The sequence below is a fragment of the Schistocerca gregaria genome, chromosome 6, assembly GCF_023897955.1.
Source record: "Schistocerca gregaria isolate iqSchGreg1 chromosome 6, iqSchGreg1.2, whole genome shotgun sequence".
Classification (NCBI taxonomy): Eukaryota; Metazoa; Arthropoda; class Insecta; order Orthoptera; family Acrididae; genus Schistocerca; species Schistocerca gregaria.
The window spans coordinates 233,530,146-233,602,234 of NC_064925.1; the positions used below are offsets into that span (position 1 = coordinate 233,530,146).

Genomic DNA, 72,089 nt, shown 5'->3' on the forward strand with positions numbered 1-72,089 from the left:
CTGGTAAACTTCCACGAAAGTCGCATACATTTATTGGCACTTTCAACATCCAAACACTAATACAAACTGGCAAGTTACATAATCTGATGACAGAACTCAACAAACAGAAAATTCAAATCCTTGCTCTCCAAGAGACTAGATTCACTGATTCAGAAACAATAGACTACAATAACTACCGTATCTTTAAAAATAAAACAGGCAAGAAAATATGCAAAGGAGCCGCATTATTTGGCATGGCCTTTATTGTGAATAAGGACATCCTTGATTCTGTTATAGGTGTGAATCAAATCAGTAACAGACTAATGACCATGCGAGTCAAGCACACCAACAAAACATATAGATTTATTAATGTTCATGCACCCACCAACATTGATAACAAAGAAGAACCCGAGAAGACAGAAAAATTTTGGGAAAAACTTGAAAATGAAACGTCCAGAATTCCAAAGGAGGACGTAAAAATTCTCCTCGGTGATTTTAACGCACAAATCGGCAAAGAAAAGAAATATAAAAAAAACAGTCGGCAACTACCCTGCACACAAATTCACGAACAAGAATGGCATGAGGCTCATCGAGCTGTGCCAGCAAAACAACCTAAAAATCACGTCAACATCATTTCGAAAGGACCCTAAGAAACAAAAAACGTGGCGATCCCCTATCCTTCAGCTAGGGGAATTTCAAATAGACCATGTTGCGATTTCCTATGATTTCCAAAAAGAAATACATGACGTTCAAATCCGCAGAGGGGCAAATATAGATTCTGACCACTTTCTTACCAGAGTGAAAATTAAATTCACTCCAAAAAGGAAAGGCGGAAAGAAAACTCCACTAATTCCCAAATTTGATCTGAAAAAAATCGAAGAATCAAAAATTACAGAAGTATGGGAAAAGCAACCTGCAAACAATTGGAGAGATTTCCAAACAAAAATTGTACAGAAAGCAAGAGAACTGATCGCATTAAAGAAAAAATCCAAACACCCATGGTGGAATTCAGATTGTGATAATGCAATAGAAGAGAGACGACGTGCCTTCCTAAATTACAATTGTGACAAATCAGAAACCACGCAACAGACATTTTTCGAAGTGAGAAAGCAAACAGCTAAAATACTTAGGCAAACTAAAAGAAAATATCTTCATGAACAACTAAACTCAATAAAAGAAGACTTCAGGAACCACAACACACAAGATTTTTACAAAATGTTCGCAAATCAAGTCAAAGGATACAATCCACGAAACCTCTGTTTCAGGAAAGAAAATGGAAAATTAGCATTAACTAACAAAGAAAATTGCCAAGAACTAGCTAAATACTTTTCACAACTTCTAAACTGCCCACAACCGAAAACAAGATTCCCAAGATTACAACCAGAATGCACGAATGAAAGTTCACTAGCGCCAACTCAGGAAGAAATATATAGCCACATTAAGAAGCTCAAAAATAATAAGTCATCAGGAGAGGATGGAATTGTAGCTGAACTACTGAAGAACCTTGGCCCAAACTCCCTAAAAGAGATCACCCAAATCATCACAGAAATCTGGCAGACAGAAAATATTCCAGAGGATTGGAAGTGTGCACTAATTCATCCACTGCACAAAAAGGGAGACAGAGCAGACGTAAACAACTACAGAGGCATTTCACTTTTACCTGTGACTTATAAAATTTTATCCGCGTGTCTACTAAAGAGGGCACAAGAACAACTAGAACATACAATTTCAGACTACCAAGCAGGCTTTCGACCTAACAGATCATGCCCTGAACAGATCTTTAACCTTAAAGCTATTTTAAAAATGAAAGCAATCCGGTCTAAACCAATAGTGTGCACATTCGTTGATTTTAAAAAAGCATATGACTCTATAGACAGACAGTCTCTATTTAATATTCTCGAAGAACGTGGACTAGACACCAAAACCCGAAAACTAATCGAACATACACTGACAGAAACCAAATCAAAAATTAAATTCATGGGCGAAATCTCGGAACCATTCTTAATTAAAACAGGAGTAAGACAAGGAGATGGGATCTCGCCACTATTATTCAACATAGTTTTAGACAAAGTAATGGAAGAATGGGAAATCGAACTAAGGAAACAAAACTTCTGGAAACCAATTGAACTAGGAAGAGGTAAAGGAAAATTGAACATCCCATATTTAGCGTTTGCAGATGACCTAACAATTATAACTGACAGTGAAGAAACTGCAATAAAACAAATTGAGATCCTTAAAGAATGTGCAGAGAAGGTTGGCCTGCAAATCTCCTTTGAGAAGACTGAGTTTATGTGCTCCAAATTAGATATTCCGAAACTGGAAACAAATTTTGGTGAAATCAACAGAGTCAAACACTTTAAGTATCTCGGCGAAGTTATTGAATCAACAGGACTCGAGAAAATAGCACAAAATAACCGAGTACAGAAATTCAAGAAAGCATTCGGACATGTTCAAAGCATATTTAACAAAAAATGCCTGTCAAAAGGAACTAAAATCAGACACTACAACACAGTTATCAAACCTACAGTCACATATGCAAGTGAAACGCTCTCACTGAATAGAAAACTAGATTTACAAGATATTAAGAAAATAGAGAGGAAAATTATTAGGAAAATTCTGGGACCACGATACACACAAGATGGATACAGACTGCAGACCATCGAAACAACTGAAAAACTATCAAATATCGAAAGTGACATCAGAAAGAGACGAATGAAATTTTATGGACACCTACACAGATTACCTGGAAACAGGTTAACTAAACGTCTATTGGACTATGTGACATCACTTAAAACAACAATACCCTGGGTAACTGAAGTTAAGAAAGATTTGACAAAAGCAAAAATTGACATAACAGACGCATCAGACAGGGATACATTCAGAAGAAAAATTGACAAGTGGAAGTTTACTTCAGAGACGGCACCAAAACCATACCGACCAAAGTGGACTGAAGAAAGAAAGAAGGCCTTTGGGGAGAAAATGAAGAAATATTGGCAAAACAAGAACCTAAAAAAATATTGATAAATCACCTGCTTATCGTTCTATGGGGACATTCGCTAATAATAATAAATAATAAATAAGTATTTTGACTGGATGATGAGTAATGATGTCCGCACTTAACAGCAAAATGAGGCTAGAATTAGTATAAGCGGTAAAAAAAACTGGAATCCGTAGTGAAAAGTTTGTCAAATGCAATGTTAAGGTTGGAAAGAGTGGTGGCACCACTATAGCTGTTAAGAACTGAAATGTAGTTTGTGGTTCTGTTTTTAGAAACTCGTGACAAATTTAAAAACAATGGAGGTGGGGTGAGACGTAGCAAATGTGCTGTCATAACACTGTGCATGCTCAAGCTGATAATTAACAGTTTAAACAATTAAGAATAATAATTCACATGTGTAACTAGTTTGAAAATCTGTCAAAATGATGCAGCATTTTATTACCATTAGAGTGGTAAAACCAGCATAATGACAGGGAGGCAGGCATGCATGTGTGTCCAAAGGAACATTACATTGTCATTTGGAATAACACAAGCACTGTAATATCACACCATAGTTCCAGATTAGTGCCTTCTGATACAACTGGCATTTAGGACAACCATTTAGTAGATAGTGAACTACTAGACTGAGCACAACAATGTCTTGGATAGTCATAGCTATGTGATCCACTGTAACCAGAAATTCTCCCAATTCTGCAGCAATTGTGCACCCGTTCTAAAACATAACATCATTCACATCAAACTGTAGATCTGGTCCCATATAAAATCACAATATTGTGTCCACACCTGGGGCCACTTATTCAGAATTAATTTCATAATGATACGTACTTAGGAACAGGGTCCAGGGTCCATCGCTGGAGTCCTTGAGCTGATTTCTCAGTATTGGGAGACAAAAAGAGCCACCAGTGATTTATGGCTCATGAAGAAATTACATTTGGTCCTGTATTTGAAGACACGGAATTTCTTAATGGCATACAGAATGACACAATTCCCCCTTTTCAATCTGTGGACAGTTAAGCTGTGAGGGTGTTACGGTTTTGGTAGTAAATGTGATTGGTTGTTCTGACATGTGAGCATTTCTCTGCCCCAATATGATTCTTTTGTGTTCTGAAAACTGTGTCGCACTCTGTAGTCCACTTGATGGGGACACCTTGTTTCACAGGTGATTTAAGAGCATGTGATTTCTTCAAATTAGAACAAATTTGGAATTATAATGGACCAAAAATCATTGGAAAACTGCTGATGCACTGGCTACACTGAACATAGATGCTTTTAGTAACACAGACCAAACTATTTCTTTTCACTGTTATATGTTGTAAGGTCTCAACGAGTGTTAAATGCAAATATGCATCAACCAAATCTACTTTGGATGAACACTCACCTCCAGATAATTGGTTGAGTAGTTGTTCAGGCCACCAAATGTGGCAGCACTCAATGACAGATTGCAAATTGATTGTTGACTTGGAGTTGCTACACAGGCAAAGAACTGCTACTGGTGATCGAACCACTTTCAGGAGTCATGTCCACTGGCCTGATGGGGTTGATTCCGCAGTATTGAGCCTTTGCAATCTACTGAGTTGTTCTTAACACAAGTACTGGAAAAGCACAGCAAAATTGTGGCTAGGACACCTGTTTTCATTGTATATGACTCTCATGCTCTTCTGTACATTGTAACCATGGAGAGAAGGTTTCTGTAGAATCATGGAAAGACCATCTATTACTTGGAAAGCTCTTCAGCATATTGATAGAATTTCTAATGGGAATCCTAAGGGTTTGAAAGCATTCATTCGGAAGATGTTCTAAAACATGGAGCTGTCAACAACGATCAGCATGACAGAACAAATGACCTGCGGGTATTTCATTGATCACGAATTGTTCCTTGATCAATACTGGTTATTTTTGTGAATAACGAAATTATGGTGGTGAGCTGAAGCTGCTGAATAGCAGTGTGTTTTCCAGATTTATAAAGGCATGTAGCCACCAACAAGTAAACTTCCACATGTCACTTGCAGAAGCAACTTCTGCAAATTATTTGACATGGAAGCCAACTTCTGCAAGTTCTGTCTGTTGGCAGAAGTAGCTTCCACAAGTTGGTGGAAACAGCTTCTTGCATCTTGCTGCAAGCAATTGCCAAACTAGCCAGTTGCTGGAAGTTTTTCATCAAACTTACAGAAGGTTTGTGTGTTCAATATTGGTACAACAATATCAATGTCAAAAAGGAGAATGGCACAAAGACAGACGAATGAAGACAAATGTACCATGGGAACCAACAAACATATAGACTTGACCACAGTCAGCCAAGAAAGCCCAAAAAAAGTAACCAATTACTTTTGTTTCACAAGTAGGGAAAGGAGAATGCCATTACACATGTCTTTAAAGTTCAGCTGGTTTTAATCTTAGCATAAGTGTAAATCCATTACGTTTGTAATAAATAATGCTTGCAAAAAAAATCAGAGTAATGAAATGGCAATCTCTTGGTGATACAGCTCGCAGCATTTCTGTATTCTGTTTTTAAATTTATTACATTTGTAATAAAAGCAATGAAGGTTGTTTGCAAAAAGTTAATTAAAAGGTGATCCCTTGGTGATGCAGCTTGCAGCATATTTGTATTCAGGTTTTGAATATTTGTATTGTACAACAGACAGATTTTCGAAAAGTGCATACAACATTCTCATACTTTTTTAATGTGAACAAAGTCCTCGAATTTTAATTTGTTCAGTAGTGTTTCTTGATAAATACATACACCTCTGCGTGCATTTCTTCATCCAAACCTTTATTTTTTCTTAACATTTTTATCCCTGTCACAATTTTTCTTCAATAATAATAATGTCACAACAATCAAGGTGACTGCTCTGTTTTAGCACGATACTGTACACTTCCACTTGCCTATCTCACAATGTGTCCCTAGTGGAAACACTTCTGCAAGTCCTTACAGCAATTGTCTTGTCCAAGTGACTTGCAGAAATAAACTTGCATAAGTTTTTGTTCTGATGTAAACACTTCAGCAAGTGCTTATAGAAGTAGGGGGGGGGGGGGGGAAATTATCCAACTATACACATTACAACAGTTGAGCACATACAGTAGATATCTCAGGTAAATTTTCAAATTACTTGTTTTGATTCCGGTCAATAGCAAACATTTTATCTAATGTAGCATCCTATAATCTTAGAGCCTCCTGCCAGACTTCTCTGTTGTGTGCAGACTGAGAGTAAAGAAAATTAGCATTTACTGTTATGTTGAAACAAGATCATTATAGATGGAACACAAGCTTGGATTGAAGATTGTGAAGCTATTTCGGGAAATCATGGTAAACCTAAACCTGGAGGTCAGATTGGCAATTTAACTGCCGTTCTCCTGAAGGTGAGTCCAGAGTGATAACCACCACACCACCTTGTTTAGTGTGCAGACTGAATAATGTTGTGTATCAAGCAGTCCAAGTCAGATTGGTGGTATGTAAACTTGCTTACCCTGTGTAGGTTAGTAATCAATGCCCACTACAACTGTTCTGGCAGTTTTAGTCTGGCCACAATGACATGACATGATATGACATTTCTTATAAGTGTATGAACTAAGCAAATCAGAGATTTCATTGAAAGTCAAGACTGCTGGGATAGTTAGTGAAGTCAAGTTCTTTAACAAATCATAAGCATCCGTAACGGGGACAAGAGGGGATACAAATAAACTTTGAATTCATAACGAAAAGAAACAACATAATTCAATTTAATATGAAGCAGCTAGAAATGTTCAATACGCTAATTCAACAAGGTGTGAACACATACAAAATCATCTGCATGAGGGGCACAATCTTATAAAATCTTCCCTTCATCACGCACGTGCTGACTTATGATGGCCAGGAGTGGTGGATAGCACTAGAGCTGCTGAGGCAGCAAAGGCGTCCTTTGGCACCCGATCCCAGCTATCAAGTAGCTGTAAGAATCTGATTGTCACATGCTGATGTGATCCTATGCAAGCACACTGCCAACTGCAGCTCTCAACTATTTTGATTCACTTTGCATTACTGGGTTGACACATCAGGGTTTAGCATCATGCTGACTATGAGGTCATCAAAGACAGAGCACAGATTCATGTCCTCTAGCTTTATAAACAAGTAAATCAACATTACACGTGGTACTTTTCTTTCAACAGCCAATCAAAGCACAGGATATGCGACATCACGCAAATATGTTTCTGTCTGTAAAATACAACAAAGACATGTATAATGACAATGGAAATTCCTCACTGGAATAATACGTAATATAAAGGAAAGGCGGCCACTTCTCTATAGCTGCACGATGTGTGGCACATAAAAACATGCAACAGAAAACTATTTGCAGCTTTTGAGCTTTTGCTCTTTCTCTAGTAGATGTACACTCATTCATACGAACAACAGTAAAGCACCCTTGGCAAGACTGACCGTTGATTATTGATAGCTGTTGCCTGGGCAGGTGGAGGTGGGGAGGGGGGGGGGGGGGGGATGCACAAGATGAGGAAGGGGTAGTGACATAGCATGAGACAGGACTTTCCACAGATAACAATATGATATGATCACTGAAGTGAAAACAATGAATGTGATTCCATACGAAGCTATCAATCATATTAGACCTATCAGAACAGAGAAATGGTTAATTTCAATATGTAGTCAACATTATTCTTAAATAAAACAGAAAGAAACTTCCACATGGGAAAAATATATTAAAAACAAAGATTCCAAGACTTACCAAGCGGGAAAGCGCCGGCAGACAGGCACATGAACAAAACACACAAACACACACACAGAATTACGAGCTTTCGCAACTGGCAGTTGCTTCGTCAGGAAGGAAGGAAGGAGAGGGAAAAATGAAAGGATGTGGGTTTTAAGGGAGAGGGTAAGGAGTCATTCCAATCCCGGGAGCGGAAAGACTTCCCTTAGGGGAAAAAAAGGACAGGTGTACGTACACACACACACACACACACACACACACACACACACACACACACACACACACACACACACACATATCCATCCGCACATACACAGACACAAGCAGACATGATGTCTGCTTGTGTCTGTGTATGTGCGGATGGATATATGTGTGTGTGTGTGTGTGTGTGTGTGTGTGTGTGTGTGTGTGTGTGTGTGTGCGCGAGTGTACACCTGTCCTTTTTTTCCCCTAAGGGAAGTCTTTCCGCTCCCGGGATTGGAATGACTCCTTACCCTCTCCCTTAAAACCCACATCCTTTCATTTTTCCCTCTCCTTCCTTCCTTCCTGACGAAGCAACTGCCAGTTGCGAAAGCTCGTAATTCTGTGTGTGTGTTTGCGTGTTTTGTTCATGTGCCTGTCTGCCAACATTATTCTTACTATTATGTGAACTAAGTTTGTAGTGAAGCCTGATCCGTTGTTTATCCCAGTGTGTAGGTTAGGTCGAACAATGATAATTTGGTTGCGAGTTGGTGAACACACTGAACGCATTTCCATACAAAGCTTTCAATCATATTACTTGTCGCTTCCTGGCAGATTAAAACTGTGTGCCCGACCGAGACTCGAACTCGGGACCTTTGCCTTTCGCGGGCAAGTGCTCTACCAACTGAGCTACCGAAGCACGACTCACGCCTGGTACTCACAGCTTTACTTCTGCCAGTACCTCGTCTCCTACTGGCAGAAGTAAAGCTGTGAGTACCGGGCGTGAGTCGTGCTTCGGTAGCTCAGTTGGTAGAGCAGTTGCTCACGAAAGGCAAAGGTCCCGAGTTCGAGTCTCGGTCGGGCACACAGTTTTAATCTGCCAGGAAGTTTCATATCAGCGCACACTCCGCTGCAGAGTGAAAAGCTCATTCTGGATATTACTTGTCAACAAGATTTAAATTCTCCTGTCACCATACGTGATGACTGTGGTGCTTATTTGATGCTACATATCCTATGCTATGTTTGCCTAGAAGCAAGCTGACAGATGCCATGTTAATGTATGTGCCTGGAAAACTGAAGTGCTATATTTGGTGGTTTTTCATATTTATACTTTACTATTATGAAGTTCAGTTCATCCATCACATTAAATATTTTTCAAAAACCTTTCAGTTTGTTGTATAATTGGGTGCAAAAAAGTGTTGGGAAATGTCACGTCAGTGATTAAAACTGTTATCAGAATAGTGTTAATTGGAAATATGGTAATTTTGTTCCCATTACATTTACAGCCATTGTTCTTTATGCAGGAAATTAATTGCCACTTAAAGATTATACACAATTTTCAGTGTTTAGAAAAATAAAATTCAATTTCAGCAGTCAATAACTATCAGTTACCCGTATTAGCAAACTGCTGCTCTCATACTTAGAAAATTTTTTACACAGAGTCAGAAAAATGCCAAATTCTGCTACATTTTGTAAACACCTATTTCACATTCAAGTCAAGCTCCCCAAATTCTGGCTATGATGACCATGTTTTTGGGACTTTTGTTTGTATATTCTACAGAATGCGGAAGGGCAATCTATTCTGAAGCCTATTATTGGAGATGAAGTATACTGAGAAGAAGTGTTCAAAACAAGGATATAGCCTCTTGGTTAAGAAATGTCATGTTTTTGAAAAAGAAAATGCTTGGTCCCACTCTTCCCAGCAAACACATGTTCTGTATGACTCTGGCCAGCAAACACATGGTCTGTACGCCAGTTCAAATGGGAAATTTTTTTCAAACATATGCTCTACAGCCCAAACTTGACTTAAAGTGATTTTCACCTCTTCATGAAAAAAAAAGTGGCTTGGCTCTCAACATTTTGATTCTGAGGAAGAACTTGGAAGATGGTATCACAAGGTGGCTACAATCTCGGCCAGTAGAAATCCATGCCAAGGGATTCTGTCAGCTCATTAAGTCACAAGACAAATCTTTCAACGTGAGTGGTGAATATGTAAATAAATAATAGAGATGTAGTTTTAAGATTTTTCTTACAATTTTCTGTATCTATTCCAGTATGTTATTTATAACCAAATGGAACTTGCTTTCCAGATATCCTTTGCAAATCATACATAAAAGTTCTGTATTTACCTGTTATCAACATGTTCATCAACATGGAACAGACACAAAAATTACAGAAAGTAACCAAATTAAGGAAAGTTAGTTTATACAAATTTTTGTAATATCTGTATTCACTGAAGACATGCCATAAATTTACTATGAGAACTAAGGGGTGGGGGTTGGGGGACAGGGCGGGACAGCAGCACCTAGAGGCCTCTCAATACAAAACCAGCCAGAAATTTCAATTTTCTGAAGTTCAATCCACAATCCCCCCCCATGAACCATGGACCTTGCCGTTGGTGGGGAGGCTTGCGTGCCTCAGCGATACAGATGGAGGGGCAGCAGCCTTTTCAGTAGTTGCAGGGGCAACAGTCTGGATGATTGACTGATCTGGCCTTGCAACATTAACCAAAACGGCCTTGCTGTGCTGGTACTGCGAACGGCTGAAAGCAAGGGGAAACTACAGCCGTAATTTTTCCCGAGGACATGCAGCTTTACTGTATGATTAAATGATGATGGCGTCCTCTTGGGTAAAATATTCCGGAGGTAAAATAGTCCCCCATTCGGATCTCCGGGCGGGGACTACTGAAGAGAATGTCGTTATCAGGAGAAAGAAAACTGGCATTCTACGGATGGGAGCGTGGAATGTCAGATCCCTTAATTGGGCAGGCAGGTTAGAAAATTTAAAAAGGGAAATGGATAGGTTACAGTTAGATATAGTGGGAATTAGTGAAGTTCGGTGGCAGGAGTAACAAGACTTCTGGTCAGGTAACTACAGGGTTATAAACACAAAATCAAATAGCGGTAATGCAGGAGTAGGTTTAATAATGAATAGGAAAATAGGAATGCGGGTAAGCTACTACAAACAGTATAGTGAACGCATTATTGTGCCCAAGATAGATACGAAGCCCACACCTACTACAGTAGTACAAGTTTATATGCCAACTAGCTCTGCAGATGAGGAAGAAATTGAAGAAATGTACGATGAAATAAAAGAAATTATTCAGATAGTGAAGGGAGACAAAAATTTAATAGTAATGGGTGATTGGAATTCGAGTGTAGGAAAAGGGAGAGAAGGAAACATAGTAGGTGAATATGGATTGGGGCTAAGAAATGAAAGAGGAAGCCACCTAGTAGAATTTTGCACAGAGCGCAACTTAATCATAGCTAACACTTGGTTTAAGAATCATGAAAGAAGGTTGTATACATGGAAGAACCCTGGAGATACTAAAAGGTATCAGATAGATTATATAATGGTAAGACAGATATTTAGGAACCAGGTTTTAAGTTGTAAGACATTTCCAGGGGCAGATGTGGACTCTGACCACAATCTATTGGTTATGACCTGTAGATTAAAACTGAAGAAACTGCAAAAATGTGGGAATTTAAGGAGATGGGACATGGATAAACTAAAAGAACCTGAGGTTGTACAGAGTTTCAGGGAGAGCATAAGGGAACAATTGACAGGAATGGGGGAAAGAAATACAGTAGAAGAAGAATGGGTAGCTCTGAGGGATGAAGTAGTGAAGGCAGCAGAGGATAAAGTAGGTAAAAAGATGAGGGCTGCTAGAAATCCTTGGGTAACAGAAGAAATATTGAATTTAATTGATGAAAGGAGAAAATATAAAAATGCAGTAAATGAAGCAGGCAAAAAGGAATACAAACGTCTCAAAAATGAGATCGACAGGAAGTGCAAAGTCTAGCATTTGTAAACTTAGAGAAAGCTTTTGACAGTGTTGACTGGAACACTCTTTTTCAAATTCTAAAGGTGGCAGGGGTAAAATACAGTGAGCAAAAGGCTATTTACAATTTGTACAGAAACCAGATGGCAGTTTTAAGAGTCGAGGGACATGAAATGGAAGCAGTGGTTGGGAAGGGAGTGAGACAGGGTTGTAGCTTCCCCCTGATGCTATTCAATCTGTATATTGAGCAAGCAGTAAAGGAAACAAAAGAAAAATTTGGAATAGGTATTAAAATTCATGGAGAAGAAGTAAAAACTTTGAGGTTCGCCGATGACATTGTAATTCTGTCAGAGACGGCAAAGGACTTGGAAGAGCAGTTGAACGGAATGGACAGTGTCTTGAAAGGAGGATATAAGATGAACATCAACAAAAGCAAAACGAGGATAATGGAATGTAGTCGAATTAAGTCGGGTGATGCTGAGGGAATTAGATTAGGAAATGAGACACTTAAAGTAGTAAAGGAGTTTTGCTATTTAGGAAGTAAAATAACTGATGATGGTCGAAGTAGAGAGGATATAAAATGTAGACTGGCAATGGCAAGGAAAGCGCTTCTGAAGAAGAGAAATTTGTTAACATCGAGCATAGATTTAAGTGTCAGGAAGTCATTTATGATAGCATTTGTATGGAGTGTAGCCATGTGTGGAAGTGAAACATGGACGATAAATAGTTTGGACAAGAAGAGAATAGAAGCTTTTGAAATGTGGTGCTACAGAAGAATGCTGAAGATAAGGTGGATAGATCACGTAACTAATGAAGAGGTATTGAATAGGATTGGGGAGAAGAGAAATTTGTGGCACAACTTGAGTAGAAGAAGGGATCGGTTGGTAGGACATGTTTTGAGGCATCAAGGGATCACAAATTTAGCATTGGAGGGCAGCGTGGAGGGTAAAAATCATAGAGGGAGACCGAGAGATGAGTACACTAAGCAGATTCAGAAGGATGTAGGCTGCAGTAGGTACTGGGAGATGAAGAAGCTTACACAGGATAGAGTAGCATGGAGAGCTGCATCAAACCAGTCTCAGGACTGAGGACGACAACAACAACAACAACAACAACATCCACAATTACAGAACAATGATCAGATATAACATACACTGGCATAAATCTGTGCAATAATTACTCCTGGCAGTGAGAGACCTATCATACAATTCCTGTGATGGTATGTACGGTACCCATTAATCGACAGCTGTGTTTACGGTGTTGAAGAATTCTATAATAGTGTGGTATCCTAAACCAGACAATTTTTTATGTAAAATATAAATATAAAGTATAATTTTTAATTTATAACTTTATTACTGAATACACACAAAAACACACACACAAATTGTCAGCGGTTGATGAGTAAGTAAGTAATATGAAATCAGACAAAATCTAGGAATGAGTATTTGTGTTGTTAACTATTACCTTGCAGGAAATTCTGATAACTTTGTGCAAAGGAAAGTTTTGAATGTGAGATAATAATATGGATTATTTGTGGTGTAATACACTATCCATGGTCTACGAAGAAACAGTGTAATTGTGCAATAATGGCAAAGGAAAAATAATAAAAAGAGGAAAAATGGTCATATGTCTCATAGAATCATTTGCTGATAAATATACCAGATGATGTATGAAGCCAGAATTTCCCTACAGATGGTGCTAGCTGTCAGCATAGGGCCCATGAGAAACCGTCTGCAGTGTCATCTGTTTCATGTAACGGCTTATGACAAATGTCAACACACAGTAACGCAAGTCCCATACATCAGTACCTGTTTCAAACCTGTAAACATGTCAAGTTTTGTCCCTACAAACTACGATTTGCGGACAGCATTGGTTTTCTGTTATCATTTGAAGAAAACTGCTGCAGTATCGCATCGAATGCTTGTCAAAGCTTTCAGTGAACATGCCCTTGCATGTTTTGAGTGGTTCAAAAAATTCAAAAGTGGTGATTTTGACGTGAGAAATGATTAGCGCGGCAAACTGCCAAAAAAGTTCGAAGAAAACAAATTGCAGGCCTTATTGGATGAAGATGATACTCAAACTCAACAGGAACTCGCGGAACAATTGAATGTGACGCAGAAAGCTGTTTCTTTTTGGTTGAAAGCTGTGGGGAAAGGTGCAGAAAGTGAGAAAATGGGTTCTGCATGAACTGAATGAAAGACTGCAAGCAAATAGAAAGACTGCAAGCAAATAGAAAGACTGCAAGCAAATAGAAAGACTGCAAGCAAATAGAAAGACCACTTGTGAAATGCTGTTCGCTAGATACAAAAGAAAGTCGTTCTCCATCAAATAGTGACAGGTTTTGAAAAATGGATATATTTTGAGAAAATCCTAAGCATCATAAATCATGGGTGAATCCAGGCAAACCATCGACACCCACTCCAAGACCAAATCACTTTGTGTTTGGTGGGATCAGAAGAGTGTCATCTATTATGAGCTGCTAAAACCTGGTGAAATCATTAACACTGATGACTACCAACAGCAAAAGATAGATTTAAATTGAGCATTACATGAAAAATGACTGGAATATGGAAAAAGGCAACACAAAGCCATATTGTTTCATGATCAGTCACAGCAAAACGGGTCAGGGAACAATCGAGGCATTCAGTTGGGAAAACTAGGGCATGCAGCTTATTCTCCAGACTTTGCTCCATCTGATTATCATCTATTTGCATCACTGGGACACGCTCTCGCTGAACAACATTTCAATATGTATGCAGAAGCACGAAAATGGCTCAATGACTGGTTCACTTCAAAAGAACTGTTTTTCTTTTGCGTGGCATTCATATCTTGCCAGAGAGGTGGGAGAAATGTATAAATAGCAATGGAGATTATCTTGAATGAAACATTGTTTATCAGTTTCAAACAACAGACGTGTCATTATTGTAACCAAATTCCAGTTCCATACTTCAACACCTGGTAGTGAGCCCATGCATCTGCTTGCAGAGAAACAGTGACGATTATAAATTAAAATTGTAGACCAGCCACAAGTGACCACATATAACTTTGTCTTTATTTTTACATTTTTCATTCGACCAAAATAAACATCTTCAGAAATTATGTAGCCGAGGACCACACATTACAAATATCGGGCTATATATATTTATATACGACAGCACCACTACACATAACCCCATACTTTTAACATGTAGCCCTTGCTATGTAATTCCTGAAGATGCTAACTGTAGTCGAGTAAAACATGTGAAAATAAAGAAAAAATTATATGTGACTTGTGAGAAGTCTATAATTTTATTACATAAATAAATACACCATTTGTCATGGCAAATCTGACTTTGTTAGTGATGACTGTGGGTGCTGAAGAGAAGTTATCGTTTAGAGTTATGTTTTCAGGTAATTAAAGTAAGGCATAGCTCCATAAAATTTGATACTGTCAACTTCGCTCTCTAGACTCCACTTGAGCCCCATTTCCCCATCATCTTCTTGAAATACATAAAAACGTGTCTAATACTAGTTTATTTCTGTGACAAAGGTACCACCAAATTCAGTCTAAATAATAAGGAGATTCAAAGTATAAGCAAGGATTGAATTTTGGAAAGAATGAAACAAATGAAGATAACTAGTTATCAGACAACAAAACGCTGATAGGAATAACACTTCTGAGTACAATAAAAATAAATAACAAGTGAATATAAAAGCAACTTTGCACTAGGACTAGAATTCAAAAAATGGAGCCTTCATTGCAATGAAAAGAGAGAAAAAGCAAGAAATACAAAAATATTGCTGGCAGAGGCAGTCGTTTGGTATACAGTAAATCTTATAAACACCACATTTCTGTCAGTATGGACCACACACTTGCCCCTAACATATCTCTCACATAACTCTGTGTATCACATTCTCTTCTCTTCCAGGTTTTTGCCATCATTCCCTTTTCTCTTGCACTTTAAGGCATTTAGCAATGTGGCACAAAGATAAGTTATTCACATTTCACTCGCATATTTTGTACTTGTCTTTAGAATGGAGTAACATACTGAAATTATACAGAAGTCTTCGTACACACAGTGTTGGGAATTATAGATGAAAGATACGTTTTCTCTTTTTGAGATTCTTTTTGGTATCCTTCATGCTACTATTTCCAGTCATGTAACGAAGAAAGTCTTTCATGACTTCTCTTTCTGTTCGAAGTTCTCTCTCTTTCAAGTGTTTATCAGTAGGACATTCCTCTGGGAAAATATCTGCCAGTGCCCTGTCAAGATGTGATGTGATGCCCTTCTGATCAGATTCTTTACATAAAAAACAAACACAGTTTTTAGAATGAGCATTGTTTCTTGCAGACGTATTTTGAACCTGCTTTGTTTCCTCTACTTCTGAAACACTAGTGTGTGCATCAGTTGTTTTGCACACAAATAGTCCATCTTCTTCTACAATTTTTATTTTTACAGATGGTGTTACACTCCCTGAATTTGAGCAAGTTATACTGCTTCTCTTATCAAGTTGCACAATAGTATTTTCAGCACTGTGATGCAGATTTGTAGTTTTCCTCCCGTCAGTGTTTTGAGTTGATTCCAGGTTTTCACAGGAACTTAATTGTACATCTATAACTTCATAGTTTCTTGAATCCCCAAGGAAGCCTGCAGATGATGTATCACTATCAATTGTCACAATTTTATACACTTCATGACCATCATCATCTTTCTGAATGGGTACTAATTCAGCACTTAATAATTCTGCCGGTAATGCACACTTTCTTGGTAAATCATTTACTACTGTATTTTTTGTACTAACACTATTCTTATCATCATCCAATATAATGACCACATCTTTATCCTCTTTTTTATTGAATGTTGATTCACCAGGGATTAATTCTGAAAATAATTCAAGCATTTCTGGTGAATGATTTCCTACAGTATTTGTCGTACTCTGATGATTTAACACCGCCAGGGGTTCAGGTTCTGGATTTGTGGTATCTGTCATAGATACAGCATCAAGCTGCTTTCCTGCATTATTGTCATTACACTCACTACTCTTATCATCATCAAATATAATGACCACTTCTTTATCATTACACATCTCCTTGTCACAATCAACATTTTTTTTAGTGCTTACTGATTCACTAATGACTAATTCTGCATGTAATTCACACACCCTAGATAAATCATTTCCCATGGTATTTTTTGTATCTTGAGGAATTAATAGTGTTGTTTGTTCCTGCTCTGGATTTTTCACATTGTTACTGTTACTGGTGCTTTTCACTTCTTTAAAACCATCACCATGATCACTATCATCATTGTGGCCTGCACCTCTACAATTTCTCTTGCTCTTACTCTGAACATCTGCATGTTTGTGGTTCGAAATACACATATTAGAAATCGGGGTGTTGACTTCTGAATGCTGCATACAGCTGGCTAATTCTTCACTCACTTGAGTAAGTTCAAGACTTCTAGGTATGCTAGTGGGTGAATCATGTTCACGCAATATTATATTACCAGAGTTTCTATAGTTACTCTCCTCAATCACATTTTCATTCATTTTCACACAGCTAATGCAATTTGTACCTGATTCTCTGTGTGTATCAGTACAAATGTTATCATCCAAACTTGTAAAAGCTTTGGCTGCCACTGTGCCCGAATTTTCACACTTTTCGCTGTAGTTATTAAGCACTGGAGAACCTTTATAGTTAACATGGGGTGGCACAGCTTTCATGTTTTCTACACACTTTGTAATTTCCTTTTCTAGGGAAGTTATCTCATTTCGTAGTTTGAATATATCCATACTGTCGTCAGTTTCAAAATCAATATTGCTTATATCAAATGCATCAACTTCCAAGACTCCTTTATCATTTGTATTCTCTGATGAAACATTTTGCAGAGTCTTGACGTCTGGGAAAATATCTGGAAATGTAACAGACTCTTCTGATGTATCAGAAAGATATGGTGAGTCATCAGAATCATCTTCCTCTTCCTGTGGCCAACCTCTCTCAGACTCTGAACCTGTAACAAAAAGAAACTGTGTCTCATTCTCATTCTGAAGACTATAAAGGGGACTTTTTATACACATAGTTCACACACTACCATTTATTTTTATTGTACTTAAAAAAAACTGCAGACAACTTACACACACACACACACACACACACACACACACACACACACACACACACACACAGAGTGATACTAAACTGAAAATTTCACTCAGGTATCAACACAAGGCTTTGATTACATCATTCTCTGTTCTTCTACATTATAGTCAGGCAACAGAGTGCTAAAAAATGTAGAAAAATTGTATGGATGTTGGTAATGAAGTATGTTTGGCCAAGAAGAGACAAATTAGTTTAGTACTCCATCTGTTGTTCAGTTTGTCTTCTATGAAAGTTGAGAACAATACATATGACAACATTAGCATCACACATTTGGAAAGTCAAATGACCAATACCAGGTGCTATTATTTCACATTCAATGAACCTGTTCATTAGCAGCCTCTCGGTAATAGAATTTTATCTACGAGTTTCACATCTTTTTCTGTCATTAAACGACTTATTCATTTTCAGCTGTTCTGCCAGCTTAGATGCCTTTACATAACTGATGCAAACCATTTTGGTATACTATTTCTACTGCATTATAAAGCTGCTATGTGATGTTCTTGTGGTCTTCAGTCCAGAGACTGGTTTGTTGCAGCTCTCCATGCTACTCTATCCTGTGCAGGGTTCTTCAACTCCAAGTAACTACTGTAACCTACATACTCCTGAATCTACTTAGTGTATTAATCTCTTGGTCTCCCTCTATTATTTTTACCCTCCACACTGCCCTCCCTTGATGCCTCGGAACATTGCCTACCAACCAATCCCTTCTTATAGTCAAGTTGTGTCACAAATTCCTCTTATCCCCAATTCTATTCAGTACCTCCTCATTACTCTAATCTTTAGCATTCTTCTGTAGCACCACATTTTGAAAGTTTCTATTCTCTTCTTGTCTAAACTATTTACTGTCCATGTTTCACTTCCATGCATGGCTACATTCCATACAAATACTTTGTGTAAGACTTCAGTGATAAAATGTAGCGGAAGTTTCAGTTAAGAATAAATTTTCTATTGTGCTTGGCCTACAGAATTCTTGTTTTAGATGGTCTGTAAATGTTGAGTAATTTTCTCTTTATTTCAATGCCCTTATGTGCTTCTTATATCTTGTTTCAAACATCCTGCCACCAGTCATCCCAACGTAGATTTTTTCATTGGCTCTGTAACTGAGCTGGTAGATATCAGATTGTTGGTACCTTTCTGGTTTTTTGTTTTAGTTTTTGTATGTGTTTCTGTATTGAGTTATTGATTTTGTAGGCAATGTTTATGCCCTGTTTTTTAATATATTACACCCCATAATGTCACATTAAAAAAGGTAAGACATTTTATGCCTTTTTTTTTGTGACTGAGCTGCTTGTATCAGAGAGTGATTTGGTTTGTTTGTGTCTTTACTTTTGTATTAATTTTATCTACCAATGTTTCTTTGTACCCATTCTTTAATACAATTCTTATATAGTGGCTCACTCTGTTCGGTAATCAGAGGTATTAAGGGAAATCTTATTGAGTCTGTTCAGCATGTATCTGACTAACTTGTTTTGTGATTCTGTGGATTTAGGTTGCATTTATTATCGTGTCTGTTGGTGTGGGTTTATATTTGTGTGTCAAAAGTATGGTTGTGATAAACATTTGTTAAGATTATGTCTAGAAAGCTGAGTGTGTTTTCTTGTTGTTCTATTGTAAACAATATTTTGTTCAGAAGTTCGTTTTCTTGTTGTTCTATTGTAAACAATATTTTGTTCAGAAGTTCATCTACCATGCATATTATGATATCCATGTACCTGCACCAGTAGTTATCGATGTAGCTTTTGGGAACACTAGCCAACATCCTCATGAATCATACAGAGGAACTACTATTAGGAGATGTAACAACAAAGAACAGCTATGTCATCATCTAATGATGCACATAAATGGATGCCATAATGAGAATGGTTCATGAATCTCAGAAAAAATACAGTAATTACACTAAAACATACATGCTATACACGAGAGCAAAGTTAACAATCGGTGAAAAATGAAGACATGCATCCAACCTTTCTAGATGTAACCACAATAAAAGACAATCACAACCACGCCTTTTACCCATAACAACTGACCCAATGATAAATGCAGCCTTAAACCATCCACAGAATCACAAACAAGCTACAATCAGATACATACTAAAAAAAAACTCCATAAGATTCCACTTAACACTTATGATTAGGAAACAGAGTGAGCAACTATAAAACAACAGCATTAAAATGAAAATGAGTACAAAGAAACTTAACAGAAAAATATAATATCAATACACGCAAGTGGCACAATCACAAAAAAATGACATACAATGACCTACCACAATACACTTGCATACTAAAAAAAAGGTAATACAAGGGTTATTCAGAAAGTAAGGTCCAATTTCTTACAAAATATACATTATTTTCAAAAAACTGTTTTTCTACATTGTTTCCACATTTGTTTATAGTTTTGTCATAACATTCTATGACCTTCTGTATCCCAAAGTCACAGACACCTGTCACCTGTGATGATAACCAGACCTTAACTGCTTCTTTCACTTCATCATCTCCAATCAGAAGGCCACGTCGCTTATTCTATGTTGCAAATTGAAGATTATTCAAGACAGAGAAGTACGAGACTGCATTTATTGTTGTCCCTTCCTGCATATAGTTTTCTTCCAAGACTCCATGTTTATTCCAAAACACGGTCATCATAATCTTGCATGCTGACAGTGTCTGCTTGGCCTTGATTCTGACTGGTGTGTTTGTCTGACGACATACCACTGATGATGTTTAGACTATGGGATTAAGTGAGAAATCTACATGGCATTCCTTGTGACTATGGTCTCAAAAAATGGATCACCTTTCTTATAATTTCCATCCAAAAAATTAAAAGCATGGTCTAAAAAATTACGAGTACAGGGCATTCTTCCCATTTTATGTTCCTCAGTTAAGCAGCCTGGAAGCCCAATACGTGCACAATTTACAAAATCACAACTTTTCAAAGACTATTTTTTTGCAAAGTTGTTCTACCCACATTCAGAAATTGCAGCGCTCAAGTTGAAATTGTAAATTTCCCGTCTTTGTGAAACGTTTTCCCATGGCATTGATCAATATTCTGAGATATCACTGATGGTCAGCATTATCACGGTTCATCATGGCATTTGCCCATCAGTCCTTGAAAACCCTCACCTACTTACGTACTTTGCTACCACTCTTCACACTGGGGTCATACATCTAACTTAACTGCCGAGGGATGTCCACTACTGCAACGTTCCTTGCTGTCAAAAACTGAATCACTGACTATGTTTCCCAGTCAGCACATTAATCAATTGTTTTAAACATTTTAAACTTAACACCGTAAAAGTACACAACCCCAGTAACAATGAAATTGGCGTTATTTGACACACACACACTCTCTCTCTCTCTCTCTCTCTCTCTCTCTCTCTCTCTCTCTCTCTCTCTCTCTCTCTCTCCCCGACCCAGCCTCCTCCTTGCTTCCACACCCAGTTGCCTCTCCCATCATGTGCAGCTGCCTGGCTTCAGCTGCCAGAGACTACGACCATGTGTGCACAAGTTGTGTTTTCGTGTGTGTGTGTGTGTGTGTGTGTGTGTGTGTGTGTGTGTGTGTGATTTCGAAGAAGGTCTTCTTGTTGGCCGAAAGCTCACTTTCCAACAGTCTTTTTGTTGTGCCTATCTGCGAGTCACCATTCCACTATATGATGGTAAGTAGAAGAAAAAAAAAAAAAAAGAAAAAAAAACCACACACACACACACACACCAAAGCTAAATCCAAAACCAAAACGGGACAGATACAAATAATCTGGTACCTACCAGCCCAATTGCAGATGTTCGGTCGTTACACGTGACTGAGTCTCTGGACAGTGCTGCCCTCTCTGGAGGTATTTGTACATGAAAGACAGTGCCCTCCAAGGGCACCTAACGGTACACTCGCCACAGCACAGGAGAGACTGGCAGTTGTGAATGGACACTCGGTGGAGTGGCTGTCACATGTTGAGGCCTGCGCATCTTGTATGCTAAAAGGCGAATATGTATATTTCCTTTTTGTATGATTGTTGTCAATAATAAGTGCTTTTCTACATATGTTGTCATTCATTGCAGTCCAAATGGATTCGAACCATTATATAGTCCATTAAATTCCTGGTCCTCTGGTAAAATTGACGATTCAAATTTCCGCCTATGGGCGCTGACACTTTGGTCCATCCGGGCAGGATTGTGATGGACAAAGTAACATGCAGCAACAGCCATCCATCGCCAGAATGGCAGCGACAAGTGTCGAGAGAGCAACATGGAGACGCAGCTTGCAGAGTTGAGACGACACATCTGAAAGTCTGGTCTGGCTATCCTGCTTCCTGTATTCCCCACTCATTGTATATGCTACTTCTGCTGTTGCCTGCCACTGATAGCTTTCCACATGCACGGTGGCGAAAGCAAGCCCACATAGTTCTTAAACTTTGCAAACGAATTTGATGTAACAGGCAAATTGGACACTTTGGACATTACTGTCTGGCTAGAACAGTTGCCAAAGATTGTGGGGAAGTATGAAGACAAAAAGTCACAGCTCAAATTGTTTGAAGATGTAGGGAGTCATGCTGAGGACAGACACACTTTTGAAAATATGGTCATCTAGGTTTCGAAAAAAAATGAGAGCGATTCAGATGAATCACAAAAACACAGTTGACAAGGTTTTGTCAGATACTGGGTCTGCCTTGAGTGTATCAAAACGTAACATCAAGCTGCCCACCATAAAACTGCCATCATTTAATGGTGATGTAACACAATTCCGGCATTTTCACGACATATTTGTGAGTGCTGTCACAAACAGTGAGGAACTAGAGGACATTGCTAAGTACCATCATTTGCTGAGTTCACTAACAGCTGAAGCACACAATGTAATTGCCCATCCCCCTGTGACTAATACTAACTTTAAGGTAGCCTTTGATTTGGTCTGTAATAGATACAATAACCCTCGACTGATTGCATCAGCACACTTAAAGAAACTGTTAATGCTACTGGCAATGACAAAGCTACGTTCAATTGAACTTCGTGCACTACTAAATGAAGCTTTAAGCAATGTGCATGCGCTGAAGGCATTACAGCAAGAAGTCTCTTTCCAAGACATAATTACATCACAGCTCCTTATAGAAAGGGTTGAACATTCTATAAGAACCGAGTTTGAAGCCAGTCTGAGTTCGAGCAGCTTTCCAACATTTAAAGAAACTTGTGCCTTCCTTGAGAAGAAATATAAATCTTTATAAATAGCCAAGACTATAGCACCAAAATGTCACGGCACAACTATTAATAAACATCAGAATGCGCCCAACACTGAGCAGTTTGGGCATTCGAAACAGACATACATTGCTACAGGTACTGCATGTGTCGTGCTACCAGCCTCACGTGCTGCACAAGTGCAGCAAATTTGAACAAGCCACGTGTAATGAATACAAGGCTGTTGTGATGCGCAACAACTTGGGCTACAACTGTCCGAAGAAGGGCCACACGGCTTCTCAATGCAACTCCATTACCTCTCAAACCTGTAGTAAATGACACCCCACGTTATTACATGCAGTATCACAACGGACACAAGATGCACCAAGGAAAGAGTATGTAGGTGACTTGCAACACGAATACAATGGAAAACAGCAATCAACTACAGTAAGCTATTGTTAACTGAAGATCAATCCAGGCAAACAAGTACTCTTTGCGACAGTAAGAATAAGGTTGCAAGATATCAATGGAAAATGGCAGACTTGTCGTGCTCTATTAGATTCTGGGTTTCAGTCATGCTTCATATCAGAAACATGCACAATGCCTCAGACTTCAAAGGTGGCACAGCAGAGTACCGATTCAAGGAATAGGTGCAACCCACTCAGAAACAAAACACGGTGTCTCTATACTAGTGGGCTTCTGTGTAAGCAACTTAATGTCATGTGTTGAATGGCTCGTTTTGCCAAAGATAACTGACACCTTGCCTGAACATAAAATTGATCCCAGTACATGGCACTTGCCAAATGTACAACTTGTGGGTCCAGAGTTTTGGTCGCCTGGAAAGATCGATGTGTTGCTAGGAGCAGAATTTTGCCCATAAATTCACAAATCAAGGACTATCTCCATAGAAACTGACCATCCTGTGCTTCAAGAGACAGAACTAAGTTAGATCATTTCTGGTCAGTATCAAAAGGTAGATCACAACATTGCATCACAGTGGCCAGTCATGTAGTGCTTTGTAAAAATTAGCACTGATGTTCAAACATTCTTGAAGAAATTCTGGGAGATAGAAGAATTAAATCATGATATAACGACAAAAGAAGAGGAACAATGTGAAGCACACTTTGTGCAACGTAAGATTCCACAGGAAGATGCATGGTTCAACTTCCATTTTGCGGAGGGCCAATTAAACTAGGTGAATCTTTCAACACTACAGCAAAAGCGTCTCTCAGATTGAACAGAAACTGGTGAGACACCCGAAGCTTAAAGAAAGCTACACACAGTTTATGAGGGAATATGAAGACTTAGGACATATGGACCCAGTAGCTACACCTGCTGCCATTTCATACTACATGCCACACCATGCTGTTCTTAAGGAAGCCAGGAACTAGTAGTTTTTGACTGTTCAACCAAAACAAGCTTTAATTTGTTGCTAAACAGTTTTTTGATGGTCAGACTAACAATTCAACAAGATTTGTGCTCCATAATATTATGCAAGAGGATGTAGATGAAGATGAAATGGGAGATATGATACTGCGCGAGGCGTTTGACAGAGCGCTGAAAGACCTAAGTCGAAACAAGGCCCCGGGTGTAGACAAAATTCCATTACAACTACTGACAGCCTCGGGGGAGCCAGTCCTGACAAAACTCTACCATCTGGTGAGCAAGATGTATGAGACAGGCAACATACCCTCAGACTTCAAGAAGAATATAATAATTCCAATCTCAAAGAAAACAGGTGTTGACAGATGTGAAAATTACCGAACTATCAGTTTAATAAGTCACAGTTGCAAAATACTAACATGAATTCTTTACAGATGAATGCGAAAACTGGTAGAAGCTGACCTCGGGGAAGATCAGTTTGGATTCTGTAGAAATTTGGAACATTTGAGGCAATACTGACCCTAAGACTTATCTTAGAAAATAGATTAAGGAAAGGCAAACATACGTTTCTAGCATTTGTAGACTTAGAGAAAGCTTTTGACAATGTTGACTGGAATACTCTCTTTCAAATTCTGAATGTGGCAGGGGTAAAATACAGGGAGCAAAAGGCTATTTACAATTTGTACAGAAAGCAGATGGCAGTTATAAGAGTCGAGGGACATGAAAGGGAAGCAGTGATTGGGAAGGGAGTGAGACAGGGCTGTAGTCTCTCCCCGATGTTATTCAATCTGTATATTGAGCAAGCAATAAAGGAAACAAAAGAAAAGTTCGGAGTAGGTATTAAAATCCATGGAGAAGAAATAAAAACGTTGAGGTTTGCTGATGACATTGTAACTCTGTCAGAGACAGCAAAAGAATTGGAAGAGCAGTTGAACACAATGGACAGTGTCTTGAAAGGAGGATATAAGATGAACATCAACAAAAGCAAAATGAGGATAATGGAATGTAGTCGAATTAAGTCGGGTGATGCTGAGGGAATTAGATTAGGAAATGAGACACCTAAAGCAGTAAAGGAGTTTTGCTATTTGGGGAGCAAAATAACTGATGAGAAGATATAAAATGTAGACTGGCAATGGGAGGGAAAGCGTTTCTGAAGAAGAGAAATTTGTTAACATCGAGTATAGATTTAAGTGTCAGGAAGTCGTGTTAGAGTATTTGTATGGAGTTTAGCCATGTATGGCAGTGAAACATGGATGATAAATAGTTTGGACAAGAAGAGTATAGAAGCTTTTGAAATGTGGTGCTACAGAAGAATGCTGAAGATAATTATGGGTAGATCACATAACTAATGAGGAGGTATTAAATAGAATTGGGGAGAAGAGGAGCTTGTGGCACAATTTGACTAGAAGAAGGGATCAGTTGGTAGGACATGTTCTGAGGCATCAAGCGATCACCAATTTAGTATTGAAGGGCAACGTGGAGGGTAAAAATCTTAGAGAGAGACCATGAGATGAATACACTAAGCAGAATCAGAAAGATGTAGGGTGCAGTACATACTGGGAGATGAAGCAGCTTGCACAAGATAGAGTAGCATGGAGAGCTGCATCAAACCAGTCTCAGGACTGAAGACCACAACAACAACAACATTATACTTCCACATGCATCGCATTGCCTTCATAGCTGACAGAGAGAAGTTGTATCAACAAGTTGTGGTAGAGGATGAAGATCACAACTACCAACGAATACTGTGGAGGAGTCACAGATCTGCACCACTGCAGGAATGTCAGTTAAAGACAGTCACATACAGAATGACCTGTGCACATTTTCTTGCGGTAAAATGTCTGATAAAATTAGCAAATGAAGAGGGCAGATGTATCAAGGCAGCAAACATTCTTGCTAATAACTCCTATGTGGACAATTTTATCTCAGGTTGTGATACAGTAGAGGCTGCAATCAAAAAAGTAGAGGCTGCAATCAAAGTCCAGCAAGGTCTCATGAGGCTTTTGAAGAAAGGTCATTTCTCAATAACGGAAGTGTTCCAGTAAAAGTGTGGAATTCCTTGAAAATATCCCCTCAGAGTTAAGAGAGACACAAGTACCCTTACAGCTTGATAACAACGAGGATATTAATACTTTAGGTTTACTCTGGCACCCAGCTGCTGATCAGTTCCAAATTGTGAATAATGTCAAGCCAGCAAGTAAGGTCTACAGCTCCACAAAACGCATTGTACTGGCTGTCACGTCATCCATTTTTGATCCTCTGGGATTAATCAGTCCCATTGTTATCACATTCTGTGGTGTCACCGCCAGACACCACACTTACTAGGTGGTAGACTTTAAATCAGCCGCAGTCCATTAGTATACGTCGGACCCGCGTGTCGCCACTATCAGTGATTGCACACCAAGCGCCGCCACACGGCAGGTCTAGACACACTTCCTAGCACTCGCTCCAGTTGTACAGCCGACTTTGCTAGCGGTGGTTCACTGCCTTCTACGCTCTCAATTGCCAAGACGATAGTTAGCATAGCCTTCAGCTACGTTATTTGCTACGACCTAGCAAGGCGCCAGTATCCGTACTATTGATATTGTGAATCATGTACCATAAAGAGCGACTTTCTTCATTAATGGATTATAGTTAAGTATTCCACCAGCTACGTCCGTTTTTCTCAATTCTAATTCCCTTTTCATATTCCAGACCTCACGCCAGCCTGCGTGAGCTAATCTGCGTGCATTTCGGCCTCCTGTAGTAACAGTGTTGGCTCTCCTGCCAACCACAACACATTCAAAATATTTTTGTAGCGTCTGTGGCAGCTTTAGTTAACATGGGACAAGCCCTTGCCACAAGAGTTGAATTGCATGTGGCAGACACTATACAGAGGGGTTCATATGACAGATAATATTCGTGTTGATCAGAGAGTCATTACAGAAGGGAAACTTGTCAGCATTCAACTGCACGAATTCTCTGATGCTTCAGAGAAGGCCTATGGCTGTTTATATGTATGATCAACTAATCATCATGGAATCACATGTATCAAATTATTTAGCTCCAAAACACGAGTATCTCCACTGAAAAAGTTGTCCTTACCTCGCCTGGTGCTTTACTGCTGTCGTGACTACTACAGCATGCTGTTCGCTTGCTGGGTATAGACATTGAACAAACTTCCTTGTGGACTGACTCATCCATTGCACTGGCATGGCTCGCTTCTCCTCCCAAGCGGTGGAAGACATTTGTGGGGAACCATGTCGCTGAGATACAGGGAATACAACAGCTGCGATGTGGAACCATGTATCTACAATGGAAAACCCAGCAGATTTGACTTCGCGAGCAGTGTCTCCTGCAGACCTGCAAGAAAACAGCCTGTGGTGGGAAGGACCAGCTTGGCTTAAGGAAGACATCACTTCATGGCCCGTGATAGACACCCCTAGTGATTCTGTAGCACAGGAGCTGCCAGAAGAAAGGGTTTAAGTCTTCTGTCACATCAGCAGAGCAGTTCAAGATAGTATCATCTGTCGATTCTCAAAGTTGTCATGATTACAGTGGATAATGGCACACTGCCTTAGAGTCATTAATAACTGCAAGACTGCAAAGAAAACGAAAGTAACTGCTGAATCGTCTCACAATGAACTGCAGGACGCTTTGCTACAGTGTGTCAGGATAGAACAAGAAGACTTGAAGACCATAACGCTAGTGGAAAAAATAGCAAGCTCAAATCACTGCATCCTATCCTCAAAGATATGAGACTGCTACGGGTTGGAGGAAGGCTACAATATGCTGATCTGTCATATGAGGAGAAGCATCAACTCATACTGCCATCTAACCATGATCTCACATGACTAACAGTGGAAAGTGAACATCATTGTCTTTCCCACGCTGGGTGTCAACTGTTGCTTACGTCTCTCAGAAAGCAATACTGGATATCTTATGGACGAAATGCAATCCGGCGTGTTCTGCACCAGTGTTTGACTTATCAGCGATTAAACGTGAATCCCGCACAACAGCTCATGGGAGACGTGCCACGCCCACGTGTAGAAGCTGGGATGCCTTTCTTCAATTGTGGGATTGATTACACAGGACTGTTCTATGTGAAAACAGGCTCACGGAGATCCAAATTAAAGGAAAAGTGCCATGTTGCCCTGTTTGTGTGTTTGGCTACACGAGCAGTGCATTTGGAGGTAGCTGGCAAACTGACAACTGAAGCATTCCTGTCAGCCCTCAGAAGATTTGTTTCACGGCAGGGTAGGTGCCAAAACCTGTACAGCAACAATGGAAAAACTTCGCTGGAGCTAGTCGAGAACTTCAAGAGTTACAAGCTGCTGTGAGCAGTCATTATCAGCAGACACAGGTGAAAAGCTTTATGCGTGAAGAAGGCATTGATTGGCACTTCATTCTTCCTGCGCCACCACACTTTGGTGGAATATGGGAAGCTGGAGTGAAGTCCTTTACGTACAACTTGCGGCAAATGATGGGAACCATGTGGCCAATTTTCGAAGAGCTGACAACCCTGACTTGCTAGATTGAGGCTTGCTTGAACTCTCGTACTCTCATGCCACTGTCTTGTGATCCTACTGATCCCCAGGCCCTCACCCCAGATCATTTCCTGATTGGAAACGCAATCACAAGCATCCCTCTGGCAGATCTAGGTACAGCCAACTAGAGCTTGTACAAAAGGTGGGTACTACTGCCACAAGGCTTACAAATCTTTTGGTGTGGCTGGTCATCTGACTACCTGCATCACTTGCAGCAGCAACCTGGTGCATTGGTCATAGTAAGAGAAGATAACCTGCCACCCTTATGTTGGAAGCTGGCCGTCATTGAAGGTGAACACCCTGGGATTGAGGGAATGGTGCGAGTGGCCACTATTCGCACACCGAAGGGGTTTTCAAGAGATCAATCTGCAAACTATATATTTTACCAAGTGACGTGTTATAAAAGTGAACAGTATATTCATGTTTTTTATTTCTGTGTGTTTCTCCTTTTGTCTTGTGGGTACCTTGAAGCAGACTCAGTGTATTTCGGCATGTTTTATATTTAAATGTATATTTGTTTATATGATTGTGATTTCTAGATACCAGTTACAAACTCTATGGACAGAATACCTGATTCAATGACGTAATGTTGTGTGCATTTACTTTGTTATTTTCTATGATTTAGTAGGGCTGGTGTTACTTGTATTATGCTGGAAAGAAATTAATATTTCTTGGCAGCCGGTACGTTCTGTCGTTACATGTGACTGAGTCTCTGGGCAGTGCTGCCCTCTCAGGAGGTATTTGTACATGAGGGGGAGTGGTCAATGTGCCACCCCTCCAAGAGCACCTAATGGTACACTTGCTGCAGTGAGAGAGAGATTGGCAGTTGTGAATGGACACTTGGTCTGGCGGCTGTTGCATGTCGGGGCCCGCGCGCCTCATGTGCTAAAAGGCGAATATGTATATATTCTTTGTGTGTGATTGCTGTCAATAATAAGCGCTTCTCTACATATGATGTCATTCATTGCAGTCCGAATGGATTCAAACTATTATATAGTCCATTAAATTCCTGGTCCTCCGGTAAAAATGACAATTCAAATTTCCACCTGCAGACGCTAACAGCAGAGATTAATAAAAGATCTGCATTTGACACAAGATAAAAAGCACATGAGGGCATGTAAATACAGTACAAACCACACAACATTTGCAGACCACCTCAAACAGGAATACTACAGGCCAAGCACCACAGAAAAAGATGTGACTCCAGAAATGTTCCAAGAAAACTTATACATACACAATGTATTAACATGCAACAGTTCCTCAAGGACCAGATTGCAAGAAACTAGACACTATATAAAGTAACTGAAAAATTCATATATACTGGCGTACAAAACTGAAGGACGAAAGCAACTTTCACATGATGCTTCATTGCCAAGTAACACAGCTCAATTGAACTTGGAGTCTACATAGAAATAATTGTTACGCTTAGGTGACAAAAGTTATGGAATACCTCCTAACGTTGTGTCAGACCTCCTTCTGCCCAGTGTTTTATGGGATTTATGTCAGGCAATCTGGATGGTCAAATCATTTGTCAAAATGTGCAGAATGTTCTTCCAACCAATCAGGAACAACTGTGGCCCAGTGACATGGTGCACTGTCATCCATAAAAATTCCACCTTTGTTTGGGAACATGAAGTCCATGAATGGCTGCAAATAGGCTCCAAGTATCCAAACATAACCATTTTGAGTCAATGGTTGGGTCCGATGGACCAGAGGACCCAGTCCATTCCACGTGAACACAGCTCACATCATTATGGAGCCACCACCAGCTTGCTCAGTGCCTTGTTGACAACCTGGGTCCATGGCTTCATGGTGTCTGTATCACACTCAAACCCTACCATCAATTCTTACGAACTGAAATCAGGACCCTTCTGACCAGGCATGGTTTTCCTGTCATGTAGGTTCCAACTGATATGGTCACAAGCCCAGGTGAGGTGCTGCAAGTGATGTGCTGTTAGCAAAGGCACTCGCTTCAGTTGTCTGCTACTATTGGCCATTAACACCAAATTTCATTGCACTACCCTAAGGGGTATACTTGTTGTAGAGCCCACATTGATCTCTGTGGTTATTTCATGCAGTGTTGCTTGTCTCTTAGCACTGACAACACTACACAGACACTACTGCTCTCAGATGTTATGCAAACACATTCAGTCACTGTGATGTCCTTGGTGAGAGGTAATGCCTGAAATTTTGTATTCTCGGCACTCTCTTCTCTCTTCACTCTTCACACTGCACACTATGTATATAAGACTATTGAAATCCCTAACTTTTTCAAAATGGACTGTCCCATGTGTCTAGCTCCAACTACCATTCTGTGCTCAAAGCCTCTTAATACCCATCATGCAGCCATAATCACATCAGAAATATTTCCACATGAATCACCTGAGTACAAATGATAGCTCAGCCAATACACTGTCCTTTTATATATTGAGTATGTGTTACTACCACTATCTGTATATGTGCATACCACTATCCCATTTCTTTTGTCACTTCAGCGGAGTACAGAAGGGAACAAAGAAACATCTGATGAGATGAGCAGAAATGACACTTTTATTCAATGATAATTACAGTGAATTACCTGAAGGCACAATGGTCCTCTGGACATTTCAAAAGATTCTTAATAGTGTGTGTGATCATCATGAACAGCAGGGAGACATGGCAGAGACAGGCATCCTGTCATAATACAGGCAGCCGAGTTGGTGATGGCCACAAGAGCATGGTTTGACAGTTGTGGGCCATGCTAGACAGCATGAACTTTGCACAACATGGCCAGTAGGTGGCAGCACCTTTGATGCGTAATGATTTGTGGAGCTCAAGGTATGAGAAATCCCAACTGCAAGTCAGCTAGCCTGACACACTGAACAGACAGTGGGGAAATGCCAACCATTTTAATTAACTGCAGAGGGTAGCCACCATGGCTAGAAAAAAATAATGAAGTAATGGAAATTCGAAATAAAAACTGAACCATTAGAGTGATGTTTTAAATAAACATTTTTCTCCCTCAAATACAACTTCTACTACATCGTAATAGCTCTGAAACGTGCTCCTATGCTGCATACAAGACTGGTAAGGAATTCTTGTTGTAGGACATTCCATTTCTCCACCAGCATGGTTGACAACTGCTGGCGGCTACTGGGGCGTTGGTACATATGTTTCTCTACCACATCCCACATGTGCTCAATGGGATTTAAGTCAGGGGAACGGGCAGGACAAACCATTCACAAATACCCTCTCATTCCCAGAGCTCCTCCACTTGCAGTGTTTAATGTAGTCATGCATTGTCATAAATGCCGTGCGTGTACTGTGCTGAAAGATATGGAGGTCAGTACACCCTGCAACATTGGGTCTCCCCACACAATAAACATAGACTGCTAAAACAATAACATTTAGCTATGCTCTTAGGTACATTATGTGTTACCACCTCTCAGCACATGAGGGTATGTCCAAAATCGCTACTCAGCCTGAATCTGCTTTCATCGGGAAACATCACACAATCCACTCCTTGTTAGACCACTCCCTATGCCCTTGGCACCATTGCAAACAGTGCATGTATCAACGGAAAACATTGTACTGGTCATTGGGCAAAGACACCAGCCCCATTCATTTGCTGTGCCACTATGGAACATGAGATTGCATGCCTTGCAGTCCTGTTAAAGGTGGCTGCAACTGCACCTGTGCTTTCATATGGGTCCATTCTTGCATGTTGCACAATGTAGCAGTCATCTGCTACTGTAGCTGACAATGGTCAACCACCACCTCTTCTTCAGGCAGTAATGCTTGTGGTTCAAAATGCTCCATACAACATGTGATGTAGCACTGTGAGCAGTCCCAAACTCCTGGCCTACACTTTGTCCCCCCTCCAGTTTCCCAATGATGCTTCTCCAGGTTCACAATTATTTTTCTCAAAGTGAAGCCATCCTAGAGCTGTCTCCAGGCCATGCTGTAATGAAGAAATCCACCACAGTGCACCATAACTGCTCACTGATCCACAAACACACGGTCTTCTCCTATTTCTTCAACTGCCACATGTTGCAGGGCCAGCTGCATTTGGCATACAATCACGCTGACCTCTCATTGTGTGACATCCAACTTACTCTGCAAGACAGTGAGAATGGCAACACGCTCCCACACTTTCATTCATTTTCACCAAGTAGTTAAAATGTCATGTTACTTTAACTCATACTTATCTTACTGTAGGGTGTATAATAATTATGTACGATGTCACCCGGCAGCAAACCCATAAGTTATTTGAACATTCAATTCGCCGGGAAAAGTTAAGGTCGACGACGTCACCCGGCAGCAAACCCGTAAGTTATTTGAAAATTATGTACTATTTATTGGTGTTCAAAGCACAAAAATACATAGAGACTTATTATAGGTTAAATGACATTTTAGAGAAGTCAACACATTAAGCCACAATATTCAGAAGCGGCAGCAGTCAAACAAGGAAAGCCAGCTTGTCTCTCGACATTGGCCATGCTTCTGCCCAACATGAGAAGGCTGATGAACAGCAAAGTTTGCGCAGCAGCAGTCAGCACTTCGATGGATTAATGACCAAGCAGACATGCAATGTTTCCACAGAGAACTACGACCAGCGCAGTTCGCACATCAGCAGTCAATGCTCCAGGAATTGTCAGCACACTGAACTCATGTTCTTGATGTAACTGCGATGTGGATGCGGAGGAGGATGACAGGGAACACGCCAGCATAGAGGTAAAACTGTGGAAAGCCGGCACATGTGTTAACATAGGTCATGTTTCTGCCCAACATGAGAAGTGTAGATCAATGACTGAAGAGTCAGTCGCGCCCTAGAATGTTTCAATAACTGTTAGTGGAACCGGCAATGTTTCTCTCACACCTCACCCACTGAGCCAAGCACAGAACCCATTCCACGGGTCACAAAGTGTCGCTTTCCTTCCCACCATCCCTGACAAAATAATGACCTTTGCTGTCCTCTGTCATTGATTCTCAGTATCTAGTGTCACTAAACCCCAACCCACTACATTTGGTGTCCGATAACTTTGGCTCTATTTTGAGGTGTACATGGTAGGGAATTTGTGGTACAAGAAATTTATGATATCACCAGTGACGGGCCACGAACAACCCACAGACAGCAGATTACAACCTGCAGCCAACGGGCAGTATCTCAGCACATTGGTGAGTGCAAATTGGTTCCAAATGTATTTCCTTTTCAAGTAATGTTTTCACAGTGTAAAAAAACAAATGATGTAAAACTCTCATTCTTCCAAAGAAATTTGATACTATAGAATTCATTTTCTGAGCCTATTTTCTTGTGGTCATAGGAAGTATATTTTTGGGAATAACCATTTGTTAAACAGGGAAGCATTCACCATACAGAGCAAATGTCAATTGTGCCAAAGCAATCTGCTGACAGTGCAAAACACCAGACTCTATTGTGATTACATGCATTTAAATAGCAAAACAATTTCAGACATGTATCCATTGCTGAATATCATTAATATCATTGACCATCCCATCAACAGTAAATATTTATCCACAATTGAGTTGAGTAGTGGGTATCATCAAATAGAAGTTGCACAAGAGGACAGGCATAAAACTGCTTTCTTCACCCCTTCAGATCATTGGCATTTCTTAAGGATGCCTATCAGATTAAAGAACGGCCCCGCAACATTGCACAGAGTACTAGATGGTGTGTTACATGGATTAAAACCTCAACAATGCATAATATGCCTCAATAATGTAATCATATTTTCAAAAGACATCAAAGAGCATGCAATTCACTTATGAAAAGTTCTCAGAAATCTCAGGCATGCTAAATTAACATTAAATTTGGAAAAGTGGCACTTCACATTAAAGGAAGTAACATATTTAGGCCATACTATCAGCTAACACGGAATTAAAACCAAACCATGGCTAATAACTGCAGTTAAAGATTTTGCAACACCACAATTTACCAAGGAAGTACAGCAATTTCTAGGCTGCTCAAATTTGTAAAAGACTATGTAGAAATAGCAAGACCCCTCACACAATTATTGAAAAAAGGTACTAAATTTCACTGGACAACAGATTGCTACACAGCATTTGAAACACTGAAATACAAATTAACACACAATCCTGTATTCATCTACCATGATTTCAGCAAAGAATTCACCCTGTCCTGCAATGCATCTGGATATGCTATCAGAGCAGTTTTGGGTCAAAATATTAAGGGTGCAGAACATCCAATAGTCTACGCATCTGCACAATTAAATATGACAGAAAGGAATTACTCAAGAGCATAAAAGGAGTTACTGTCTATGGTACAAAATATTTCAGGTGCTATCTCTATGGGAATAAATTCAAGCTAATCATGAACCACACTGCTCTCAAGTAATTACTTGGGCTAAGAGACCCATCAAGTCATTTGATACGTTGGCCCCTATGCCTCTCCGAAATGGGCTTTGAAGTTATTCATAAGCCGGGGAAGAAACATTCCAACACAGACTGTCTTAGTAGAAAGTTAGCAGTATTAGAAGCAGCAGGTCGTAATGCAGAAGAATGGCAAAAGGCACAGGCTTCAGATGCATATTGCAAAAGATATGTGACACAATGGCAGTTTTGCATACAGGATGGAGTCTTGTATCGAACAATTAGACTCGGACTGGGAATCATGGTTCCCAAACACCTCTGACAGGAAGTCATGCAAGAGGCCCATGGACACATTCCTGCAGGTCACGGCGGTCAAAGAACTACTGAAAGACACATTGCTGAATGTTCCTGGTGGGACACAAGAAACCACGATGTAGCACAATACGGGCACAATTGCATACCGTGAGCCCAGTGAGAAGACTATTGCCGTCAACGTATAGCAGGAATGGACGTATTGGTCCCTTTAATAAAACACCAGTTGGTAATAGGTACGTACTAACAATTATAGATCATTTCTGAAGATATCTAAGTCTCTCTGATCAACAAGGAAACACCATCGCACAGGCTATAGTCAATAACTGGATTTTAAAATTTGGCGTACCAGAAGCACTTACAACCGACCAAGGTAGTAGCTTCACGTCCGACCTCATGAAACAACTTTGCTGTCCGCCGAAAGTACATAAATTACACACCACCTCATCACAAACACAGGCAAATAGATGGACAGAAAGGGTCCACCACACTATTGGGAAAATGCTTTGTTATTTTATCAATGACCAACACAACAATTGGGATATCATCATTCCACACTGTGTAAGCACATACAATGCCAAAACACACGAAAGAATGGGCATGTCCCTTTATGAAGTTATTATGGAAGGAAGATGCTGTCACCATTCAATGTTATTAAGCCCAAAGAAGGAAAGACTGGAGAAGCAGTTAGGGAATTTGCTCGAAGGACATGTGGAAAAGATACAGAAAGCAAATACCAGAGCATCAGAACATCAAGACAAATTAGGCAATGTACATGCTAAGTATCCAGAATTCAAAATTGGACAATGGATTTTCCTATCCACTTTCTATGTTGCTAATGGTAAGACAAAAAAATCTGTGACAAATTACCAGAGTCCTTACCAAGTTGTTGACATCACATCACCAGTTAACATCAAGTTACAGTTACCCACAAAACATTGTTCATGCAAGCTGGTTTAAACCTTTTAAGGGAGTAACTGATGTAATGCCACCAACAGTAGCAAATACTGTTCTGAAGAGTGCTGGACCACGGAAACGGAAGACCGCTGATCAACCAACATAGAACATGCACACAGCCTTGTATAACCTTCAGCTGCGTGTAGTCAGTTACACATCCACAGTGCAAAATCTACCTTTCTAAATGTCAATAAGCTTTGTATACTACAGATTCTAGTGATAATGTACTAACACGGAACCAGGCACAAAAAAGGGAATTAGCAAAATACACGAAGGGGAATTCTGGGTTTTAAATAATAGGAAGCACCGACATATGTTTAGACATTGAGTGCTTAAATAAGTACAAGTCATTCGGTAGAATGTATTAATAAGGGAACGTAGGTAATACAAAGTGCACAAGAATTCTTCTTTTGCCATAAAACCACAATTATGTAAGACGTTCTTGGCAATACTACTTTCCATATTACAGGTATAGTGGACTGATAGCTAATGGCACATTATGTTCTCTCTTAGACATGAAATTTCTGCTACATTATGCATTATGTTATGCAGGCAGTGTATATATATATATATCATCTTTTCCCATCCTTCACTCTATCTCCCCCTCCCTTTTTCTATTCACCTTTTGCTCCTCACCCATTTTTCTCCATCTCACTACCAACTCACTCTCCATTCCACTACTTTGCACTCATTGTTCACACAGTTTGCCACCATCCCCAAAATACTCACTATTTAGATCTTCAACTTCATTATTAATCCTTCATTCGTCCTACACATCAAATAAATATATATTAAATTAATGGAACAACATAACATACATATGATGAATCACAGACAAAGAAAACATTTTCATATTAAAGGAAAAACAAGTGGTTAAGTTGGTAACATTACACAAAACACAAGAAAATATTTAGCCAGAAAGATGTAGTGATGCTACAGTGACTCGCGTTTCACATAAAGGAATGCATAACTCTGTAAGACACTGGATTAAGTTGGAATCAACAGAGCCAAATGAAGTAATACCTCAAAAACGTGCAAGCAGATGGCATTTCTTAAAATGTGTGAAATTCTTACATAAAATACCATAGATAAAAATCAGCATCTTTTATAATAAACTGTTTCCAATCTAGAAAGCAAGGCAAATTGTAAAGATCTTTCATTACAGCCCACTAACAATGATTTTTTTCAATAAAGCAAAATGCATTTGGTGACAAAATACACATTTTCTTGCAATTGCACAGTTGGATTTAAAATACTTTCAATAACACTCATTTTGCAAAAGTGCTGTAATGATGATATTTAAAGCCCTTTATGTGTTTTAATGTTCCATATCTGGTGATATTTGACATTACTTATTTTTTTCCCACAAGATATTTGCACAGCAGTTTTTTTCTGCTACTTTTCAGTACATTAATTTATTTTGTTGCTTGTTCAAAATCTGTCACTATGTCTATAACAACCACACATCCTATTTCAACACCAATATTCTTAGTCCTGATCAGTAAAAGTTCGAACAGGTTCTGAAGTTTTTATTCCCTGCATGATTCATGTATTATTTTTCAAAGACATAGTTGAACAATAGTGCCGAGTCCATCTCTCTGCTGAATACCCATTGTGATTTCAAGGAGTTTAGAGAAACATGCTTGAAATTTTATTTTGGGCTGTTTGTTCGCCAGGATAATTCTTATAATCCCTAGCAGTTTTTCATAAATTCCCATTTCTGTCACCATGTTAAGCCACATGTTATAGTCAACAAAAACATGTGCATTTTTAAGATCTACGATAATAGATACCTGGCTTTCTCTCAGTATGTAGTATTTTATTAAATTCAAAATCATATGCATTTTTAAGATCTACGATAATAGATACCTGGCTTTGTAGTATTATATAAATTTTATTAAGACAAAGTAGAAGTGATGCCTTCACAATGTAAAATTCCACGTGGTATAAGCTTCCCCCCCCCCCCCTCCCCTCCCCCCCCCCCCCCCCCCAGAATCAAAGGTACATTTTTTCAGAATATACCTTAGCTAGAGAGCTATTTCTTTAGTTTATGCTCACATCTTTTGTATCAATGTTGAAACAAAGATATTGCACAATCTTGTTTGAAGAATCAAACTATGTTACAAAAAATTCTTTTTATTGCCTGTAAATTACTTATCGCGCAAGTAATGGACGTAATACTGTTTCAGTACAGTCACATTAGCTGTTTAAGCACTCACAGAAAATCTAATGACCCTACATTTAGTAAACGTTGAGAAAAGACACATTAAATATGGAAAAAAGGAAACTTACAAAAAAATCGAGATTTGAGCAGTGATAAATACTTTGTAAAGAAAGGTATGAAAGCAAACGCCATTAATGCCAATTTATGGAATACACTGGGGGACTCCACACTTTTATATTCAACTGTTTCCAAGTGGACAAATGAATTTAAATTTAGTCAGGAGAGCTTAGATTATGATCCGCACAGTGATCAGTCAAGATGTGTCACTATTCCAGAAATCAATGCTAAAGTGCACAAAATGATCATGGAGAATCACCAATTCAAAGTGCATGAAATTGTTGATGCTTGCCATCTGAAAGGGTAGAGATTACATTTTAACTAAAGAATTAAAAATGAAAAAATTATCTGCAAGATAGATGCCATGACTCTTGACGCTGGATCAAAAACACATGAGAACGAAAATATCGGAACAATGTTTGGCCCGTTTTAGGAGAAAAGAACAAGATTTTTTGTGCCGGTTTGTAACTACAGATGAAATTTGAGTGCACCACTATACCTCAGAGACGAAACAACAGTCAAAGTCAGTGGAAACATGCTGATTCTCCACCATCAAAGTAAGCAAAGACAATTCCTTCAGCGGGAAACGTCATGACATCAGTGTTCTCGAATGTGAAGGGTGTTCTGTTTGTACATTATCTCCTCACTGGGCAAACAATTATGGAGAATACTATTCTGACCTCCTGAACAAATTGTAACAAAAGATACGTGAAAAAAGGCCAGATTTAGCAAGGAAGAAAGTCATCTTCCATCAAAACAATGTGCAACCGCACACGTGCCGTAGTCATGACAAAATTACACGAAATAAGGTATGAACTGTTGCCACATCCACATTATTCACCTTATATGGCTCTGTCAGACTTCCATCCATACTCAAAACTTAAAATTTTTCTTGGTGAATGAAGATTCACTTCAAACAAAGAATTGATAGCCAGAGTTGACAACTATTTTGCAGGCCTGGAAGAAACTCATTTTCGAGATGAAATAAAGGTACAGGAACATCATTAGACCAAGTGCATTAATCGACAAGGAGACTACATTGAAAAATATAAAAAAGTTTCAGTGATGTACATACTTTTTTTCTATTCTGTTCCGAGAACTTTTCAAACCAACCTCGTTGATATAGAAGACTTCCTATTGTCACTTGATAACTTGATAAGTCCAAAGCTAGTTCAAGTGGTGTCGACACTGGCTTGACTTCATTCATTCCAAATTTCTCCAGAACTTTATTTTGCGTAGGATTTCTGGGAAATACAAACTTTTCCTTTTACACAATCCTGTGTAATTTCCATGCCTAGGTGTTGGCTTATCTGTCCTAAACATTTTATCTCAAAAAATCTCTTCAAAGGACTTTTGAATTGATCCAAAACAATTCTGTCATTTGAGAATAATAGTATATTAACGACATATAAAGCTATGATGACTGGAAGCTTTCTTATCACTTCATCAATTTTTTTATTCCAATTCCTACCAGCCTGTTTGGAATCCATAAACAGCTTTCTTCAGCCTCCATACTTTCCAGGAGTTGAAAATTTTCTGGTGGAATGACATAAATTTCTTCATTTATATCTCCATAGAGATAAGTAGTAATGATGTCAACATGGTCAATCTCCAGGTTCTCTAGAGCTGCCATAGACAAGAGATATCTAATGGATGCATGCTTGACCACTGGTGCATGGGGTTTCCTGATAATCAACACCTTGGACTTGGGTGCATCCTTTTACCACTAGGCATGCCTTAAATGTTTCTGTTGTACTGCTAGTCCCAAGCTTTATTTTTAATACCACTTGGTCTTAAGTGGTTTATGTCCCCTGAGTAGCTCTTCCTCTTCAAATGTGTTATTATGAACTAGAGACGATAATTCTTTCTTCATTGCTTTTCTCCATTCTTCATTATTTGCCCCTTCCAAAGCTTCCTAGACATCAATGTCTTCACTTGGAAGTCCTTCTTCCAAATAGTAAGTAAAACGATCAGGCCATCTCTTGGGTTTTGGTTCTATGTTTGACCTTCAAGGTGTAACCTCTTGAACTATGGATCGATTCTCATGACACTCATTGTGAGTTTCAGTTTCTATCGAATCACTGTCAAAGCAATAAAAGGGTTCATTATCACTTTCTTGTTCCAATCCTAAGGCACTTGTGATCTCGGTTTCCTCTATCTTTAAACTTGAATTCTCATCCTCCAGAAATTTTACATTCCTGCTGACAATTATCTGCCCAGTCTCCCAACTGATAAAATGATAGCCTTTGGTTGCTTGATAGTAGCCTACAAATGTTAACTTCTATGATTTTTTATCTCGCTTCTTGTGATGTGATTTTGGAATATGAACCTTGCACTGCAGTTAAATATTCTCAAATGCAATAACCAAGGGTTTCTCATATGACAAAGTTCATATGGCATCTTATTTCCTAGTGTGGTGGACAGCAAATGATTTGACAGGTATGCAGCTGTAGACACAGCTTCAGCCAAATACCCCTTTGGTAGGTTAACATTGCACATCATGGTATGAGTCTTTTCAACCAATGTTCTATTAGCTCTCTCAGCAACACCATTTTCCTGTGGACTGTAAGGCACTTAAGGTGGTGGATACCTTCAGAAGTCAACCTCTTGATATTTCTGTCTGTCTGCTTTCCCACCATGACTCTGAAGTTTTTCCATATCAGTGTTACCTTGCATTTTTTCTTCAATGAATTAATATCTTGAAAAATCATCAATGAATGTGAGAATTATTCCCATGAAAAGGGTAATCTGGGAACAAGGCCTTTTGTCTCTGTTATTCCAAGAGTTGTCCTATCTCGTCGGATCTGAAGGTTGGTTTTTCAACAACATCCCACAGTTTGTCATGGACCAAATACAATTTCCAGAAAAATAAATGCATCAAATAAATTTCATGTCCAATCAACTTTTCAACCACTGGAACTCTAGTTTGGGCTGTACGACTCATTTTTAGTTTTGGGTGGGGCAAAAAAAAAAATATATTGGCAATCTGCACAAGTAAATGATCAATCAGCAAAAATTAAAAGATCGGCACACCAATATGAGCATAACAACAATTACATACCGCAGAATCCATAATCACCAGCGAATATTTACAATTAAAATAAAGGTTGATATCAATTTACCTATCTCAACAGTAATATCAAACGTCATTGTTAAAAAACCATACAAACAGAAGGTACAGAACAATAAAATGTGTGAACATAGTAGAATACCTAAGCTATTTGATTACAGCCAATGGACTAGATAACTATTATAAAACCCGTCTGTCTATGTGCATCTGAAGGTCTTTTACTATCTGTGAGATGTTTACTTGTACCTCTAAAATGAAATCAGACATTTATATTAAAAAATGAAATAATAAATACATTCCAAACAGAGAAAAATAAGACAATATGTGCAATACAGAGTTTGGTTTTATGGTCAAATATGAGGAATGAATGACTAAATGGATGAAAAGCATTTGATTCAAAAATAAAAACAACTATGCCCTCGTACATGAATGTATGAAAAATAGAAGAAATGGGCATACAACTGGAAGATGTATCAAAATCATGACATCTACAGATCACTAAAAAGAGAAGGTGGATGGGGGGAGAGAGAGGGGGAGAGAATAATTAACTGACAAACCTGGTATAATCTTGCCATCTCGACCAACACAGACAAATGTGTCAGGATACTCTGTACTCACTGGAAATGGACACTGGAAAATAAAGATAGCTTGAGATAATATTTTCAATATAGTTAGATTTACTAAACAATTTCAACTGAATTACACTTATTTCCTCTATAATTTATGCTACAAGACCTAAATAAGCTTATTCTATATTTTTTAAAAGCAGGAAGGCATCTTTGATGGTCTATGTCACATTTCCTTATCAAGTTCTCGCCTACATTTAAAATTTTGTAAACTATATTTCACTCTACTGTACCTGCTATTTACAACAGACTTGTACTGTGGGCTGTCACCTCTCCAGGAGATCGCACATCAATTAGCTCACATCAACAACTCTACAAGCTGTTTATATCCTAGCCGCGCAAAGCTGGGGCCATTTACATCGTAACCCCACACAGCCTCCGCAGTGTTGCGCAAAACCAGCATCGCCAATAGGCTATTGTGGTAAATAGTGCTGTAGTCATGGGCACCACTTTTCTATGCATGGTCACATGCCCACTCATTGTCATGCTAGTATCCTTCACTGGAGGGTATTTATAGGCTGCCACCCAATGACATTGTGGTTAGCGGATACTCCAGGCTTCATGCCAGCTGCATCTGCAGCCCACCAATCGAATTAGGCTTTGCCCTCGCCATGACCAGCTGTTATTGACACTTTGCTGAATTTCTTTCTGCCACTCCCAGGTACCACACTTCAATCAACTATCTCACATCATCCATTGCACCGGCTGCAGCCATTATCAAGCCATGCCTCCAACATCTGTCGAAGTACAACATCTTGGGGTCACTGTCATCCCAAAGGCAGCTACTGTTGATTGAGCCACACATTCATCAGCTGCTGACATTCCAGAAGTAGGGTCATCTTTGAGGGCACATGCTCACCTTACTGGATCCTATTGGTAACCGTTCTTGGCACCTTTTTGCTCCACTGTGTACTATGGCTTTATGAACTTCGTCACTGTAGGCACCTTCCAGACAAAACAGCAATTGATTCATTCCCAAAAACTGTTTTTTTAGTTTAGTTTCTTAATTCAGCAATAAACAGTTGTTACTGCGATGTATGCATTTCAATAGTCATCTGCTGCAGCTCTTGGCCACAGACACTAAATAATCATTCGTCTTCTCTAACACTTTATTGTTAATAGAAAAATCAAGGACTGCAATATAGATCTGAATGTACTAAGTTGTAACTAAGTTTAGGAACAGTCAATCCACAAGGAATTAAATACTTTTCAAGCAAGTAGAACTCTCACTTCCTGGTAGCAAAGTACTTCTGTACACTTTATTACATCATCATCATCATCATCATCATCATCATCATCAAAGGTAACTACTTTATAAAGTTTTTGTTAAAAATGCAATTCAGACTGCAATTTGCAGATAGTCAGCGTGCTTTCTCTATATAAGAGTTCACTCGCTGTCAAAGCCAGTCTGTATACAGGGTATTGTTTAATCTGTCATATGTTGAATATTTGCCATCAGATTAAACTAATGCCCAGAGACTACTAGAACAAATAAAGAATGCCAGCAAGGATGAATAATTACAGAGAAGCTACACTTGTAAAAGAAAATACCATCTGACTGGGCATGAGTGAACTTTTTGTTGGCTTCAGTTGCCTTCACTTTTTGGGCAAGTTATCTTCTTCCGAATACCTTCTCAAGCTAAGTGATGCAGTGCTTAAGTCACTTAAGTTGTACTCAGGAAGAATGGGGTTTACATCTTCATTTAGTCATCCATATGTAAGTTCCTTATGATTTCCGCAAATCATTCCAAATAATCACTAAAACACTTCCCGATCAAAGCGTTAAGCCAGCCCTCCCCTATCCTTGTCCATTTGTAAATTTATGCTTCATCTCTAATGATACTGATATCCACAGGACATGAAATACAAATCTTCCTTCTTCTCTTTAACAACACCGTGTTATTCTTATCACCCAATTGATACCCATTGTGTTGATGGTATTTGGCACACTCTTATTCCCATCCATTTCTCCCTCAATCCCTCATTTTTTTTCTTTCATTTATCAACTTTTAGATTTTTCTTTATTAAGATGATTTTTGTTCATTAAAAAAACTTACTTTTCTTCTGCCCATTTATCTCTTATATGTGACTATGCTTCTCCCTTTAGTCTTAATTTCTCAGTTGTTGACTCTACCGCTAAGAATTCTAATTTTTTAGGCTTTCAGATTCAGATCTGTCCATAGTGAGCATTTATGTTGATTCTCCTATTCTCCAATCACCCCTGACCTAGAGTTTTGAGACAGTTACTTTATTAATGTGTGTTTCTACTCCAATAGCCACCTAGATGGAAACAACGATTTTCAAAATTTCGGGATTCTTACCAATTTTATATTTGATGTATCATGAAATTTCTGTCCACTCATTTATAATTTCACTGTTTCAAATGGCTTATATCTAGTCAATGGTTTTTAATGACACTAGCCACTTTTGGCCATCGAAATTAATCAGAGGTAACAGGTGAAAATTTGTACCGGACCGGACCAGGACTCTCCCACTTAATGCAAGCAGTTGTCTTAAGCGCCATGGAATTTTACATAGGGTGTTTCATTTATTGTGTGGAAATTAGTGTTTACTTCTGGTGCTAATAAGTTGTTATTGCTTGTTTGAAATCACGTAATTTGAATGACATTAGGACCTGAACTGTTAGCTGTTAATCAAATGTACACCTGTTCCGATATCATCTGAGTTGGTCTGCTACAGTTCAGTCTGAACCCTTGATTAATATGTTTGTATCATCAGCAAACACTAGTAAATTGAGTGGCTGATCATTTATGTAGGTTAAAAACAAGAGGGTGCCCAATAATGATCCTTGAGGAACGCTACATTAAGATTAAGTACTCCCATTCTGAAGTTAGTTTCAAAGACCCTGTGGTTCCTATTATGAAGACAAGACTCCATCCAAGCAAGAAGTTTGCCACTAATGCCAAACATTTTAGTTTGCATAGCAGAATTTTGTGACCCACAGAATCAACAGCTTAGGCAATATCACAAAATATGCCAGTAGGATCATTTTTCTCATTTAGTTCTTCTAGCATTCATTTCTGATGTATTCATATTGCTTTATCCACAGAATATCCCAATAGACAGAGAACCAGTTAACAAGTTCTGATCAGCTAAATGAGTCAGTATTGTATCACAAAACACTTTCTCAAGCACATCTGGAAAGATCAAGAGAGATGGTTAGCTTATTCCCAGTTTTGTGGTGGATAACCAGAGCACACTTTCCAACCGACCAAAATAACCACCCTGTTGCATATTAGTAGTGCAGACTCACGTACCCATAAAACCCTAATCCATTTCAGACTCCTGCAACAGATGGCACCTGCACTGAAAGATTGTATCCTTAGTCTTCGCATCTTACTGATTCTCTCTCTCTCTCTCTCTCTCTCTCTCTCTCTCTCTCTCTCTCTCTCTCTCTGTGTGTGTGTGTGTGTGTGTGTGTGTGTGTGTGTGTGTGTGTGTGTGTCATGTCCATTCTTTAGGACATGTCTGAAAGATTAGACACTGCATATTTATGTTTGCGAAAGATTTTTAGTCAATTTAATTGCCAAGACCATTTTGAAAGTAGTAAATCTGATGGTTATGATGGTGTTTCTATGATAACATTAAAATTTTTAACTGATTTGAAATGTTTACCTTTAAGTTACATTTGTGATAAATCAGTGCCTCAGGCCATATATCTAAACACACTCAAGTATTATGCAGTAAAACTCATTACAAAACTTGATATAGGTAAACTGTTTCTCTTGCTCTTTTCAATCTTTCCCAGTGTGCTGGGGAAAGTGGCCAATAATAGAATACCAATTCATTTAACTGATCAGAACTTGTTAAATGGGTCACTGTCTTTTGCAAAGGAATACTCTGCAGATAATGCAATATGAATACATTATAAATGAAGTGCTAGCAAAGCTAAACACAAAAAATGACCCTATTGGTATATTTTGCAATCTTTCCAAAGCTTTTGGTTCTGTAAATCACTAAATTCCACTATGAAAACTGCAATATTATGGCATAAATGACACCCCTCTTGTATGGATGGAGTCTTATCTTCATAAAAGAAACCACAGAGTCTCACAAATGGACTGTTTCATAGGGGTAAAACTAACTTCAGAATGGGGATACTTACTCATAATGTAGGGCTACATAAGAATTAGCATTGGGACCACTCTTGTTCATAACCTACATAAATGATTTTCCAATTAATTTAAAGGGCAATTTAAAAACTAGTGTTTTCTGATGACACAAACATACCAACCAAGGGTTCAAACTCAACTTTTGCAGCTACAACTCAGATGATAACCGAACAGGTCTACAGGTTGTCAACAGCTACCAATTCAAGTCTTAATCTCATAAATACTCACATTATGTGATTTCAAACAAGCAACAATGATCTGTTAGTACCAGAAGTAGACACTAATGGCAATATACTAAATAAAATATGCTGTGTAAAATTCATTGGGGTCCAGTTTGGATAACAAGTTAAAATAGAGTGTTAACACACAGATAAAGTAATCAAGAAGTTCAGTCCAGCATTTGTTTTGTCGTTATAAACATCTCCCACTGTGTAGGCCTACAGACGAAAGTGGTAGCTTACTTGACATATTTTCATTCTACATTACTCTATGAAAAGGGGCAGTGCACCAAAAGAAAACAGTAGTCAGCTGAACGTACTAACATTTACCTAATGTCAGCTTCATGTTTTAACATAATCAAAATGTGGCATGTGATGCCATATGTGTACAACCAGACAGAACAGAATATGGCAAATATTTCTTTTGCACCTGTAGCAGTTTCTTGACTGTCTGTAGGTTGTGATGACATACTGATCTGCATGAACTTCCAGCATGCTGGAATAGCTGTGAGTCAGCAACTTCTTTTAACAGTACAATGAAAAAACCAGTCCAAAGTTGGAAATTTCTTTTTTTTTATTCACTCGAGGACGATTTTCAGGCCGGGGCCCATTTTCAAATCATCGTAACATAGTCAAAAATAGTATTTTGGAAAACGCAAACTGTCAACTATCTGTATGCACTGTATTTGTTTGTTTGTCACATTTTTGACAGGGTTTCTGCATTTTCAGAAATACCATTTTTAACTATGTTACAATGATTCAAAAATAGGTCCCAGCCAGAGACTAGTCGAGGGAATAAAAAACTGAATTTTGCAACTTTTGACAGGTTTTTTGTCGTCGTACCAATATTGATTTGTAGCAAACCTCAAGGTCTAGGTTTGGGTGAAAGGTGACAGTTTGGTTGTGAGTTCGTAAAGCAGTCTCAAAGGGTTCAGTTAATCTGTAATTAGTGCATTTATTTAGCAGAAGTGAGCATTAACAATACTGTGTAAATTACATAACCATACAGCTTGTCGAAGTCTTTTAAGGATAGCTATGTGGCAAATAAGTCACCATGACTAACCATATCCTCAACCACAATTACTTCTCCTTTGAAAGTATTCCCTACAAACAAATCCAGAGTATGGTTATGGGCAAGCTCAGGGCACCATCCTGTGCCAACCTGTTCATGGGCCATCTGGAGGAATCCTTTGTAAATACCCAGAATCCTAAACCCCCTACCTCGTTCACATTCATTGGTGACATTTTGGTGATCTGAATCGAGGGCGAGAACAACCTATCCACACTCCTCCAGAACCTCAACATCTTCTCCCCTATTCACTTCACCTGGTCATACTCAACCCAACAAGCCACCTTCCTCGATATTGACCTCCACCTCAATGATGGCTATATCAGTATCTCTGACCACATCAGACCTACCAACCATCAGGAATACCTCCACTTCGACAGCTGCTACCCATTCCACACCAAGAAGTCCCTTCCATACAGCCTAGCCACCCATGGAAAGCGCATCTGCAGTGACAAGCAGTCCCACACACTTTTTGAAGATTAACACCATATTCTTCATCAGAAGATGACTGTCTGCCATAAGTGAAGTCTGTTTCCTTTATAATGGCATTCGAGCTTGGCACTGGTCAGGAGACATTGCTTGGAAATGCAGAACAGGATCACCTGGAATCTGTGTTTAAAACACATTAAGAATGTGTTCAGGAAAAGCAAATGTAAATCACATCACATTAGAACTGTATTTGTTGGTAAAAATAGGGGCAAACCCATCCACCAATGGAAGAAGACAAACCCACAGCATTCCTTCCAACAGCAGGGTGACCTCAAGAAAAATAAGGCACATATTACATAAATATTTTAATAGCCCAGTATTCCAACCTCCAAAGAAAACTAACAATTTGCTGCACCCACTGAAAGACAGCATGGACTTGAGAGTAACTAGTGTTGACAATGTGTCACTTGAAAGTGCCAAGAATTATTAGAGGACAGATAATTAACATCATAACTAAGTGCTGCACTGATTATAAGCAGCCTTCATGGTGGGATATGTAGTGTCACAGGCTATTCTGTATGAAATAGCACTTCACACTCAAGGTTTAACTTAGCTGATGAAATATGTCGGAAGATTTCTCAATGTGTAGGTTAGACAAAAAGACTAGACAGCCCACTGTGTGGGAACTTCTGTCCAGAGTGCAGATGGGTGTGTGTGTGTGTGTGTGTGTGTGTGTGTGTGTGTGTGTGTGTGTGTGTGTGTGTGTGTGTGTACAGGTAGTGATTCCACACCCAATTTATTCACCTGATCTTGCAACCTCAGATTTTCACCTTTTCTGCTCTACTGATTAAAACAGTTCTTCACCTCAAAACCACATGATTTTTACGGTCGTGGAATTGAGAAGCTACCCCGGCATTTGCAGACTGTTGTAAACAGTGACAGATAATATATTACTGATGACTAAAGTCTCTTATGGGCATCTATTTTGTTTATTAAACGTATGAAAAAATGCTACAAACTTATTCACCAGCCCAATAAATGGTTGACAACTTTTTATCCTTCACTCTCATCCATACAAGTGCCAACTTTGTTTAACTATATTCCTATAAATAATTTTGTAGCTTTGACAGTTTTTTTCAGGACAGTGAAATTTAGCCTTTTACATTCAGAAAGCTATGACATAAATTTAATTAAAAATAAAATGTGGAGCCTTGGGGAAAATGGGACACAGGCCCTACACAATGAGAATACAATGTTATCTAAAACGATACACATTTTTGGCGGACGTATATTTCATATGCAAATAATATTGTTGAACAAAATGTAGAAAGTACACTATGGCAAATAAAGCTTTTGAAAGATCTATCTAAAGCTAATTGGTCTCTATTACACATACATGTAAACATAAACATGAATATTTTTCCAGGTTTCAAACACTAGATTTACAACAAATGTCTGATATCTTAAGACTGAATATGAATAAAGTGGCTGAATAGAAAAATAAATATTCTAAGACCCATAGTTTTTCTGTTACATATGGGAATGAAGAGATGTATTCAATATGAGTCAGCAGATTTGACTACTGATATAAGGAACAAATTACAAACATCATGACTATGACAAGATACCTGTGGCAAGTTTTTCACAAGGGCTATGCTACAGATCACGCTGTCACCACAGCAAGGTTTTTTCGCTTCACATTTGTGGTTTCCCAAAGTCACAACTAGATTGCCACCTTCCAAATTGCTTACAGCAGACAATAGGCTATGCAACAGACCAATTTGACACCGCAACCAGGTACACCCCCCCCCTTTCCAATTCATTGGCTTTTCCAACTAACAACAAGACTGAATGTATGCACCAAATCTTGAAGTCATGGCAGGCACTAATATTACATAATTGGTCACAGCTCATGGTACTCTTATCAAATACTTCTCTTGACCCAGAAAGGGGAAGGAGGACAGAATGAAGTAAAGTCAGTTAATGTGCGATGTTGGACTCACCCTCATTTACGTAATTTTGGCTGTTATGTCAGATTGATCTGCAACTCAGCCCGAGATCTAGGGAAGGTTGAAAAGTGGTAATTTGGTTGTTTGCTGGAGAAGCCAACGAATGTGAAAGCCCAAGAAAGATTGTGGTAGAAGTTCACCGGTAGCATAGCATAATGTATACGTTCACAAAATATCGTAAAATACCCAAGACTTTTACCTCGTGAGCAACGTATTGATATGTAATACGAGCTGATGGAAGGTATCTACTTCCTTGTGACAAACTGTGTCAATCTACCAACACACAAACTTCAGTCTCAGAACATGCAGCAATACAAACGCATTAGTCTAGATTCGAGTACATAACTTATCAAAGCTTGTCAATCGGGCAGCAACTGGATTTATTTCTGATAAAAAACGTATCATTCAACAAAATATAAATACCTTCTTGTGTTTACATAATAAAGCTGCGACACGTAAATTTAAGCGGAAAAACTTCAATTTCGAATTAATTCCTTTCGTTTTGCAGAGCGGACAAGTGCTTCCTTCCTGAAAGAGGTCACCGCATTACTGAAACATTGTTATTGTAAGTGAGATAGTCACAAATGAAATTTTTATGGCTACTATTCTGACAACAACTAGATAATTTACACAGAGCGTTGTTCCCCAACACATTACTGAAAAATTGTTAGTGATACGTGAGATAGTACAAAAGAAATTTTTGTGTCTATTCTTCTAACAACTAATGCGTAATTTACCCAAAGCGTTGTTCCCTGCATGCTTCACTACAGAGCACCAATTTTAACCGCGCTTAACAAAAGGCACGAGGCGGCACATACTGTTTATTTACATCATTCTGACAACTTACACTCAACACCGTGAATGTCAATGATGCTCAACGACGAAGAGTACTTGATGCACAATAGATCGCTCGGTATGTATCTCGAAACTATTTTTGTGATCTTATTTCGCGTTCCAAATTGTTTTCCATGAGAACTGATCAAATGAGACACCATTCCTCGATAAGGAAAGAATTTTTGTTAGCATGCAAAAAAGTAGCTGTACTGAGACGGAACGACTAGCGCCAAATACCTTTATCAGTGACGCATCTACATAACTATACATCTACATCTATACTCTACAAACTACTGCGAAGAGAGGGTATGACCCCTTGTACCAGTAATTAAGATCCCTTCCCGTTACATTCACGTATTGGGAGGGGAAGAATAATTGTTTGAATGTCTCTGTGCGTCGTTTAATTTTTCTAATCTTAGCCTCACGGCCCCAAGTGAGCGATACGTAGGGGGCTTAGTGTATTCGTAGAGTCATCACTTAATTCCTGTTCTTGAAACTTTGTTAACAGACTTTCTCGGTATAGTTTAGGTTACGTTACATTAAAACTTGTTCCATATGTCATGAATACGACTTTTTGTAATGATGTGAGACAGGTTACTTTAACATAAAGCTTCTTACACGATATATTTTTTTATAATTACTATTTCATATCTAAAAATTCATCTATTAAAAAGAAAGAGTTGTCATTCAGAAATTATCTTAATTTGTTTGTAAATTTTGGCTGGTTATGTGTCAGATTTTTAATGCAAATTTGATAAAAAATCAAAGACTTTTGTGGCAACATAATTCATCCCTCACTACGCCAAACGCATAGTGAAGATCATCCTTTCCTCTAGTGTTGCAGCTTTTCACTTTACTATTATTCTTGAAATGGGATAATGAATATATTTATTGTGAAGATACTACAAATATACCCAGTTCGTTGAATAGAATTCTGCAAGATGGTCTTGGGTGGGCTCCAGCTATTATTCTGATTCCAAGCTTTTGTGCAATGAATACTTTTTCTCTTAATAATGAATTACTCCAAAATATGATGCCATGTGAAAGCAGAGTATAAAAAGAGTTATAGTAGTGTAACGTAATAAAATTTGTAGTAAAACTGATAGCATAAGAAACTGAAATCTAACGTTTCAGCAGATCTTCCATGTTGTTTTTCCTATTCAATTTCTCATCAATGCTTAATCAGAAATTCTGAATGATCTGCCTCAGTAACAGATTTCTGTGAGAAGTTTACATTTATCAATGGCGTTATACCAATTGCTTTACAATTTCCTCAGCTAATTCTTGTTTCTTGGGTGTGATTACTATACTTGTATCATCAGCAAAAAGAACTAGCTTTGCATCTTCATGAATACAGAGTGGTAAGTCAATAGCACTTACACACACACACACACACACACACACACACACACACACACACACAAACATAAAGAACAATAAGACACCCAAGACTGAGCCCTATGGGACACAGTGCTTGATACCTCCCCCCCACTCAGAGGCCTCAGATAATTTTTGCCGACTATCTGTACTGCAAATTTCAACTTTCTTCCAGTTAAATCATTTGTGCACTATCCCACTCATACCACAACACGTAAGCTTACGTAGAAGAATTTCATGATTCACATAGTAAAAAGCCTTTGGGAGATCACAGAAAATCTCAATGGGTGATGTTCTGTTATTCAGAGCATTTAAAATTTGGTCAGTGAAAGTATATATAGCGCTTTCCGCTGAAAAGCCTTTCTGAAAACCAAACTGACATTTTGTCAGTACTTCATTTTTACAAATATGTGAAACTACTCTTAATACATTACTTTTTCAAGAATTTTGGATAATGCTGTCAGAAGTGAGACCGAGTGATATTTGTTAACATTGGCCCTATCCCTCTTTTTATGCATTGGTTTAAAAATAGCATATTTCAGTATATCTGGAAAAATGCAATGTTTCAGTGAGCATATGGGGCTAAGAATCCTATTTCTCTTTTGGAACAAGCTTTAAGTACTCTGTTGGAAATGCCATTAATTCGATGTGAGCTGTTACTCTTGAGTAAATTTATTGTTTTCCTAATTTCAGTAGAAGAGATGGTTTGAATTTCAGTTTTATCAAATTGCATATGTATTGCCTCTACCATATACAGCCTTGCTTTTTCCGGTAAGCAGCTGGATCCTTTTTTCTCTATAAGACTTAAAAATGATTATTAAAATATGTTCTACTTCTGTCTTTATGTTAACACACTTTTCATTGAGTTTGATAGAAATTCACTCTTTCTGTGCTTTCAGTTGCCCGGGTTCACTCTGTACAATATTCCAAATCATCTTAATGTTATTATCAGAGTGCTAATCTCAGATGTAATGCACATACGTCTAGACTTTTAATAGCTTTTCTTAATGCAGTGCAGAAATTTTTATAAAGTTTGACTGTTACTGGATCGAATGAAACAATCATTTTATTGTTACCAGTCACTCTTTACATCCACAAAGTGTTTTGAAGATTTAAACTTCCATCATCAGGTGGATTTACACATGTTTGTGTCATATATGTGTATATTGTGCTACATTTTTCGCCTAACTCATGGCACTGGTCATAGGCGCCTTCCATTATTGTAACACACCACATGTAAATTGTCACATTTTATAAAATTATTATAATGTAATCCCACAAGGATCTGCAACTGCTTGTAGTATGACTGAATGAAAATGTTTATAAAACATTGTACCAGAACTTTCTGGGAATTGTATACAGATTTCTGACTGCATTTGGAATATTCTGTATGTTACATAAATCATTTATAGTATTTATATAATCATCTTTAGAAGACATTCTCATGTGAAGTGCCTAGAGGGAATCCCACAATACATTACTGGTTGACTCCACAATTCTTACGATGCTTGTGAATCCTATTGTGAACATCAGAGCTGTGTCTCGAAAACCTATTCTCGGTTCTAGTAACCCATAACAATTGTTGTTGACCTTAAAAAATTATGTTACTCCATTGAAAGAAAATCTGCAGCTACTTGTATATCGAGCTAGAGACAGAAGTTACGCACAGTAAGCATATGGCAATGTACTCTCCTCGTTACATGCTATCATTTGCCAAAATCTTGTTTCGACATCTCAAACCATTTATGAGATATGAGAGTGTTACGAATATTTATCGTCTGGGCGCACAAGTGGAGTGAAATGTGCTAAAATGAATCCATTACAGAGATACAGGTCCCAACCCAAATTTAAGGAATGATTAAATACGTTGACTGCATTTGGTATGCAGCAACATATGGCCTAATATGCACCAAATGCACATTCATAGCGACTTCTATTTTTCTTTCCAAACTACTCGACTTTCTTGGAGAAGCTTGCTTAAATTTTGAAATATCACACTAATTATGAGGATCGTCAAGAACCGAATTTGTTTACTGCAGATTATTTAAAATCTTTTGAGAAAGACTGCATATCAGCCGAATTTTTTGCCAACTGCTTGCTGTTCCCTGGGCACAGTTTATCTGGACACTAAGCAGCAACTGCACAAAGCATGACTCTACTCTGCTCTATAGTGCCACTCCACTACAATCTGGGACTGGGGAACACATATCCATGCACACAGAGATTGGACATTATAACACAATAACGAAGCAGAAAACATTAACACTCCATATGGAAAGTGACATCGAAAGCATATTGAAGGGAGAACACAAAGTCATAAGAAAACGTGTCGTCCTAAAGCTGATGGAAGAAAGATACACATTACACTCTATGAAAACTACAGCAACATCAAACACAGCGGCAGCTGTCAGAAAAATAAGGTTTGAAGTTTTACAGCCCAAACAACAGGCTACCATCTACAAGGCTCACCAACAGAGTTCTGACAATGTACAACTGGTCAAATGAACAACGCTATGGATCACAGAAGTCAAACTAGAGCTAGCAAAAGAAAACATCGAACGAATAGGAGTAGAAAACAGAAACATATGCAGAGATAAGATACACAAGTGGAATGTGAGGTTAGGGAATGAACTCCCAAAGAAACCAGGAAGAAACTGGACTACTGAAGACAGAAAGAAACTCCATAGAAAAACTGAGAGAATAGTGGAAGATCAGAAAGAATGCTTAGATGAGGCAGAATGCTTTACTTGTTCCTACAGGGTGTCAACTACACTGGTATTCAGTATGTTATTGACTATTTTTCTTTATGCCAAGGAAATTTAAAGCTACTGTTTTATTTTTATTTATTATTGGATTGTTATGGAGGAATCAGATTACAATACTATACACTAAATCAGTGTAACTGATAGTGTGTTTTGAAGCATTTCTGCATCTTATCATGATAAGATTTGCAACATGCCAAGTCTTATCTGCATATTGTGCTTCTGTTTGCTTGACTGCAGTATTTAAATTATGCACTCACAGTGAGCGTGGACAGCATTTGTGGTACTAGCCATTCGACCATGATGCAGAGACCAAGTGGCACTGGGCAGTGGCTTGCTTCCAGTGAAGGCAGCCTAGCTCCACATGGGTTTTTCACAGGCTGGACGAGATGTCAGGTCAAGTAGCTGCTGAGTCTTTCAAATTGCGTTGCAATTATTTGCACATGAACTGTGCTGATTACAAGGGAAAACAAGGTGTCGAACAAAAGTGAATTTGATTGTGAATCCAATGGTATACAGATATGATCCTGAAATTTTATATGAAGAGGCAGAGGCAATTAAGTTTGAATACGAGTAGTTCAATAAATAATTTATAACTTTTAAGGTATTCATCCTACCTAAGAGATCAGGTACTCATTTTGTAGCTACTGATAAGACATCAATGGAACTACATAAATGCTCAATAACTCTAATATTTAAACGATGAGAAACATTTTAATTAGAATATTAATTAAAATTAACATATATGAAGATAGATAAACTGACAGAATACCAGTGTGTGTTTGCAGCGATTATTATTTGCCACACACACACTATTTAGGTGTTAAGATTTACTATTTTTATTGTCCATTTTTATTGTTTAATATTAAATTTTATTGAAGATGCATGAAGCCCAATAACATTAATGGAAAGAGGGCACAAAATCCCATAAAAACGATGTGCCATTCATAATGGTACCGTAAACACTAAAGGCACCATGTGAATCAACAATACTCACCACTTCAAGCACAAATTGTAAATATTTAAACTTTGTATTTAGGGCACACTATGGTACCCAAAAATTATTATTATTATATCTGTTTCTTTTGCAAATTTTTTAAGAATGTGTCTAATGGTGCAAACAGAATTTTAATCAAACTTGTACATCAAAAGTTGTATAAAAGGACTGTTGATCACACAAGGCCCTCATGCAACATCAATATATGTACTATTCACTGGTGGGTGTGGCGAGAGTTGCAGAAGAAGACAGTTATCTGGAAGATTTTTTTATAAGAGGTGGAGCCCATCCACGCCCACACTGGCATGATGGTTACCACAAAAGGCCTACTGGCACCTCTGCATAAGGGCTACTTTTCACTAAAGTGAGGTGTCGTGGAATGAGGGTACTACGATGTTTGCATACATCTGGTTAAGGTTAACCATTAATAAGCGCTCATTTGAAGATAGATTGAGTCGAAAGTTAGATGAAGGGTAGTAGTTTGAAGGGCAGACGGAAAAAAGTGCCAAGGTAAGAGCAAGGGAAAAAAACCTCTGCGATAGTTGGGTTGGGTTATAATCGGAAAAGGCATCATCCAAGCCGACTCTACACACCTCCAAGCCCACAAAATGGCCTTCTTCCATTCCTGCATACACCGAGCGCTCACCATTCCTCTTTCAGCAGACGCAATGGAGAACGAGTTACAAACCTTAGAAGATATGGCCTATAATAATGGATATCAACCAGAAATTGTGAGACAGCTCTTTAACAAGAAACCAGGTAAAAAACTACGACTTCATCTACACTAAGGTGTCGCACCAGAGTATAACTCCACTAGCTTCACTGAAATTGTCCACTCGTTTAAGAATACTAATAACAAATTTTCTCGTTCTGGGGCATACAAAAGCACCTGTATTAATTTCCCAATTTATTACATCAGCCGGGGAGAGCTCTCTCAGCTAGATATAAAGAACATATACCCACGTAAAGTGGTGATGGCATGCATGGCTCGACTGTTGCTGAACACATTGTTCAATTGGCCCATGCTCCCAATACACCAAATTCAATTGCAGGGTTAAAGGCACTAAGCTTGAGATCCTTGAGGAGTTGCAAATCCTTAAACACCTGTTGCTTGATAAAGAAAACCTACTTAATGACCAGCTACAATTGAGAAATAAGAATTTTTCGAAGGTTTTCAACCTTTGCTTCACTGGCCCTGATTTTACGTTGCCTTTGCAGTCGCCGTTGCCTGAGCCCACTTTCTTTAATCAAATGCTAATGTATTCAAAACTGATAATTTTACTGAGTAATAGATAGTCTTTCTTATGGGCTCCGAGTCCATTTATAGGGTTTTTGTTCTCCTCAGAAGTAAGGTTGGTTGCATATTACGCCGTTAACAGTTTTAATGCTTATATTAATCCAATTCCTAACATAAAGGTAGCTACTGTTAAGTATCTATATTTCCAGGTGCATATGCACATGCACATGACCATCAGCAGTGCTCTATACAGAGCTGTTCGCTGCAATTAGTTCCAACGCATCTCTCTCGGCCTACTGCCCTCATCCATGCAATCGGGCCTGCTCTTTCTCTTCAGGTAATTAATGTAGATTTATGACTAGGTACTACAGTGCTATAGTTTTATACTTGACATGGCCAAACTTTGGCATGCAATAGTTTAGTGTCAACAGCTTCTGAAGAAGGCAAAATTATTTTGGTTGAAACCTAGGTAAAGATTGGTTTCTATTTCCAACTGAGGCTGACGTGTTACATGTTAAAATTGCAATTGTTAAGCCACGGTTTAGAAAAGGTGGTGAAGGTAGGATTTCCTACTAATGCCCAGTTTTATTGCTAAAAAGTCTTTCAGAAATCCTAGAAAAACTTATGTTCAAGAAAATCATGAATCATCTTAATAAATATAACGTTTTCCATAAAAATCAGTTTGGGTTCCACAAGGGTATTTCAACTGAAGACGCCATTTCTTCATGTGTCAACGAGCTCCTCGAATAGATAAACAACAAAATGTCACCAGTTGGGATCGTCTAAAGCAATCAAATGTGTAGATCACGAAATGCTAATTACAATGGCTGAATACTATGGCTTCAGGTGGTAAAGTAGAAATGTGGCTCAAATCATATCTAGATGAGATAACGCTAAAGGTGGTATTGAATAATTTTGCAATTTTACCTGCTTCCTCTGACTTGGGCACAGCGAAGTATGGAGTAGCACAGGGCTTAGTGCTAGGTCCCTTAATTTTCCTAATATTTGTCAGTGCTCTCTTGTGATGTATGACACAAAAAGCTAACTTAACTCTATTTGCGACGATACAACCATTATGAAAGAGAAGTCAACGAACTACATTCTAGTGAACTCTGTGACTACAATTTTCAAAGAAGCAGAAGAAACCCTGAATATCATGATCATGACACAAGACGTAAACATAATATTCACAAAGATATAAAAAATCCCATCATGGCATAGAAACGAGTACATTATTCGAGTATAAAAGTATATAATAAACTTCTAGTCTGTCACTGGAGATAAGACTAAAGTCAAAAAACAGTTCTAACTTCATCTTTTGAATATTTTTTTCTATTCTTTGCAGGAATTTTTTGGCAATGTGTAATCATTGGTGAAATATGTTTAATTTTAAGCTTTTCTATAAGATGTGATTATGTAGCACTGATATATCAGTTGCTGACAGAATGCTTTTACATGGATTAATATGTAAACCTTATAATTTGTTTGTGTAACCATTATTATTACTACAATCTGCGTTGTTATTTGAAAACTTGAACCTCATCTCTGTACATATGATTTACACACTAGGCCTTATCCATTTACATACGATTATTAATCTAATATCTGACACATTCTACATGCTAATGATACATTACTTTATTATTACTTTATTACTAGATCTGCTTCGTATGCTAGTCAATAATGGATAGACTGTTTGAGCATTACATACCAATAAGTTATTTACCATTTTTCTTATATGCACAGAGAAACATATTCACTTTGGTCACTGCAGCAGAATTCTTCAATGGAGTACGATGGCTACTCTTTCAGGTACTGTATAATTTTCCTTTTGAACAGTTCTGGTGGCAGGGATTGTACTTCTTGGGACAACGAATTGAACATTTTTAAAGCAACTACAGGGAAATTAACTTGTGTTCCAGACAGTTGACAGCTTGGTACATCATTGTCCCTCTTGTTTTGGATGTCATGATTTTGTACAGCTTGCCTCATGCTGAAAACTGCTTGGTTTTCTTTTACACTTATGAGGTATAAAAATACACACTGACTGAAAATTTTCATTATTCCAACTGGATAGGTATAGGCTTGCAGTGCTCCAGTATTTTGCTTGATGCAATGATTCTCACTGCTTTTTTCAGTAGGCATTAATACATCCTGCAGAATGTCCCCACAACAGTAGGCCATAATTTATGTGTCTATGAAATAGTGCATAATACACTGTTATAAGGTATGTATCAGCTAATACACCTTTAAGTCACCTCAGAAGGTATACTTCAGAGGAGCTGTGCTCATTCACTAATAGTTTGCTGTCACTCATGAATTCCAGCAGTTTGACAGCTACCACATTATTGTGATAAAGCTGCATGTCAAATGTGTTTTTTTTTTCTTCATTCATTTTCATTTTACTGTCGATGAGCCATTCTTTGGTGTTTTCATTGAGCATACTTCTAGGATCCTTTGGTGTTTTTAAAGAGCATGTTTCATGCTTGCAGAGCTTGTGTAGCAGCTTTTTCTTTTGCAAAATATCATGTGTCATCAGCAAACTGTAACATTTGGTTATTACAAAGCATAACATTGACGTAAATAAGGAACAGGAGAGGTCCTGTGATAGAATCCCAGAGTACGCCATGCTCCAGGTTTTGTTCTTGGGAGATTGCTCCATGAACTAATACTATCTGCTTTCGGATTTCAAGAGAGGACTGAAGAGTCGCCAGCAGAAATTAAGCAATATTTCGTGTAAGATGCAGTCCAATGCATTGCTAAGGTCAGTGTATCAGTGCCACACTTTTCCTGTCTTCAAAGCCTTGCCTTATCTTGCTAATTAAGTCCATTGTTGCTGTAATGGTCGACTTTCCTTTGCAGCAACCATGCTGTGTGCCTGAAAGAGTTTATTGTCTTGGAAGTAATGGGTGTTTCATTATAGATGCCATAACATGAGTTAGAATGGGGATTATGGAAACTTATCTACAAATGGACATTTCCTATGGGTCACCTTTGTAGACATGTACTATCCATACTAATTTCAGGAATTCTGGGCAGACATCAAAGGATAAATGCACTTCTTTCCAATTTTTAATAGTGCAGCAGCTTAGTTTTTTATGCAAACTGTGGGATCGAAGCCTGAGTCATTTATGGTATTTCCTACTATCCTTACAAATTACTGATTGCAGGCACCAGGTGTATAGGAATTTAAGGCTAGGAATTTAAGGCAGAGGTAGGTTTCTTTCTGTGCTCATTTACCAGATGCCAAACTACTTTATGCCTCTTTAATGAGCCCCTTTAATGAACTTGTTGTGTTTCCTCTATGCATCACCTATTCCCTTTCTGCAAAAATTCTTGGTTCTTAAGTAGTTATAATAAAGTAGGTCCTTAGTTGGAAGATATAAAGCTGTCTTCATACATTTCCTGAACAGCAATGCCTTTTTAATCTATCCAGCTCAGAAGTATACCGCATCTTCCCTTTAATAGGTTTCCCCTTCCTTCTGATTTGCCTGACAGATATTTCTTGAGGATTATTGGGAAAATTTCATCAAATTTTGCTTTAAGTCTGGAAGAGACATTCAAGCGAGTCACTAGCACCAATATCTGCTAGTTTCTGCTGACAAATCACACCACATAGTCTGCTTTAAGGTCATTTAATCTCTCTTCTTTGATAACCTTTCCACTGAATGTGTACCTTGACTGCTACGTCCTTGGTTGCAATTTACTCTTACTCTTCATGCTGAGTTCCAAGAATACATGGAACTCGAAAATAAATAAATAAAAATAAAACATTTGTACAGATATTTTAGATGTAATTTTTTATCCTATGCCTATAAATTACTTTAAAGCTATATGTGAACCATATAAAACACATTTAAATTTCAGAAATACATTGGTGCTGGCATCTTGTATATGACCTCAAACTCTCATATTTTTCTAGCAGTCTTTATCACTAGCGAAGGTAGTTTATTCAACACCATCATCCTAGCAAAGTTAAAACTATTGAGACTAATTATGTATGAAAGTGCAAATATAACAAGACAGAAACAGTAAGCAACATAGGAGGCAAGTGAAATGAGCACAAGCAAGCGATCTGAGAGTATACAAGTGTAGCACATAGCTTAGCAGCTAGTTTTAGAATGGAAGAATATAAGCAGCCATGTGTTCTGTGAAGCCAGATGAGTATGGTCATGTGATGTCAATTTCCAGTCAGAAATGTTAACGCATCCTGGCTTTTTACTGGCACAAGACACTTCCAGGATGATTATCTCATTATTGCACCAGTTTTTCGCTGGTTCTCAGCTTTTCATAATGTAAGTGTATCCTTAGATGATGAATCATGCATCAGACGTCCTAAGTCAGTTCAGGCAGACCACAGTGTGGTAAAAGGCAAGGAAGTTGCTGCCTGCGATAGAAGAATTGCCACCATAATGCTTGTTGTGGAACTTGGGGTGTCAATAAGGAAATGGCCAAGGGCATTTTAGAGAAAGTTGCACAAGAGAAATATTTGTTGTCAGCTTGTGCCACTGTCATTGACAGAAGAGCAGGGAGAGCATAGAGCTGCATGTGCACTAATTTCATCACTGCAGGTGACGAAGATCCCAATCTGTTGAAACGAATTGTAACCGGGGATAAATGTTGGAGTTTTCAATTCAGTCCAGAGACAAAACGTCAGAATATGGAATGGCGTGGAATATCGTCACCGAGTCTGGAGAAGCACAGGTTGCAAAAGTCAAGCATTAAGAAATGACGTTTGTTTTTTATGTGTTCACGGAGTGTTCCATTATGACTTTCTTGCCAAGGATACAACACCTGATTGGCTAGGACTACTTAGGAGTCATTCAACGTCTCTCTGCTTGCATGTGTTATGTCAAGACGCATCGATTTCAAAGCAAGAGTTGCATTCTTCCACAAGACAATGCACCAGGTCACTACGCAGTACCTATGAAACAGTGTTTTGCCTGATATGGCACTTGCAGACTCTTTTCTATTTCCAGGAAAGGCAATGTTACTGAGAACATCCAGCGTGCTGTGACCTACAGACTGAATAAGATACACAATCAGGACTACCAACTTTCTTCTGATAACTTGTAACGATTGATGCAAATGTTTTGTGGAGGTTGAAGGGGATTATTTTGAATCTATGTTATTGCAAAATTGAAATATTTTTTTTAGTTTGGGTGTAATGTTAGTTGTCTCATTATTATTTTGGTGTATCATGTATATAATTATGGTGTCCTGTGTAAATAATCAACACGCAACTGCATGAAGACTAGTAAGTTGTGCACTATTTTTCCTTATCGAATAACTTGTTAACTATTTGAGAAAATTATCACTGGAATACAGACTCCTGTGACATTATAACAATCAAACTTTTGCCTCTCCCATCCTTAAATGGAAAGAAATATTGATGCTTGCATGTTAACGTTTAATAGAATGAGTTTTCTTGAGGAATGGACACACATAAGGATTAAGGCCAATTCACACTAGAGTGCAACAGAATGGCAGGTGATATCACTGTCAAATTTTGATGCATTCACCCTAAATAGAACATCAGCACATGGTCACTTCTCTTAACCCAGTACCTAATGTTGACAGTGAGGTTATCAGACACCATTCGTGTTACAAGTACTTGCAATATTGTGTCATAGTAATGATAAAATTTATTGATGACCACAGCAAATTCCATAATGGGCGTTCCGAATGCAGTTTGTATGGTAAACAGCTGAGAAGCGATATAATAGTTATAGTATCACCCAAAAATTTTAAAACATCGATATTTATTTGCTAGTGTAAATATATGGTCCTATGTACAAAGACATAAAACAATATTTGCATAAAGGCTTTTAACCTTTTTCTCCTTCAATACAGATGAGTTTCAGAAAATTGCTTCAATAGTTTAACATATATTATTATTTATGCACAAAGTGTGGATGTATTGTAAAACGAAATATATTTCACTTTCACATGTCTGGTCTCTCTTGTGGAAGACCACTTCATCTGCATCTATATCTACATCTACATACATACTCCGCAATCCACCATATGGTGCCTGACAGAGGGTACCTCGTACCACAACTAGCATCTTCTCTCCCTGTTCCACTCCCAAACAGAACTAGGGAAAAATTACTGCCTATATGTCTCTGTACGAGCCCTAATCTCTCTTATCTTATCTTTGTGGTCTTTCTGTGAAATATAAGTTGCGGCAGTAAAATTGTACTGCAGTCAGCCTCAAATGCTGCTTCTCTAAATTTCCTCAGTAGCGATTCACGAAACGAGCGCCTCCTTTCCTCCAGAGACTCCCACCCAAGTCCCTGAAGCATTTCCGCAACACTCGCATGATGATCAAACCTAACAGTAACAAATCTAGCTTCTATGTCCTCCCTCAGTCCGACCTGAAACGGATCGCAAACGCTCGAGCAGTACTCAAGAATAGGTCGTAATTAGTGTTTCACAAGCGGTCTCCTTTACAGATGAACCACATCTTCCCAAAATTGTACCAATGAACCGAAGACAACTATCCGCCTTCCCCATATCTGCCATTACATGCTTGTCCCACTTCATATCGCTCTGCAACGTTACGCCCAAATACTTAATCGACATGGCTGTGTCAAGCGCTACACTACTAATGGAGTATTCAAACATTATGGGATTCTTTTTCCTATTCATCTGCATTATTTTACATTTATCTATATTTAGAGTTAGTCGCCATTCTTTACACCAATCACAAATCCTGTCCAAGTCATCTTGTATCCTCCTACAGTGACTCAACGACTACACCTTCCCGTACACCACAGCATCATCAGCAAACAGCCACACATTGCTATCCACCCTATCCAAAATATCATTTATGTAGATAGAAAACAACAGCGGACCTACCACACTTACCTGGAGCACTCCAGATGATACCCTCACCAGCGATGAACACTCACCATAGAGGACAACGTACTGGGTTCTATTACTTAAGAAGTCTTTGAGCCACTCACATATTTGGGAACCAATCCCATATGCTCGTACCTTAGTTAGGAGTCTGCAGTGTGGCACCGAGTCAAACATTTTCCGGAAGTCAAGGAATAGGACATCTGCCTGATATCCTTCATCTATGGTTCGTAAGATGTGATGTGAGAAAAGGGCGAGTTGCGTTTCGCAGGAGCGATGGTTTCTAAAGCCGTGCTGATGCATGGACAGAAACTTCTCTGTCTCAAGGAAATTCATTATATTCGAACTGAGAATATATTCGAGAATCCTGCAACAAACCGACGTTAAGGATATTGGTCTGTAATTTTGAGGATCCGTCCTTCTACCCTTCTTGTATACAGGCGTCACCTGCGCTTTTTTCCAGTCGCTTGGGACTTAACGTTGGGCCAATGCAGTAGAGTACTCTCTGTAAAACCGAATTGGAATCCCATCAGGACCTGGCGATTTATTTATTTTCAACCCATTCAGCTGCTTCACAACCCCATGGATGTCTATCACTATCTCCTCCATACAGGAATCAGTACGAGACTCAAACCTCGGTATGTTTGAACGATCCTCGTGCATGAAAGATTTCTCAAATGCTAAATTTAAAATTTCAGCTTTCGTTTTGCTGTCTTCTGTTGCCAGGCCAGACTGATCCGTGAGTGACTGGATGGAAGCCTTTGACCCGCTTACCGATTTTATGTAAGACGAGAATTTCCTTGGGTTTTCAGCAAGATCTTTTGCTAAGGTATGATGGTGGTAGTGCTTGTATGCTTCGCGCATCACTCTTTTTACAGCAGCACGAAATTCTACTAAATTTTGCCTGTCCTCATTCTCCTGATCTTTCTTGTACCACGAGTGCAACTGTCTTTGCTTCCTGAGCATTCTCCGAATTGTGCTGTTAAACCACGGTGGGTCTTTTCCGTCCGTAACCCACTTTTTCGGCACATACTTCTCCAATGCATGATTTAAAATGTGTTTAAAATTTGCCCATAATTCTTCCACATCCATCTTACCTCAAGTAAATGAAGTCGATTCATTTACTAAGTGGGATGCTAACAACTGCTTATTTGCTCTTTATAGTAAGAATACTCTCCTAGCTTTCTTGAGCGACTTTTTAACTTGCGTAACCATAGTCATGACAACATCATGATCACTAATCCCTGTCTCAACACTGACACTGTTGATGAGGTCTGGTCTGTTCATGGTTACCAGATCTAAAATATTTCCATTACGCGTTGGCTGTCGATTTAGCTGCTCAGGACAGTTTTCGGATAATGTGTTCAAAAGTAATTCACACAACGGCCTGTCTGTACCACCTGTAATGAATCCATAGACATCCCAGTCAATACTAGGTAGGTTGAAGTCGCCTCCAACTAATATAGCATGATCCAGGTACTTCTGCGATACAGAGTGTAGACTCCCTTTGAATGATTCTAGAACTGTCATGGTGGAACCTGGTGGCCGGTAATAACATCCAACAATTAACTTTATTTCTCCTAGCCCTGTTAAACGTGTCCAGATAACTTCACAATTACACTCTACTCCGACCTCAGTAGACACAATATTTTTGTCAACTGCAATGAAGACACCACCTCCTACGGTGGGTAATCTGTCTTTCCAATACATGTTCCAACCCTCACTAAATATTTCAGAGCTTCCTATCTCAGGGTTCAGCCAGGTCTCAGTCCCGAGAATAATTTTCGCGCCACTCGCTTCCTGGAGGGCACTAAATTCAGGAACTTTATTCCGAACACTCTGAAAATTTACTGCTAATATCTTTATAGCTGAAGTGCCTTCACGCGGAGCGCATCCTGATTTCCCTGCCTGGACGTCGACTGGTGAGTGTCCATCAGAACACCTTTCGCTACTGCTTAACCTAAAAAACCGCCATGTGCACGCGACAAGTACTCTGCTACCCGGGTAGGCACTTACTTTGTGTAGTGCACCCCTGACCTATCTAGGCACCTCCTACAATTTACCACCCAATAACATAAGTCTAGAAATCTGCATCCAAGACCGACACAGAGTCGACAAAGCCTCTGGTTGAGACCCTCTCGGCTCCAAACCGAAGCACCCCAATCCACTCTGGGAACGATGCTGCAAATAGAGAGCTCTGCTTGCACCCCACGTGCGAGGCCAGCGGTCTTCGCCAAATCCGCCAGCTGCCTGTACGAACTGAGGATTGCCTCAGAACCCAAGTGACAGGCATCATTGGTGCCAACATGAGCAAATACTTGCAGACGACTGCACCCTGTACGCTCGATAGCTGCAGGCAAGGCAACCTCCATATCTTGGATGAGGCCCCCCAGCAGACAAACCGAGTGCACGTTGGAATTCTTTCCAGCCCTGTACGCTATATCCCTAAGGGGCTCCATCACCCGCCTAACATTGGAGCTCCCAATAACCAGCAAAGCCTTTGCCCCTGTGTGCCTGCTTGGGCCCTGTGGAAGGAGCGGCCACCCGCCCACTGACATGATGAATGGATGAGACTAGCTGGCCAGTATCCACATTGACCCTCCGCCTCGAGCGACGCGAACGCGTTGCAGTCCGCCACTCACCCTGAAGCGAGGGCGGCCCCAATGCGCCGGGTACACTAGAAGGTGACTCGGCGGCTGAGTCAGCGGACGCAGCAAGCGACACCTGGGGCGTCTCAAGCGACGCGCCAGACCCTCCGCCATCGCTACACCTCGATTCAGCAGCGTGAAGGCGGCTGACCGTGTCCAACAGCACGCTCAGCTGCTCGCGATCCGCAGCCAGTTCCTCCTGCGCCTGCACAGCACACACACACCCTATCCATCCTACTGCTAATATCTGGACGTATAGAGTTGCGACAAATAAAACAGCAATATGCGACTGCACAGTTGCGACTACAACTACGCCACTATACAGATATTACAATGCGATCCTACCCATGTCTTAGTACAAATGACTACCGCCTTCGCGATGTTACACTCTCCCATTATTAAAATTTTATGCTACCCCTTTCTAATTCGAAAACACGCAAATATCCGAATAATTTCACCACGCAAGCACACGAACACACGTCACTCAGCAAGCACAGATGAAACTACGCTGGCCTCTGCCTGCTGCTAACTGACTCTACAAAATAAACAGAAAGCACTGGCTGTCCAAAACAGACAACTGTCTAACGACTCCGCGAATTTATACTTTACAGCCATCAACAAGCAATATAACTCCTCTCAAATACGAGAATACGCAGGGATTTTATGTAAGTAAATATGCAAGCGCACAAACAATCAGAAAGAAGTGAAGAATTAAACTACAAAACAAATATGAAAGCTAAGTATGCGACTCGCTACTGCACTGCTGCTGCACTACTGCTACACTGATACTTCACCAGCGGCTGCTCAAGGCTCACTTGTGGAAGAAAGCATACAACTCGTCATGGAAAATTGGCAATATCTCGCGAAAACAAAGGAAAATAAATGAAATGAAATACTAAGAAGAAGCAAATTCATGGCATCAACTATTGTAATGTAACTGAGTGCCACGAAAACACATTGACTTCCAATATTAGCAGACGATGACAGTGGCCACCGCCAATGTCAGTGTCAAAACTTTCTCCCATAGAAATCTCGACACAGACATCCCGTTCCATCTCATCCCATTCCATTCTGTTGCGTTCCTGACACTTGAAATCATTTCTGTCCTGTCAAGTGTGAATCCACCCTCAGGACAGTATGATCATTTGAAAAACCATTTAAAAAGCACAATGTTTATTATAATCCTTTTCTTGACATAGTATAAAAGGGCGAAATTATGTTTCAGTGACACAAGCCAGTACAAAAGTTGATTTAGATTTTTTGTACTACTTTCAATTATTCAGTAATAGTTCAGTTATCACAGAAATGCCTTGACTGAATTCATGTCATGCCTTAATAGACTCGATTCTAAGTGAAGGAATAACAGTTCTATACAACAGACTAACACATACATCCGCAACACGATCAGCTGCAAAAGTTGTTACTGTTTGATATGTGGAGCGATACTAGTGCTCAAACCGGTGAGAAAGCAGACAATAACTCGTGTCATACGGATAATATTTGTTTTTAAGCATTTTTCAACTTGATTAACAATATAATTAATATATTTTTGCATTTCATAGATCAGTAAATTACTAAGAAATCTGAATTATCACGAAACAAATGAGAAAACGGCAAAATATCGCAGATTCAGTTACATAAGTGACAACTTATTCATGAATTAATATCGATAATTGTGCAGCTTACTCCGCTAAAAGCAAGAGAATACAATAATATATTTCCCTTGTTTGTTCTTATTATGATAGGCTCTTTCCTTGACACAATAATTTTTTATACTGGGTGTTACAAAAAGGTATGGCCAAACTTTCAGGAAACACTCCTCACACACAAAGAAAGAAAATATGTTATGTGGACATGTGTCTGGAAACGCTTACTTTCCATGTTAGAGCTCATTTTATTACTTCTCTTCAAATCATATTAATCATGGAATGGAAATACAAAATGGTTCAAATGGCTCTGAGCACTATGGGACTTAAGAATGGAAACACACAGCAACAGAACGTACCAGCGTGACTTCAAACACTTTGTTACAGGAAATGTTCAAAATGTCCTCCGTTAGCGAGGATTTATGCATCCACCCTCCGTCGCATGGAATCCCTGATGTGCTGATGCAGCCCTGGAGAATGGCGTATTGTATCACAGCCGTCCACAATACGAGCACGAATAGTCTCTACATTTGGTACCACCACACATACCATTGCTCACAAAGAGCACAAATCATTGCCGGACCCAGCTAATGCAGTGCTACCATCCTGCCCAGCCATGACCAGCTGACGACCACCGAGTATCACAAAGTATTTCCTATTCTCTGTGCTGCTGTCGAGAAATTGTCTAAACAACTGCAGATGTAGGAACTGTGAAAAACAGAAGCACACTACATGGTCACGCAGACTCGCAATTCGGACCCCATGGACCTAACAAGACACGGTTCTTCTGATTCCGCAGGCTTTTCGGTTTTCAAGCTATAAAGTGCAAAGCACCATGCCCCCACCCAAGGAGCAACATATCTTGCCTTCACAGGCTGGTGTTGGGAGGCACTAGCCATATAGGATTAAGGGTGATGCTATAGTATACAGGTCGACTTCCACAGCATTGGTCAGACATATGGCAATGCAAAGACTATTCATTTATGATCACCATACACGGAGGGCACAAAGTCAGCACACTGCCTGTTAGTGTCTTCCCCAATGTCAAATGTATTGGTGCAACCCCTTGAAAGAGGTTAACCTTTCTGCCACACAAATTGACTAAAAAGAGTTGTGTTTTACATACTCTCTACCAAGCACGAGTGGGCCTTTTGGCTCTTTTTGATTTTGACCTACCCATTCTAGGAGCCAATTTCCTTATGAAAAACCCGGCCAGCTGACATTTTATGTATAAAGCAGGGCGAATAAACTCATCAAGCTTCACCTGAAAGATGATAGTTGGTGGGAGCATGATCACAGAAACCTGGACTCAACTATCCATAAATTGGAGGAGAAGAATGCAGCAAAAAAGTGTGAATCAAATGAATTACGTAGAGAGAACAGAGTTCTGGAGGCTGCTGTTTTGGAAGTGGAGTCCAACCTGCAGGCTGCTTGAAAAACGCCAGAATGGCTCACAGCACAACAACAAAGAGTCATTTCTTCACCTTCTGCTATAGCCTCTGAGTCACTGCAGCCCATGACGGATAGAGGCGTTGTCAAACACAAAGTGGTACGCTATGCCTGGACAACGCCAGGTCCACTGGTTTCCTCGCTCATTCGCTGAATAGCATCAGATCATCCATGCAAAATCACGGGCATCTTCAGTGTTATGTTACAAGAAGGACAATCACAGGTCCATCCGACAGCCCATAGACCTCTCCTCTGAACCTTGAATATGTAATAAAAATGGGCCATGGCATCTACTTTTGGGTACTGAATGCCAGAACCATTCCAAATAGATACCACAAGTCGAAGATATCACAAATTCAATGGCACGTTTTCAGTATGTTAGATTGTTGTAAAGCTTACAGTCAGATATCTATGGCAAAACGAGACATACTGAAGACTGCAGTGGCTACCCCATTAGGGCTATCCGAATGTTTGGTAATGCCATTCTGGCTTAAAATACTTCACGGGTTTGGTAGTGTTTTCTGGGTAGTGTACTGAGGAGAGTGCCTTACTGCTTGGCTCATCCTGATGACTTTTGCTAATTTCAGAAAATGCCCAGGACCATGAGACACATTTGAATGGAGTGCAAAGCAGACTAAGTACCGATGGATTCATGCTGAATGAAGATAAGAGCATGTTTGAAGAGCCAGTGGTAACTTTCCTTGACTACAGAGTACTTCCCAAGGCGTCTCCCCTCTACCAGAAAAGTTGGAGGTGTTACATTTTCTACCATGACCTCAGAGCCACAAATAACCTTGGAAGTTTCTTTGAATGGCAAACTTTTATAGCCAACTTCTTCCTCAAACTGCTGCTACTCAGATACCACTAACAAATACATAATCTGGACACAACAAAAGCGGCAGACGCCTCCTTCTGTGGATGCCAGTCATCGGTTCTGCATTTAAAAACCTACAAACAAAACCTTGCTGACATAACACATCACATCCCATCGCCACGCACATTTGTCCTTACTAGTAGTTACCAGCCAGCTTGTGATTGGTGCAGCACTTCATCAAAAAGTGAGCAGACACTGTCAGCCATTGAGGGTTTTTTTTGCCACAAAAACTACAGCATGTCCAAACTCGCTGGAGTGCTTAAGAGAGGGAACTCTTCAAAATGTATATGAGCATCAAAGACTTCCACCCCTTTATAGGGGCCAGACCTGTCTATATTTTAGGGCACCACTAATCCAGCAGGTCAGAGACAAATCGTTCCATCAGTCTCACCATGTTGAGTACATATACCAGTTTGCTACGGATGTGTGTCACATTCAAGGAGCTGACAGTTTCATGGCAGATATTTGTTGTGCATTAGTCGACTAAGAAAAGTGTTGAACTATACAGATATAGCCAATGCCCAGTTTTCCGGCCCACAACTGTCTAATCCTCTGGTCTGCGTTTACTATGTGGCACATCTACAAAATGATGCTACTTCTGTACTAGACCTCAACTGTACATTACACCCAAGTTCCAGCAAGTGGCTTTAACACGTTGAAACTGGTGATGGGTCGCATTGTGGGGCTTCGAACAAGAAAGCTTCATGGCCTTGGGCCCTTGCTAGTATCCTGTGACAATACAGAAAAGTGCGATACCACAAGCACTCTAAAATTTCCGACATATGCAGAACGATTTGGGCACACCCACATTAATTTAGTAGGGTCCCTTCTCCCCTCCAATGATGGTAGGCTGTGTTGTGTTAATCGCGGGAAGTTGAGACCCGGCAAGCTGACTTATGGGAGGTGGTTGATTCGGTACAAATCGAATGCATTCGACCATCAGTGACAGCTTTCCCTCGTTTACATCCTAACTTGAGCACGCTAGCACAAAGCATTACAGCGTTAGTGCGTCATTTGTTTGTTTACGATACCAGATGTGGGAGAGTTAGCGACGGCATCAGTGTTATATGTATTCCTTCAGTGATTATGGTTAAAGAAGTCTTAACTTATTGAACATCGTGCTTATTAACATAGCCA

General features: G+C 39.1%; 1 protein-coding gene across 1 annotated transcript; it reads right to left on the minus strand.

Annotated features, from left to right (window-relative positions):
* Positions 1–15,133: 15,133 nt before the first annotated feature.
* On the minus strand, positions 15,134–51,151 carry LOC126278138 (uncharacterized). Its single transcript, XM_049978030.1, has 4 exons — positions 51,005–51,151; positions 50,691–50,795; positions 42,341–42,413; positions 15,134–17,622 (listed from the first exon to the last, which is right to left on the minus strand). The coding sequence occupies exons 1-4, from the start codon at positions 51,023–51,025 to the stop codon at positions 15,704–15,706; spliced, it is 2,118 nt and encodes a 705-aa protein (XP_049833987.1). The 5' UTR covers positions 51,026–51,151; the 3' UTR covers positions 15,134–15,703.
* Between the last annotated feature and the right edge of the window lie 20,938 nt (positions 51,152–72,089).

Bases quoted from the DNA above. Each gene is read 5' to 3' on its own strand.
- LOC126278138 (XM_049978030.1), bottom strand. From the start codon at position 51,025: ATGCAGGGAACAACGCTTTGG. The intron at 42,414-50,690 runs GTATTTATATTT...TTTATTTTCCAG, and splicing joins TATTATGTAAACACAAGAAG to TGTCCATTTCCAGTGAGTAC. The intron at 17,623-42,340 runs GTTTGTCAGTTA...TTTTTGTTACAG, and splicing joins AGATGGCAAGATTATACCAG to GTTCAGAGTCTGAGAGAGGT.